The sequence below is a fragment of the Hetaerina americana genome, unplaced genomic scaffold (genome assembly GCF_022747635.1).
Source record: "Hetaerina americana unplaced genomic scaffold, ioHetAmer1.1.p SCAF_12, whole genome shotgun sequence".
In the NCBI taxonomy this organism is placed as follows: domain Eukaryota; kingdom Metazoa; phylum Arthropoda; class Insecta; order Odonata; family Calopterygidae; genus Hetaerina; species Hetaerina americana.
In genome coordinates, this window is record NW_027286292.1 from 12,180,976 (window position 1) to 12,253,064 (window position 72,089).

General features: G+C 37.8%; 1 protein-coding gene across 4 annotated transcripts; it reads right to left on the reverse strand.

Annotated features, from left to right (window-relative positions):
- Nucleotides 1–6,552: 6,552 nt before the first annotated feature.
- On the reverse strand, nt 6,553–42,675 carry LOC139685867 (guanine nucleotide exchange factor C9orf72-like). 4 transcript variants are annotated; one of them, XM_071582987.1, is made up of 7 exons: nt 42,507–42,675; nt 41,717–42,304; nt 38,923–39,147; nt 38,641–38,745; nt 15,866–16,083; nt 15,624–15,785; nt 6,553–7,037 (listed from the first exon to the last, which is right to left on the reverse strand). In XM_071582987.1, the coding sequence occupies exons 2-7, from the start codon at nt 42,275–42,277 to the stop codon at nt 6,854–6,856; spliced, it is 1,455 nt and encodes a 484-aa protein (XP_071439088.1). In that variant the 5' UTR covers nt 42,278–42,304; nt 42,507–42,675; the 3' UTR covers nt 6,553–6,853. The 4 variants fall into 4 exon arrangements, with proteins under 4 accessions (XP_071439088.1, XP_071439087.1, XP_071439089.1 ...); XM_071582986.1 differs by having other exon boundaries at nt 41,717–42,675; XM_071582988.1 differs by having other exon boundaries at nt 6,877–7,037; nt 15,638–15,785; nt 41,717–42,675.
- Nucleotides 42,676–72,089: the final 29,414 nt, after the last annotated feature.

Here is a 72,089-nt window from a genome sequence, read left to right on the forward strand (position 1 = left end):
AACGCTTTTTCGAAATCTACGAAACAGGCAAATACCTCCTGGTTGTGTTCTATATTCCTCTCGATTAATAATCTCATTACTGGAATGGCATCATGCGTACCTCTCCCCTTCCTAAACCCAAACTGATCATCCCCTAAGTAATCATTTGCCCTACTCTCTATTCTTCTGTTTATGATCCTGAGAAAAACTTTAGCTGCGTGGGATATCAAACTAATTGTCCTTTAGTCCTCACATGACGTGGCCTTTACCTTTTTCGGAATAGGAACTAAAACTGATCTCACAAATTCTTCCGGCCGGATTCCCTCCTCATAAATACTACGGATCAGCCCATATAGTCTCTTCCTCTCACATTTTCCTAAGCATTTTAAAAGTTCCACGGGAATGTTATCCACCCCCACGGCCTTATTTAGTTTCATCTCCCTTAAGGCCCTTTCTATCTCATTGTCTAGTATGCCTGGACCTAAGCTATCTTCCTCTACGTCATTTTCTTTTTCAATGTCTAACTTTGTTGGTCTGAGTTCTTTACTATACAGTTCTTCTATATACTCCTTCCATCTCTCTTGGATCTTTCCTGCGTCAACTATTACCTTACCCGCCTTATCTCTAACTGTTAGCATAGCTATTCCTTTCTTACTTCCCGATAACGATTTAACTTTGCTGTACAGCGCACCGATTTCACCCTTCCTCTGCAGACTTTCCATATCCTCACACTGCGTCTTCCACCATGCTTCTTTTGCTTTATTTGCTGCCCGCCTCAATTTATTATTCCATTCTTTGTACTTCATTTTGCCTAATTCTGTATTTATATTCTTCCATTTTCGCCGCTCATCCATCTTTGTAATCATCTCATCCGTGATCCATGGTTTCCTAGTCCTTTTATCGTTAACGGTACCAATAGTGTCTTTTGCGGTTTTAGACAACCCTTTCTTCAAACTTTCCCATTTTGCTTCGATAGTACTAAGCCCTTTACCATCCTCCATGATTTTCTCTACCGCCTGTTTGTATTCCTTCCTTTTCAACCCATTTAATGCTTCTACATTCCATTTTCTAACTCGCCGCCCCTGTCTTATCTTTTTGAAACGTACGCTTCATTTCATAACAACTAAATTGTGGTCTGAGTCCGCATCCGCTCCCGGGAAGCTGTGGGAATTTATCACACTGTTCCTAAACCTGTGTCTAACAAGAATATAATCTAGCTAATGCCTTTCTTAGTCAGCTGACATTTTCCATGTATACCTGCGTCTTTTGTGGTGTCTAAACCAAGTGTTGGTGATGACTAACCCCTGTCTCCTGCAGAGCTCAACTGCTTTCGCCCCGCGGTCATTCCTCGTGCCTAAACCGCAGCTCTCGACCTCATCACCATCTCTTTCTTCTCTTGCCTACCGTCGCATTCCAATACCGCATCACTATCAAATGTTTCCCTGCAGGAAAACACGCGATTATGTCCTCTAACTCATCGTATATCCTATCGACCTCTTCTTCCTTATGGTTGCTCGGTGGCAAGTATACCTGAATAATAACTAAGTTCGTCGGTTCTGCTTTTATCTCTACTAGTAATAATCTATCCGTTACCTGATCTATGTTGACTATGCTTCTTCCTACCTCTTCATTTAATACTATAGCGACCCCTCGTTGGCTCTCGTCCCCGCCGCTGTATATTATTCTATAATTATCACTCCAGTAATCCCCGCTATCCTTTCATCTCACCTCGCATAGACTTAAAATATTTCCCCTTTCCATCTCTCCCTTAACATTCTCCAATTTCCCTGTCCTCATCATTGTCATAACATTCCACGTTCCTATTCTAACTAATTTGGTCTTCTTCTCCTGCGTCTTCTGTCCTGTTGCTGCTGGTTTTCCCTTGCAAGGGTTTCGTGGGATGACGACCGCAGAAGCCTTGCCTCCCCCGCTGCCGGGCACGACACACAGCCGATTGGGCCGAGCCCTGTAGTTGCCAGGACCAAAAATCTCTGTTGTGTCCATCATTTAAATCTTGGGAATGATAATTGAGGTGGTTTCCCGTTACCTTCCTCAAAAGTGTTTTTAATGTGACGCCATCGCTTACTGGCCGCCCCACTGGGGTCGGACGCCATTGCAGCCGCCTCACTCAGGAACAGACGCTGCGTGGACTATCTTTCGTCTGGCTCCTAACCTTCGACCATCTGGCATGAGTGACCCTACCAGGAGCAATTATTATTATTCCCGCCAGCACAGCTCTAGGGGTCATCGGAACGCACAAGCCCTTCCACCACGTCAAGGTTGTAGTCCGGGGAGGGATATATATATATATATATATACATATATATATACATACATATATATATATATATATATATATACATATATATATACATACATATATATATATATATATACATATATATATACATACATATATATATATATATATATATATATATATATATATATATATATATATGTGTGTGTGTGTGTATATATCCCCTACCCGGACTAAAACATTGACACAGTGGAAGGGCTTGTGCGTTCCGATGACCCCTACAGCTGTGCTGGCGGGAATAATAATAATTGCATGGTGGAAGGGTAAAGAAGCATGGTGGAAGACGCAGTGCGAGGATATGGAAAATCTGCAGAGGAAGGGTGAAATCAGGGCACTGTACAGCAAAGTTAAATCTTTATCGGGTAGTAGGAAAGGAAGGTCTATGCTAACATTTAGAGATAAGGCGGGTAGGGTAATAGGTTACACAGGAAAGATCCAAGAGAGATGGAAGGAATACATAGAAGAACTGTATAGTAAAGAACTTAGACCAACAAAGTTAGACATTGAAAAAGAATATGACGTAGAGGAAGATAGCTTAGGTCCAGGCATACTCGACGATGAGATAGAAAGGGTATTAAAGGAGTTGAAACTAAATAAGGCCGTGGGGGTGTATAACATTCCCGCGGAACTATTGAAATGTTTAGGAAAATGTGGGAGGAAGAGACTATATGGGCTGATTCGTAGTATTTATGAGGAAGGAATTTGGCCGGAAGACTGTGTGAGATCAGTTTTAGTTCCTATTCCGAAAAAGGTAAAGACTACATCATGTGAGGACTACAGGACGATAAGTTTGATATCCCACGCAGCTAATGTTGTTCTCAGGATCATAAACAAAAGGATAGAGAGTAGGGCAAATGATTACTTAGGGGATGATCAGTTTGGGATTAGGAAGGGGAGAGGTGCGCGTGATGCCATTGCAGTAATGAGATTTTTAATCGAGAGGAATATAGAATACAACCAGGAGGTATTTGCCTGTTTTGTAGATTTCGAAAAAGCGTTTGATAGAGTGAATTGGGAAAAACTAATGAGTATATTGAAGAAAATAGGAATAGATTGGAGGGAAAGGAGGCTTATCCGCAGCGTGTACATGTCTCAGACTGCTCAAGTGCGGGTGGGGAACGGGGAGTCCGGATGGGCAGTGTTAGGAAGAGGTGTAAGGCAGGGTGGCCCATTATCACCGTTGCTGTTCAACCTGTATGTAGAGGAAATGATGGAAGAGGCATGGGAGGAACTGGAGGGAGGAATGAAAGTGGGCGGGGAATTCGTAAAATCAGTTAGGTTTGCTGATGACCAAGCTTTAGTTTGTCAGTCAGCCAAGGGGCTGCAAGCATTGCTGAGTGAATTGGAAATTCAGTGCGACAGGTATGGGATGAGAATCAATATTAATAAAACAAAGGTAATGCGATTTTCTAGAAAGAAAAAGGCTAAGCTTAACATTAAAATAGGAGGGCAAAAACTAGAGCAGGTAGAACAGTTTACGTATCTCGGTAGTGTTTTGGACCAACATGGTCAAAGTAGTAAGGACGTAAGGAGAAGAATTGCGCTAGGCAAAGAGGCTTTCACAAGGAGGAGGGAGTTGATGACAGGGACTTTGAGTAAGGATGTTAAGAAAAGACTCGTAAAAACTTTGATATGGGGCATAGCTATGTACGGCGCAGAAACAATTATCTCACATGATGAAGATTACAGCAAGAGGAAATGTCAAAAGAGGATATGATATTGTTGGAATATAGGTTAGGTCCAGTCATCCTTGATAGCGAGTGTGAAATGGCATTAAGGGAAATGAACTCTAATAACGCTGTGGGGATAGATAACATCCCCATGTAACTGTATAAATGTTTAAAAAGTGAGGATAGAAGAAATTTTATGAGCTGACTCGTAGAATTTATGACAAAGGAACTGGACCAGAAAATTTTGTCTGACCAGTGTTACTATCATCCCAGAAAGGTAAAGGTGACCATATGTGAGGAATATGTACTAATATAATAATATATGAGAGGAATATGTAGTAATATAATATAAAAAAGAAAAAAGTCTCATAAAATCGAACCTGAAAATCCCCAAGATGTTGGTTACCCAATGATCCTGACCACTCAATATAGCCAGTGCTGTCTGATGTGGCAGCACCTATTCACTTGTTAACCAAAAAAAATGAATTCCTTGTTTCTCTCACAAAATTTCTAGTTCCATTGCAAAATAAAGGGTGAAAAAGTGAAGGCCAGGAAGCAATACTCTTAAACAAAGCCAACCTGACAAATAAGAAGTCCCTGCATTAGTAATTTCAGAAATAAACCAAATCATAGATAAGAGAGGAGAGCAAAATTATTCCCTTTTTTAACTGCCAATAGTAAAAGGAACAAAGGAATTCCTACAAGTTCCCACTGTCAACCGAGATTTTTATGGAAAATTTTGAAAGTGAACTTTTCTCAGGAAATTTTCCCATTTCGAAAAAGTATTTAGATGATTATGTAATGTAAACGATGTATTTTGTGTATAGGAGTGTGAGACTTAACTTCAGATTTAAAAATAATCCTTATTATAACTAATCCTTTAAAACAACATCAGCAATACAATTCTTTTGGACATAATGAAAGAAATGCGGCAGCGCATTAACTTTTAAAATCTAAAATAACACATGGCTGGCAAAGATTAGAACTAGGAATTTATGGGAAAGTAACTACCATAGACCAAGTAATACACTCTCCTCTAGATATTACCTTTTACAGAAACTCGCATCAATACACTTGATACTGTGCATGCCTCTATTCCCCTGTCAAAAGCAAACCAACAAAAAAAGCTAAGTAATATTTAACTCACAGCAGTAAGCAATGGCTGCACTGAATATTTGATAGTAAAATACATATACCAGAAGATAATAGTGAAACTAGCCACACCGGAAAAACAACACAAAGGAACGGAGTACCCTTGGTGTGTGACAAAAGAAGCAGCATAGATAAACATAATTGAGAGACATCCCTTAACTTTAAAAACATCTGCCAAAATTTAATATACAAGCTCGTAACTTTTTACAAAAAGACTAATCTAAAGAATATGCTTTGCCATGCAAATGACCAGTTGACATGATGCATAAATGGTAGGTGTCAATGACAGTACATGGACTGTCCGGCAGAGTACATTGAGTGGACAAGCTAGAAATTTGAGAAAAGGATTCATGAGCAATCAAGCTCTTTCAGTGAAAAAAACTACGAATCTCCCTTCGTAAAACATGTCATCAAAGTGAAACAAGAGTGATTTTTTCCATTAATCCTCAAAGTGGCTACCAAGGGACCCAAGTTAGAGCTTAAAATTTCCTGCAGACCATCTAGCTTTCATTTAGCCCAACTGTCCCTCCTTCCCCAACTATGCAAGGTTTGTAAAAATTATTCTGTGCACCAGATACTGCAAAGTGATGAACCCCATGTCTTATCAGATACATCCTACCTGGATAACAAAGTGAATTATTTTACTATCGAACACAGACATAAGAACCAATGAAATAAAAATGCATGTAATCAGTTTCTCAAGAAGTACGAACATTAAAATAAGAGAAAATTTCGGGAGCATAAACTATAATACAGTTCACCTATTCAGAAAGCAAGTTATTTGAACATAATCAAGGTAAGAGGTGATAAAAAAGTGGTACAAGCCTGGTAGTGAGGTCAGAGCAAAGTAAGAAGGTGTAAGTATATTTAATGAAGAGGGGGAATTTATGATGGAGCCTTTGATTTAAGATTTACAAGTAAGACTTGTGTAAACTAATATATATAAAGAAAGTACTATAGAACTGGTCACAAACAAGGTTGATGAAATGGATAGATAAGTGTGGCTCTTATGCCTTGAGCCCTGGAGGAAGATGGAAAAAGGAAATAGATTGACAGAAAATTAGTAACTTTCTATGCCTGTTTAAGGTGGAGAGGTTCTTGGAAAAGATCAATGACAAAATGAAACATGGACTCGGGACCAATTGAGGGGAAATGGGATTTTGAAAACAGTGATGAGGAGAAGAATGTTGGGTGAATGAGGCAGGAAGTATGTGATATCATGTAAGGCATTAGGGTATTTATTTGGCCCCATATTAGGCATGACTAGGATGTGCAGTTATACTTAATACCTGGATCTATCTAAACTTACCTTCACTAGCAGACCATTGACAGTGTTGGTACCACGAACTTGTTGGTACTCCTGCTATACAACTTCACACGATTCAGCTTGGAAATATGGCAGTTCTGAGTGACATCTCTAACTGGGTTTATCTTTTATTTATTGGCATAACATATTTCATAAATCATTAAATGGAGTATTTAAAACATTTTTCCATAATAAATATTATTTGATTATTATTGCAGCACAAGATCCACAATAGCACAGGCTTAACAACAACACAAAGGGGAAATCCAGTAAAAAATAAACGCTTTCACATACTTTCAATTGTATCAGAAAAGTTATGAAGACATTAACAGGTAAGTGAGGACACTTTTGGAATTAATCCTTAAAATATATAGAGCAAAGGGAACAGTTGAATCAAACATGTTGCCATCATTTTTAATAGAGTCCTCAAGGGTTGTTTCTTTCCAAAACATAAATATATATTCCTGGTTTCAGTTTTTCTGCAGCAGACAAAACAACCAAAAAGTCGGCATCATCTAGCCTCAATGTATTCTTCAAATATTTTGCCAATGTAATGCCCCCTCTACTTTCCCCCGGAAATTTTATCAGACCACCTTGATTTCCAGTGTTCCTGAAGTTAAAAGAAATAAACAATATATTAACAGAATTTGAACTGTTTACCTCAACATATCTCCTTCAAAACCAAGCGAGCCATACTTATTCTGCAATCATTTGTCACAAATTGCATCCTGAAAGAATGAGGGCACCTTACTTGCCATATGACAACTTAAGATTTTCCTCAAATGATTTTTCAAAACTCACCAGGACAATTGTGCAATACTTTTTTATTTTTGAAATAATTTTCACCTTCGGCTGAAATATAAGTTATGACAAAAGTCATTACTAATTTTTAAAGTAATACAAAGCCTAAAAATGTATTTAATGTGACTGAAATACTCACTGCCCTTGAAAAATCCTATTGCAACAAATATCGTTACTTTTGGAAAGAAACGATATTTAACCCTGGTGATTTCCACTATAATATTTTTATTCAAACAACCCAGTTTTTGACACTGTAAAATATCATTTCTCTCCAATATGTTTAGTTTCCACAAAGTAACTTTGTGGAAACAAATCATATAGGTAAGCCTCTAACTATATGGTTTGTTTGTTAGTTTTCATTATGCTTCTTTGTTGCCATAGTTCAAATGTGGCTTTCAGCTGGGAAACCATTTCCTACACTCATACCATCCCCATTGACACTAATGCAAACTTCTTTTACTTACACCAATATTGACATTTACCAATTATTTACATACTTCTCTCTCTTCCATTGAGTTTTAAAATAATCTATAAGAAATGTGTATGATAGAAGCAGTCACTCAGAATTTGCAATTGAATTTGTAGGAAGGGGGATTATTAAAAAACCATAAACCTAGTAATCAACCCGAAGGTCAGCTTGGTAGGGTTCATATAGTAGAGTTCACCTAATACTGAGCTTGATGACAGGTGAAATTCACACTTCTGGATAGGGGGCCAGTTCATTTCCTTGTGCCCCCGTTGTTTTCCAGGAAGATCTGACAACCAAAAAATCACAAAGCTTCAGCTAGAGCTGAGGGTGCATTAGAGGTGTGATCATGAATCAAACCTGGGTCTTCTGGACATTAGTCCAATGCTGGTAGGCAGCATTGGACTAATGGCCACCGCTGCCATTAGGCAGCACTGCCATTTGGCTGCGCTGATGTGTGAATTTCATGTACCATCAAGCTTAGTATGGGGTATATTCTACCCACCAAACTGACCTTAAGGCTGATGACCCTGTTTATAGATTATTAATATTAGTGCACAAATTGTAAGTTATAAATCAAAACCCTCTCCCTTTAGAATTAGAACTTTAGGCAATTACAAGAGACCTAACATGGACAGTGAATTCTTAATAAATGTCAGAGATGTTTTCTTTGATTCCCACCACCCAGTTTACTACATGATTTTTATTGCTGAAGGGTCAGAATAATATGGGGAAATTTACAGATATGTATTTCCTCCAGGCAGGTTCAGAAAAATAGGCCAATATATGTCCTTAAACTATGCAAAAGGAAACAAGTAACTGTAAACAACAGAACAAATAGCAGTTTGTCAGTCAATGTCTACTTATGCATTCACAATGAAACTCATTTTTGATGCCATATTAATCAGCGAAAGGAACTAAATATTTGATATAATCAATGAAAAAATCATTCATGAAATTTAAATTTAAAAAGCAAATAGATTTGAGTTTTATTTAAGAGAATGCCATTTGAAACATAATGAGTGGAAAACAAGGAAAATTGGCAACCCAAAAACCCAGTTCTCTAACCGAAGTAGTTGAAATACAACCTAAATAGATTTTCCAAAATTTTGTCGCATTATATAAGCCAACTCAATTCACATTTATCCAGATTCTTTCTGTATCGATCAGACCAGCCATTACTTATCGAGTGACTAAAATTGCGCGGGTTATGCCATTTCAATGGTTTTCTTCTTGAGGTGAAAAAAATCTGTTCAAAAATTTCAATTTTGGATAAAAACTTTTTTGGAATCATTTTTAAAGCAGTGGTCTCCCGACTATGGCAGGTTAGGGTAGCCTTTTGATGAACAATGGCACTCCACAATACTGCAATTAGAGGCCCTGACTAACATGATGCAACTTATTCTTAAAACTCATGCTACATAATACCACAACCCATCATTTAACTCTGCATACTTTCTACCTACCTTAATTCCACCAAAGTACCAATTCTTTTCTTCCTCTTACCTCAAATTCCCAACATTTCTCATGCATAACAGTCTTAATCATCCTATTGCCCGTTTATCTCATGCATATTCCGCCTTCATTGAATCTATCCCAACAATCGTCTCTCTTCCAACACCATGCCGAGAACTTCATCAATATTTTTCCTTCCCAAGTATTTTATTACCTTCATTTCTCTCATAGCCAAAACTTAAAATAAAATTCTCCTACTATCCTTACTGCTTCTCACATCTTATTCTAAAACACTTCCAATTTAGGTGAACTGCATTATCTGTTCTAGATACTTTTACACACTTTAACATTATCTACTTCCCCTTCCTCTTACTAATGAATCTCGTTACCTTCACTTTTATGATAACAGCTCATCCCATATCTATGGTACTGATTCTGTGATATGCTAAGCAATGATTGCAACCCTCAATAACCTGCTATTTACCATTTCACCTCCATATCTATCTGATTCATTGAGATCCCCATTGAGATTCCTTTTACTCCTCCCTCCAGCCATCCACACACATTCTAAATGTTACAGGAGTCAATGGACATCCCTATCCTACTCATCTGCCCAGTACTGCCCACCCTGATCCTCCAATTCATACCTGCACTTGTGCATTCTTTGACATATACAGGTTCCAGATAAGTTATCTATCCCCTGGTGTACTCCCTTTTCACAACACATTGAATAATTGTGCCCAATTCACTCTGACTGAACTGAACTGGATTTCAAAATTAACAACAAATATTAATAAAACCTGATTATACTCTAAATTCCTTTCTTCTAGTGACCTCATCACTGCTGGCCTCATGCATACCCATCCCCTTTCAAAATACAAATTGACCTTTTCTTAGGTAATTTTGTTGATGATCCTAAGGACAATTCCTTCTTTTAACTTTTTTTGGATAGTATCAACACTCTCCTAACCAAGTCTCCCAGCAAAACTCCTCCTTGAATGCTGTAATGAGTTCATAAAAACCTTTCCCATTTTCTCAAACACTTTGACTAATTCTGTAGCATTATTATTTATCCCAACAACATTTTCCATTTAATTTCCTTAAATGCCATTCATATAATGCATACATACAGTATTCCTGATCCTAAACCATGTTTATTGCTACCATATTCCCTTTCAATATGCAAAATTACGACTCTATTATCCCTGGAAAATAGTTCCTCCATGAATTCTTTCCATCTGGTCAAAACCTCTCCAGCTTTAATTAATATTATAAACATTGTATCTTTATTGCTGTACATGGGCATTCCTTTTATTATTCATTATAGTTTTTTGCCCTTTCTTTATCATTTGCCCATTTCACCCAGCCTGTCTACTCTCCATATCCTTACACAGCTCTTTCTAAAATACTACTTTTGTCTTATCAATTACTCCCTTCAGATTATTGTTTCACATTTTATTTTCATCTTACGCTAAAATTCTATTCCATCAGCCTTCAAAATCTAAATCTTGTTCAAAATCATCGACTGCATTCCATCATATTGTGTTCACCTATTCACAATAATATACTCTCTCACCTGTGGCCTCCTCATCTTTTTCCTTTTCATAATTTCTCATTTCGTAGACTTTATTTATCCCTTTTTTAACATATTTCTATCCTTCTTCTTGAATACCCATCGTCTTACCCATGCTTAGAATTTTATGAACTACCTCCTGCCTATTTTCTTTGCATAAATTAATTATTTTATAATGCTATTTTCTTCTACTCCTTCCTATTTCTAAAGTCCTTAATTTAACATTATACTTCATTAGAAACAAATTGTGATCCATCACCACATCTGCTCCCAGGGAGCAATGTGTGACTTCATTGCATTATTCCTAAAATATAATATAATTAATTTATATCTCCCAGCATTTTACACGTGTACAATGTCTAATGTGATGATGATGTCAGGTGTTAGTTATATTTGAGTTATCTATCAGTTACAACCCTGAATATGCAAGGATGAACTTGCAAACAACATTTTCTGTCCCACTCCCCCCTCCTAGATCTACCACACTTTCATTTAGTGCGCTCCCCACAGGGGGTATCCTTGTCCCAAACAAACCCTCATCAACAGCCAACAATTGACACAGCAGACTATACTTCCCTTTCCTTTCCCTCCCATCTACATCCAAACCTATAACCTTCTTTTTACCCCTCTACCCTTCCTTACCACTCTGACCAACCCTCCCCTCCTCCCCGCTCTGAAGGTATTTATACAAAGTTGTCTTCTGTAGGAACTACCTGATGATGATGTCCAACATCAAAACCATGGTTGTGTTTTAAATAAAGTGTGTGGAATTATACAGTTGCTTCTTTGATTTCAATATGCGGAGCAAATTCCACAAAATTATGCCTGATACAACAAATTTAAGCAATCTCTCCAGCAAAACTTATGTTTTTTTCCTGTGGTAATTCTATTTTCCTGAACCATACTCTCTTACCTCACTCTTCCTACAACTGCCTCTCACTTCTCCTACAACTAAATGCCAATCTCCCATTACTGTCTAGAGTTTTCTTCCAGATGTCTATGCCATCACTTTAGTCTGGTTGATCACATACAATGCCAACTTCTTTCTCCTTGTAGCTGATTGTTAGCATGTACACCTGGATTACCTCCAGAATGAGCAGGTCCACTCTTAATTCTACTAATAAGATTCTGGTACTTAACCAATCCTTGTTCATCACACTTCTCCCCAGTTTTCATTAAGTACTAAGGCTACACTAAGCTGACTCACTTTACCTCTGCTATGCATTATTCTGAAAATATCACTCCAATAACCCCGCTATTCTCCTAACCCGCCACCCACAGGCTTAACATGTTTTTATTTTCTCTTTCTATTCCTCAATATTTTGCTTACTTGATATTATGCAATTTTACTGTACTCAACTTCATCCGTTAATTCCAAGGCCCTATTCTCTTGGGGTTCCTCTTCTTCATTTTGCCTGCCTCCAATCCTCCCCTGCTGGGCAAGACACTCAGCCCTGTGGGTTGAGTCTCCTAGTTTCCATGACTCATTACTTTCGTTTGGGTCCATCATATGTTCTTAGGAAAAATAATTGAGGTGGGTCCTATTGTTATCCTAAATAGTTTTTAATCTGACAACATCACTGAAATGGCCACGCCATCCGTCAGATGCATTTGTTGCCATCTCATTGAGGAACAGACACTGGGCGGAATTTTATCTAGCTTCCTACCCTTTGACTTATCTAATAAGGGCAACCCTTCAAGGAGCAATTATTAATGCCACCAGCATAGCCCAAAGGGTCATTAGAACATGTAAGCCCTTCCACCGCATTAAGGTTGTAGTATATGGGGAGAGGGTCTTTTGTTGTTTGACATAAAAATTTGAAAGATTGGTAGTGAATATGTTCCTACGATGAAAATGGGTTTCCATACATATTTGCAAACTGCACCAAATACCTCCTCTCAGCCAGCACTGGAGGGTGCCATCAGTGTAAAAAGTCAACCTGTCCCATTTCTTCAAGGCTTCTCCTCCAATGTATATGGGGAAGTAGTGTCACTTCAGATGGAGAAGAGGAGGAGAAGGAAAAATGGAGATAGGAGGATAAACGAAGCACCTTCATATCTGTAGGAAATATAATATTATTACTGAAGGAGAGAAAAGGTTAACCCATTAAACAAAGAAGCTGTACATTTATACTCACTATACAAAAGTCCATGATCAATCTTTTTTGCATGATCTCATGTAAATTATGAGACACTTACTGAGGACAAAATGCATGAAAAATCTCACCCCCTTCAAATATAAGATCAGCATGTGGATTAATTCTTAGCCTGATGATCATTAATTTGGCAATAACTTTAAATACTTTTGATCCTCAGGTTTCTATATCAATGGCTTAATTGTACATTTGATCAATCATGAACCTTCTCCTTGTATGTGCCTTTAGTTACTTTAAATTTCACAATTATATATTGTCTAATATGTGGTCTGTGCAATAAACGCATGAACTGGTGCAATCTGGCAGACATGATGCGGTCTATAGCCCTGTGCTTGCTTGGCAGATTGTTGAGCTGTGCAAATGTAGTCAGTTATGCTAGATTCTGCGGCACATTTTTTACTGTTTGTCGAAAACGGAAATTGATGAAATCACAAATCAACATCAAGTTTTCTGGTGAAATGCGGTAAAAGTCATCACGAAATTACTGAAATGCTGACAGCTTATGGTGAAGACGCTCTGAAGAAATGATCAATTTTCATGAGGATTAAGCCTTTTAAAGGTGGCCGACTGATGGTCAAAAAACTGTCCGAATGATAGCTGATGAACTGAATTAGGAAAATCAACAGTGCACACTATTTTAACCGTACATAATGGATGGATTCTTCACCACAACAATGTATCTGCACATTCAGCAATGATTGTTCGCCAGTTTCTGGTGAAAAATTCAATCACCATCCTTGACCATCCTCTTCATTTGCAAGATCTCGCCCCCTGCAACTTATTCCTATTCCCAAAATGTAAAAATGTGATGAGGAGACATTACTGGGAAGATGTCGACACAATAAAGCAAGAAACGACGAGGAAACAAATAGGTCCAACTGCTGAGGACTTCCAAGGGTGCTATAAAGAGCGGAAAGGAAGATGAAATAAGTGCATAGCAACGAATCAGGAGTACTTTGAAGGGGACAGAATCGATGTAGACTAAATTTTGCAAAATAAAGTTTTTATGGTCTCAGTTTGCATATTTATTGGATCGAGTAGTATATACTGTTATCAATTATAAAAGTAAATTGTAATATATATATATATATATGATAAAAGTACACAATATTCATAATGATGCTCAAAAACATTGTTAGTCTATGACTCAAGTGTAAAGACTTCATGTTCATCCAAAGTTCCTATATTCTAAGTCCATCATGTTCCTTGGGAATTCTTATATTCCTCCAGACGATAAATATTCTTATCTCTTCTTCTACCATGCCTAACATTCAATACTCTCTGCCGATTTTATTATTTCCACTATCATGTCTCAAAAGTCTCCAAAATTATGCTGAACATGTAGCCTAGTCAACCAGGTTTCTGAGTCACGCAAAACTATGTCAGTATTAAATTGTCAACTAATCTTTTCTTTATAACTTTACTTACGTTGTCTGTCACCAACTTCTGTCTATTTACATATGCTTATTTGCCTAATGCTATTCTTTATTTTAATGTCCATACTACTTTGACAAACTCCTTAAGAGGTTAACTGTTTTACCTTCTGTCCCTCAAGTTTAATGTTTATCCTAGCCTTCTTGTTTCTTGATAATCCTATTACCTTCATTTTTTATTATTAATTCTCATCCAAATTCTTATAACATTGATTCTTTTATGTGCTGAATAATGATTGCAATCCTTAGGCTGACTGGCCAACTAAATTTTCATCAACCAAAAATTTACCTGATTTAATGAGTTACCAATCTACTTTCATTCCTGCTTCAAGCCCTTCTCATGCCTCTAAAATATTCACTATAAAAAAACCCCTTAATATTCTCTCCGTAGGAATATGATCAGATCTGAGAATTGAGGTTGGTTCAACTTTCAAAAAAGAGGAAGTAATGAATCCTCTCTGAAGAGGCCTACTGAGAAAAATAAACACCAGGTGTCAGGTTTTTTAGACACTTTCCTTCCTTGGGTGTGTTCATTTGCATTTAGGTACAACACAGGGAATAATCGGAGGGTGACTAGTCCCTGAATATTCTCCTTGTACATTTGGCTCGTTTAAACGTGATTTCTAATGCAAATGTGTGAGAAAATCTATGGGGGTCCTTCGCTTATCTGCTTCATCTTATTAATTTCAGTACAACCAATGGGGCTGCCTCTGGAATAGGAGTTTCTCCTCATAAACCTTACATGTGTGATTTTGACTCACGATGCTCACTGTGCTATACAAACGTGCATGGGAGTGGTTGACTTTTTTATCACTTGTCTCCTTCCTTTTTTGCTTATTTACACACAATTGGCAGGTCACTGACATAGCAGTTCCCAAAAAACTTGGCCCCAGTGTAAGAATGTGACTGACAAAGGCTACTTGCATTCCACAAACCCAAGCGGGAGACTGCGAGCGATTGATGTCTATGATTGTGTATTTCACCCCCTTTCTTTCTCTTTTTTCACTTTCTAATGACCCTACCTCCCTCCAAAGATTACAGATTAGGGCAAACATCTCAATCATTAAACAGAAATTGCATAAAATTTCAAGAAAAAATTTACTTGATCAATCCACTGCAAAGTTTACTCTTCACCACCCATGCATTTGAATGTGCACAATGTGCTGTCACAGTATTTCAACCTAATCACTCACTGCTACTTAAATCATTGTTAACAAATAACTTCAGACTTTCAGACAGGACAAGGACACACTCTTCAGCCACTTCTGCTACCATCTCTAAAGAATAAAAAGTGATAATTGGCTTAACTCACCTCATCCAACTCACCAGACTCAGCAAAGATAGTGCCAGGCAGTTCAATCTCCGTCTAAATGTTTTTATGTAGGTTTCCCAGTAAACTACAGGAAGAAACTCCAAGTCTCGAATAGCATCATTCACGAGTCTTCCTGTCTCACGGACATTTTGCATCACACTCCTGTTTTATAAAAGTCTTTTTACATAGGACATACAGATACAGTCACAAAAGGTAAGTAAAATCATTAATTATGCACATACTCATGATCCAAAGAAGAACCGTTTCCCTGGTTTAGAAATCTGTATTCATTTCTATACATTTCCTGTTGATTCACTAAATATGAATGGAAATTTGATGTTTGCTTCACGGCACCAAAAGAATCTCCAACAGTGAGATCTATTACAGTTACGGGAATGGGATTGGACATAAGCTCCAGAGATGCCAAATCTCGTCCTCCATATTCATCAAGAAGTAATCCCTGCAAACAAAAAGGATTTAAGAAGCGAACAGCCAATAATTAAATGAATTTACTTATATATATTCACCAACACAACACACTAATTAATAGAGAAAACCTGTCATCAGATTGAGCGTCAGTGACACAAATATGCATAACTGATGGACTGGTGAGCAATTGTTGTTCAAGCAAGCAATGCACGCATGCAACACTGGAGTTCCCCTTTATTTGCGTGATAAGTAAGGCATTCTAGTGCCGATAGCTTCAGCAAAAACTTTTGATCATTTGTATCATTCATATATTGCATAATTTAATTCTTTAACAGTTCTTTTTTTCATACTTTTATAACTCTGAGAATGGGTATCATCCATAAACTTGAAAAAAAGTATCTTAGCTTAAAACATGGTGAATCCAAACTGTTTAGGACATTTTTACAATACGATACTTTTACGATATTTCAATGGTTATTCTGCTATTCTTGAATAAGTCGCATCGAAAAAACCGAACATCATGAAAATCGGTTCAGCCGTTCTTGAGTTATAATTGGTATAACTAACATGATTTATGACTTTCTCATGAATATATACTTCTATATCTTCAGATGAAGACGCATTGTTTCCGTCGAAATATGAAGAAAATACGTGTGAGTGTTCTTCTCTTTTCTTTTTGTTTCTATATTGTGTGTTACTGTGTATTGTACTATTCGGCACTTCCGTGTTACATCTACGAAAACATATATACATATATATTTATATGGATATATATATATATATATATATATATATATATATATATATATATATATATATATATATATATATATATATATATATATATATATATGTGTGTGTGTGTATATATATATATATATATATATATATAAGTTTTCGTAGATGTAACACGGAAGTGCCAAATAGTACAATACACAGTAACACCCAATATAGAAATATATATATATTTCTATATTGGGTCAAAGTGGCTGTGGTGTTGCAAATTCGGTGTATATATATATATTTTTTAAGGTAATCTACCGGTTAAGGTAGGTTTTTTTGATGGACACAACTACCAAACAAATATTTTGTGACTACTAACAAAACACAACCCTAAATTCTACTCTACACCAGGTCCCTCTTCATCTCTGAGTACTTTCTTCCTCCCTTCATCCCGTCCAACATCCCTATCCTGTTCCTTCCCTTTCCTCTTTTGCCCAACATTCTACCCTCTATCACAGTCTTCAACATCCCACTGCCGGTCAACACCCCCTTCATCCACTTTTCCTGCCTCCATAGGATTGCTCCCAACAAACCCCTCTCTTCGCCCACCATACCAAGTACTTCCTCATTTGTTTTCTTCTCTGTCCATTTCACCTTTTCCATTCTTCTCCACACCCACATTTCAAAAGCCTCCAGTCTACGTCTATCCTCCTGCTTCAATGACCACGTTTCCGCGCCGTACATAGCTACGCTCCATATCAAAGTTTTTACGAGTCTTTTCTTAACATCCTTACTCAAAGTCCCCGTCATCAACTCCCTCCTCCTCGTGAAAGCCTCTTTGCCTAGCGCAATTCTTCTCCTTACGTCCCTACTACTTTGACCGTGTTGGTCCAAAACATTACCGAGATACGTAAACTGTTCTACCTGCTCTAGTTTTTGCCCTCTTACTTTAATGTTAAGATTAGCCTTTTTCTTTCTAGAAAATCGCATAACCTTTGTTTTATTAATGTTGATTCTCATCCCATACCTGTCGCACTGAATTTCCAATTCACTAAGCAATGCTTGCAGCCCCTTGGCTGACTGACAAACTAAAGCTTGGTCATCAGCAAACCTAACTGATTTTACGAATCCCCCGCCCACTTTCATTCCTACCTCGAGTTCTTCCCATGCCTCTTTGATCATTTCCTCTGCATACAGGTTGAACAGCAACGGTGATAATGGGCAACCCTGCCTTACACCCCTTCCTAACACTGCCCATCCTGACTCCCCGTTTCCCACCCGCACCTGAGCAGTCTGAGACATGTACAGGTTGCGGATTAGCCTCCTTTCCCTCCAATCTATTCCTATTTTCTGCAGAATACTCATTAGTTTTTCCCAATTCACTCTATCAAACGCTTTTTCGAAATCTACGAAACAGGCAAATACCTCCTGGTTGTGTTCTATATTCCTCTCGATTAATAATCTCATTTCTGCAATGGCATCACGCGTACCTCTCCCCTTCCTAAACCCAAACTGATCATCCCCTAAGTAATCATTTGCCCTACTCTCTATCCATTTGTTTATGATCCTGAGAACAACTTTAGCTGCGTGGGATATCAAACTAATTGTCCTATAGTCCTCACATGACGTGGCCTTTACCTTTTTCGGAATCGGAACTAAAACTCCTCTCACAAAGTCTTCCGGCCAGATTCCCTCCTCATAAATGCTACGGATCAGCCCATATAGTCTCTTCCTCCCACATTTTCCTAAGCATTTTAAAAGTTCCACGGGAATGTTATCTACCCGCACGGCCTTATTTAGTTTCATCTCCCTTAATGCCCTTTCTATCTCATTGTCTAGTATGCCTGGACCTAAGCTGTCTTCCTCTACGTCATTTTCTTTTTCAATGTCTAACTGTGTTGGTCTGAGTTCTTTACTATACAGTTCTTCTATATACTCCTTCCATCTCTCTTGGATCTTTCCTGCGTCAACTATTACCTTACTTGCTTTATCTCTAACTATTAGCATAGCTCTTCCTTTCTTACTTCCCGATAACGATTTAACTTTGCTGTACAGCGCACCGATTTCGCCCTTCCTCTGGAGACTTTCCATATCCTCGCACTGCGTCTTCCACCATGCGTCTTTTGCCTTATTTGTTGCCCGCCTCAATTTATTGTTCAATTCTTTGTACTTCATTTTGCCTAATTCTGTATTTATATTCTTCCATTTTCGCCGCTCATCCATCTTTGTAATCATCTCATCCATGATCCATGGTTTCCTAGTCCTTTTAGCGTTAACGGTTCCAATAGTGTCTTTTGCGGCTTTAGACAACCCTTTTTTGATCATTTCCCATTTTTCTTCGATAGTAATAAGCCCTTTACCATCCTCCATTATTTTCTCTACCGCCTGTTTGTATTCCTTCCTTTTCAACCCATTTAATGCTTCTACATTCCATTTTCTAACTCGCCGCCCCTGCCTTATCTTTTTGAAACGTACGCTACATTTCATAACAACTAAATTGTGGTCTGAGTCCGCATCCGCTCCCGGAAAGCTGTGGGAATTTATCACACTATTCCTAAACCTGTGTCTAACCAGGATATAATCTAGCTGATATCTTCCTGAGTCACCTGGCATTTTCCATGTATACCTGCGTCTTTTGTGGTGTCTAAACCAAGTGTTGGTGATGACTAACCCCTGTCTCCTGCAGAACTCAACTGCTTTCTCCCCGCGGTCATTCCTCGTGCCTAAACCGTAGTCGCCCACCTCATTACCATCTCTTCCTTCGCCTACCGTCGCATTCATGTCCCCCATCACTATCAAATGTTTCCCTGCTGGAACACACGCGATCATGTCCTCTAACTGATCGTATATCTTATCGACCTCTTCTTCCTTATGGTTGCTCGGTGGCATGTATACCTGAATAATAACTAAGTTCGTTGGTTCTGCTTTTATCTCCACTAGTAGTATTCTATCCGTTACCTGCTCTATGTTGACTACGCTTCTTCCTACCTCTTCATTTAATACTATGGCAACCCCTCGTTGGCTCTCGTCCCCACCGCTGTATATTATTCTATACTTATCACTCCAGTAATCCCCGCTATCTTTCCATCTCACCTCGCATAGACCTAAAATATCTATATTTCACCTTTCCATCTCTCGCTTAACATTCTCCAATTTCCCTGTCCTCATCATTGTCCTAACATTCCACGTTCCTATTCTAACTAATTTTGTCTTCTTCTCCTGCGTCTTCTGTCCTGCTGCTGCTGGTTTTCCCTTGCAAGGGTTTCGTGGGATGACGACCGCGGAAGCCTTGCCTCCCCCGCTGCCGGGCACGACACACTGCCGATTGGGCCGAGCCCCGTGGTTGCCAGGACTCAAAATATCTCTATTGTCCATCATATTTTTCTAGGGAATGATAATTGAGGTGGTTTCCCGTTGCCTTCCTCAATAGTGTTTTTAACGTGACACCATCACTTACTGGCCGCCCCACTGGGGTCAGACGCCATTGCAGCCGCCTCACTGAGGAACAGACACTGCGTGGACTACCTTTCGTCTGGCTCCTAACCTTCGACCTATCTGGCATGGGTGACCCTACCAGGAGCAATTATTATTACTCCCGCCAGTACAGCTCTAGGGGTCATCGGAACGCACAAGCCCTTCCACCACGTCAAGGTTGTAGTCCGGGGAGGGATATATATATATACATATATATATATGTATATATATATATATATATATATGTGTATATATATATATGTATATACACATATATATATACATATATATACATACATCCATATAAATATATATGGATATATATATTAATACATATAAGTGGGTCGCGGTAGTTCAGGGGGTAGTGTTGGACTGCTGACCAGAGGGGCCCGGGTTCGATTCCAGGCAAGGCACCCTGGGCACCGGCAGCTCCACCCAAGCTATATGCTTTTTCGAGCGTTAATAAATATATATATATATATATATATATATATTTACATATACATAATATATATATAAAAAAATTAATACATACATAATATACATATACATATATACATATACATATATATAACAACAGGACAGAAGACGCAGGAGAAGAAGACCAAATTAGTTAGAATAGGAACGTGGAATGTTATGACAATGATGAGGACAGGGAAATTGGAGAATGTTAAGGGAGAGATGGAAAGGGGAAATATTTTAAGTCTATGCGAGGTGAGATGAAAGGATAGCGGGGATTACTGGAGTGATAATTATAGAATAATATACAGCGGCGGGGACGAGAGCCAACGAGAGGTCGCCATAGTATTAAATGAAGAGGTAGGAAGAAGCATAGTCAACATACTATAGATCAGGTAACGGATAGCTTATTACTAGTAGAGATAAAAGCAGAACCGACGAACGTAGTTATTATTCAGGTATACATGCCACCGAGCAACCATAAGGAAGAAGAGGTTGATAGGATATACGATCAGTTAGAGGACATAATCGCATGTGTTCCTGCAGGGAAACTTTTGATAGCGATGGGGGATTGGAATGCGATGGTAAGCGAAGGAAAAGATGATGATGAGGTCGGGGACTACAGTTTAGGCACGAGGAATGACCGCGGGGATAAAACAGTTGAGTTCTGCGGGAGACAGGGGTTAGTCATCACCAACACTTGGTTTAGACACCACAAAAGAAGCAGGTATACATGGAAAATGCCAGGTGACTCAGAAAGGTATTAGCTAGATTTTATCCTGGTTAGACACATGTTTAGGAACAGTGCGATAAATTCCCACAGCTTCCCGGGAGCGGATGCGGACTCTGACCACAATTTACTTGTTACGAAATGTAGCGTCCGTTTCAAAAAGATAAGGCAGGGGCAGCTGGTTAGAAAATGGAACGTAGAAGCATTAAATGGTTTGAAAATGAGGGAATACAAACAGGCGGTAGAGGAAATCATGGAGCATGGTAAAGAGCTAAGTACTATCGAAGAAAAATGGGAAAGTATCAAGAAAGGGTTGTCTAAAGCCTTGGTATGGTGGGCGACGAGAGCGGTTGTTGGGAGAAATCCCACGGAGGCAGGAAAAGTGGATGAAGGGGGTATTGACCGGCAGTGGGATGTTGAAGACTGTAATAGAGGGGAGAATGTTAGGCAAACGAGGAAAGGGAAGGAATAGGATAGGGATGTTGGACGGGAAGGGAAGAAGAAAGTACTCAGAGATGAAGAGGGGTCTGATATAGAGTAGGATGCTGGATTTTAAGTTTTGTTAGGAGTCACAAAACATTTATTTGGTAGCGGTGTCCATCCAAATACCTACCTTAACCGGTAGATTACTTAATAATAATAATAATATATAAATATATATATATATATATTTATATTTATATATATACTCATTCACATAGAAATAGATACAAGGAAAAGGGATAGGAACACATATAAAGGCCGAACACAATAGAGGTGGGGAAGGCGGAATCAGTCAAATCACGAGTTTAAAAATATTTCCTAGACGGGGACTTTCCACTTGCCGGGCGGATGCTCTCAACCACTTGAGCTATTTAGGTAACGTAATTTACACTGAGATCTGCGATGATTTATGCAACGAAGTGCCCCGATTCTTTGGCCAAGAGATGGCGTTAAGGAGCTGTTTCCGCACCAAAGGAAAAATAGACAACACACAAGAGGAAAGGTGGGTAGTTTAGCAATCATACAACATCATAAAGGATAGGAACAGTGCGTTTTGTGGCACGCATAGCCAGAAGAAGAGGCGAGCCACATTGGCCTAATACACATTCAAACACAAAATCCCGCCAAATGGCAGGGCCCTTGGATGGACAAAGAATCGGGGCACTTTGTTGCATAAAGCATCGCAGATCTATGTATATACTAATACATATATAGGAGGATCTGGTACCCGAAAAAGGACATAGCTTGGATGCCCAGAGTTGTGACGCCCTGAGCTGTGCAGAGCTGTGGGTGCCCAGAGTGCCTTGCCTGGTAATCGAACCCGGACCCCTCTGGTCAGCAGTCCAACACTCTACCCCCTGAACTACCGGGACCCACCTATATATATCCATGTATATACATCCATTTATATATATATATATATATACATATATCTATCTATCTATATATATATCTATATATTTATATATATATATATATATATATACACACACACACATACACATATACATACACATGCACAAACATACATAATTATGCACATATACACCCATACATATACAAATAAAAATTAAGGGTATACCTACACAGACACACATACTCAAAGTAAATGAGAGTGAAGATAGAGAAAACAATAAAATAAGGAAAGTCTAAGCAAAGAATGAGGTTTGTGGAAAAAGCTAGGGAGAGTGTAGCATTGCTCACCTAGTAAAAACCCATGCAGGAAAACACCCACAAAGAGGAGTGGGGTGAGAAAAACATATTAGTCTGAGTTGAAAATAATTTCAATTCTAGTGTTCATTTATTTTATGGAGATACTGGTATAATGGATGAGGTTAGACTTGATGAATCTACTGAAGTAATTGATTTTTGTTCTTCACATTATAAATATTTATTTGATGCATACAATGGAAGAACAAATATCTACCTTTATGCCAGGCAAAGTATTCAGAGGAAACAAAGTGAAAACAGACAACAAAACAAACAGGTGGTCCATCATTATCTAATAATTAGTGCAATGAGTCAGCCTCATCATGCAATTACTGCCCAAGCATCCAAAGCAGAGACAGGGTTTAGCATATTCTGTGACACTTACACTTTGCTGATAAAAACCATTTGAGAAAGAGAACCATGTTTTGATCCTCTCTGCAAAGTCAGACAATTGATTAAGTTACTCCAACAGAAATACAAAACAAAATCTGTGAAAATATTACAATAATAACGCTTAGATGTCCTTGCAGAGTACATGTAAGCTTTTTTGCATACATGCCTTACAAGCCCAAAAAGTATGGGATGAAATTTTTTTACGGTTAGTGAAGCTTGAGTGATGTGATTTGATCGGATTCCTCTGCCAATGAAAACTGTACACTTTTCATGGACTTTTTAAACTTCACCTTATTTTGCACAAAAACTAAAATTTGAATCCAAAGTTGGTTTGTCATAGAAAGATGAAGAGGTATTCTATGAGTTCAGCATGAATCTAAATCACTGAGACTGAATGAGTTGCTTTTCTGATGGAACATGGATTTTCTTTTGACGTGCTGGCAAGTATCCATAAGACACAGTAGAGAATTGCTTACAGTGCTGGATAAATGATGTAGAGCAAAGATCAAACCATTGTGGGTGGAACAGTAAAATAAAAATAAATATGGAGTTGACCTGAGTGACCAGAGGATGTCCTATGCTATTTTGAGCCACTGGCCTTTCAAATCATGGCACAAGTCGACTTTTCATCTAATCATTATGCAGACATGCAATGCTTGCATGCATGCAACACCCTACATAATAAAAGCAGGAGAATTATGCTCATGAAATACTTCATATATCAAGTGTGTAGAGAGTTGGTTGGTATTGATAGAAGACCATTTAATGAAATGAAATACAGCATAACTACCAAGGTTATCTGAGAAAAACTTTTATTAAGAATATTCCTATAATGGAAGGAAAAAACCTATGCAAAGTTCAGCCATTTTCTCCTGAAGAGGTTAACAGCAAGATAAGACAGTCAAAAGGAAAGATACCAGTTGGCATGGCAAGGACTGACACGTAATTGTTCTGGTCAATATTTTGAAGTGTAACACAGCAAGGTGGTATATGATCAAGAGAATTTCATGATTAAAGAACTTGCTCTGTACCACAACTGCATTAATCATTTCCATAATACAGTAATTATTTTGCAACTGAAATGAAAACATGCTGTCTGACAATTTGAAAAAACCTGAATAAATGGTATTTTTTGAGCATAATTAAAATAATATATAAATAAAGCAACATGCAACACAGAAATGCAATATCAAGGAAGGGGTTTCATAATTTCATGTTATGCAAAGAAAAGTAAAATATCTGTACTGTTTTCTAGTAATTTTTGCTAATGGTAGTAAATTCGGGCAAGGAGCCCGAAACAGGACATAACCTAGTCATCACTCAAAAGCAGTGTCAACAACCAAATCCTTCAAAGACAATGGGATGCGATTAGTTATCTATGCTGTTCTTGTGATGAACCAACTATCTCTCTTCCCCTCTAATCTCTCCCCATTCACATCTCTAAGAACCTCCCATCCTTGTAATATATTTTTCTTTTACTCATATGAGGTATCTTTCTAAATAAGGTGAAAACCCTTACCTTTTTTCACAAAAACTTTAACTCAAGAATACCTGAGAGAGTCTAATCACTAGCAATGCCAAGCAGTGATTATATAACTCATTAGTTGCGGCTCTTGCATCAACCCATGACCCAAGGATGAGGGGGCCATTTGCAGAGACAATTGATGCAAGTGCTCTGTTTATCTATATATTCACTCCACCACTCCTCATTATCGATCAAGTCACTGTAACACATCCACATGTCACATGTGAATTTTTGATGCCCTGGATTATTAGATTTATTTTCTGCATTACAATTCTGGAATTCAGAAGGTACTTCCATTTAACCATGAACTGTCCTTCAGGGCAGTCCATTCATAACCTCCAAGTAAATCTTCTCAGGGTCCAAGAAGGCCTTTGCAAATATACCAAGCCACAACAAGGTGAACCTAACTAGTGCATTTTATTAGATCTTAGTAACTGATGGATATATATTGGAATATGTGAAACTAAGGAAAAAATGCACTCACCCTCATCCTTTAGTCTCTCTCTCTCTTTTTTGCAAAGGTACCTCTAAGATGTGACATTCTAGAGTGCCTCCATTTTCATGTATCTATATTGCCTTTTTGGATGATTAGCTACTATAGTCTGGAAGTGCATTTAGTCGGTGATTTAAAAATGGGAGTTCAAATGTAGGAGCTAGTTATCATACTGAATTTTCCAAAATACATCTTGTCTAATGTAACCGAGCTGATTGAGGAGTGATTGTAAAAAAAGTTGACCAACATCACAAATTATCCAATTACTCAGCTCATCTCAACAATTTCCAGACATGGAATCAAGGATCAAGAGAAAAGCCACTAGTTGACCTTCCTGATATCTTGAGTGTTACTGCATAATTAATGAATAAATTTTCTCTAATAACTTGCAAATTTGAATGTTTTTATTTTATATAAGACCATATTCAGAAGGCTTGTAACCTTGGGAAATGGGCTCCAGGAGTTGGTAGCGGCCCCAATAGTAGTACCTAGGTAACAAAAATAATGGATTCTTACCTTAGGTACTAGTATCAATGATTGTAGTATGTGCTCCCATGTAACTGCAATGCAAGTGGGTGATTTGCTGCCATCTACTGAAGAGATGGGACCTCACTTATGCCAATCGCTGATACAACAAAAATGATTTTCATTTTTGGGAGATAGAGTAAATGAGATTTTAATCCATTAATTTCTTTATTTTAACATTTATGCATGTATGTTAAAATGTCATTTTGCAACTAATGATTCTTATCAATACTTTTCTTGCTCAAGTTGGCCAACCAGTGGAATTTTATATTTTTTCAAATCAATATCCATCTAGGAACCAGGATTTGGTTTCTTAATAGAGGTAAATCACCAAGCTGAGAAAACAAATTTGTAATAAATAAATTTTTTTATATAGAGTTTTGCTTGAGCCTAAAAAATGACCTTAGATCTGAATAAATATTAAGTAAAAGTCAGTGAAATTGGGATTCCATTATTCATTTTTCCCCACAGTTGTTATTCATTATGGATTCTTCTTCCAGATTCATAGCCCACCTGTCAAACTAATACTTCTAACACCAATAGAAATCGATTTTGTAGCACCCCAGTGTGACCAACATTGAAGTCAATTTTTCAGAGCCATGGTGTGTCTTTAAGTTCATAAAATGGCTTGAAAGACAGCTTGATCATTTTAAAATTGTACAAGGCCAGTTCAATAAAGAAGGATCATAAATTTTTCATTCACATGATTTTTTCCTGCAAGATTTTAATCTATAAATAAATGCTAACAATGCCCAATGTGGTATGAATTTCATTGATTCTAATCCAAAATTGTATCAATGGAAGCTGCTTAAAGTTGACATGCTCAATTCACTTACACCAATGATGGGGGTAACATGTAGCTAGATATTACATTTTGATTTCCTCTTAATAAATCATGGTCAATGCCTATACAACAAGAGGCTGATGGTGAGTCTGATCTTCCTGATATTACAGCCAGAATATAGTTTATAGGGTTAAAAGAGGTTAGACAATCAATTTCATACAAAGGTGGACCTAGAGTTCCAGGAACTGCTCTTAAGGAAGTAATCATTAACACTGCCACTGCCATTGTGAAAGAAGATAATCTATTAGCACTAGCACTATCAGAATTATTAAAAACTCATTGGATGCCGCTGAAATAGTAGTAAATGGAGTATACTACAGGGATGAACTGAAAATACACCCAAGACCATTTCAATCACAACAGGCTTGATGTTGTATCAGAATAATAGAGTCAAGCATCACAAATTATTACACTGTAAGTCTCATGAAAACAATTTGAAATGTGTTCCTCTCCTCTCTAGTTCATCTAGCTCCATGTGACAATTTCTTGTTCGGCAATGTTAAGGAACACCACATGGAAAGTATTTTTCATCATCAAAAGCAGGTGAAGATGAACTGACCACATTCTAAATTACAACAGCTGCCACTGGTAAAACAATTAAGGTAAAATCAATAAAACTTGTTCCACATATATATCACACATTAAGTTACTAAGATAACAAAAAAGTAATGTTTGCATAGTCAATTATGGGAAAAAAATTTAACCAACACTCTTTATTGAACATCCTTTGTAGATGTAACAGGCTTGAAACTTCCTGTGCCTGAAAATTATGTTTCAATTCATGAAGATTTACATCTATGCCTTCTCTGAATATAGTATATTCCATTACAATCACATAATAATGCCCTATGAGTAAATTTGAGACAAAAATTAAAAGCACCTTATAGAAAGAGAAACAAAAAAATCCAATCTCCAGTGCAAACAATATTATTTCTCACAACGTTACCATGGGTTGACTGGATGCATGAGCTAAGTCCTTAATTGAAAATTATTTGGAGTGAGCAAACAAGTAGACAACTGGATTTTTACGACCATTTTCCAATTATCACCTGCACAAGTTCAATAAAATATAATGATGTGAATTATGCTATAGGGTTTCAAATTTTCTTTTCTAGCCCCAGGCAAGTAGTCTCAGAACTCATAGGATATGACTAATGCATACATCTTGTGGGATATTACGATCAGGAGGTTCAAGTCACTCTGCCAGGTGGAGATCTATACTGCCAAATGGTTAAACTCTGACTTATACAAATATGAGTCAGGGGGCCAGAGTCTCACCACCCGTCCATGTCATAATTTTAAGGGTGGGAATCCTCCTGACACAGATACTGGCTCTTTATGTGGTACCCATTTCTGCCTTCTCCATTAGAAGTAATTTATTTAAATTTTATACTCATGACTTGGGCATCGTTTTCACATTATAGTCAATTTTGTGTGTATGCTATTAACATTTAGGTTTGATGTAAATATTTTATGGTCATTGAACCTTCACTTTTCAGGAGATACTTCTTTTATTTTCTTTTAAATCTAAACATAGGTCTTAAATCATGTAGAAGATTTGGCATGGCATTAAAAATACTTGGGTATCTACATTAATTGCTATCCATCATCATCAAATTTGTTGAAATACTTTGGAATATCACTTTACACCTTTATTGTTTCCATATCACTTTAATCAATCTTCTGTGCTAAAAAACTTGCTTCTATAGTCATTTTCAATTACCAAGACATAAATCCTCCTCAAGGGGTAGTTTTTTTAAACAATATATGTCTTATTAGCATGATTATTTGGGTCTTCAGCTCATCCAACATCTCTGTCATGTTTTGCCTAAATGCACGACTTAATTTATAAGTCTGTTCTCCTAGTAGATTCATAAAACAGTAACACCAAAGGATGACACAAAATAATCTACATAACATTTACACACACCAAATTCTTTATATTACATTTTTGACGGCAAACTTTATGCAAACCTGCAACATAGCTTATCAAAACAATGCTTTCTGTACGTCAATGCTTGGTATTTTATATCAAAAAACCCCTTACTATATTACCGTATTTTCCCATCGATAACACCCACCTTATATATAATGCGTACACAGAACTTTGTAGTTATCATGAATTTGTATAGATACTGTGCGCCCAGGGCTTCATAGTAATCTTGAACGTGTATAGATGCCATGCATCTCTGTGTATATACATATGTATTGTGTGTAAAAATACATTTATATCCATATACTAATAGATGGTAACAACAATGAATACATGAAATCATAATTGCATGTGGCTATATCTACCATAAGTATACAGAATATTAGAGCCAAGTAATTGAAATTGATTACAAACAACAGAAGGATCAAAAAATAAACAATATTTACAAGCCAACACCATATGCTGCCTTATTGCTTTTTCCATATGATTCATATGCTGAAACGAGACATAGGCTCATCTGCCCTTTTATTTGCTATATAAATAACTTTCAGCAAATCAAATATAAAAATATAAGAGAGTGAATGAAATAGAATTTTCTTGTCTTGTTTGCTTTACTTCGCTTTGTAAGCATTGGCACTCAGCTGTTCTATACACCTTCCAAGTTCTATGAAAGTGTCGCCTAAATAGTGATTGTTTCAAACCTGAATTCAGTTAAGCTTTTGTAATTTCAAATTTTCTCAAGAAAATTACTCATGGAGAAGAAAATCATATACGGCAATTTTTAAGCAAGAAGTCTTCAATTTAGCGAAAGAAAAAGGAAATCGTGAGGCTGCCAGGATTTATCTTTTAATAAATCTTTTAAATAAAAGTAACGTTCTAGTTGGGAAAAGTGGATGATGCCAGGTATGAAAGACCACACAGAATCGGGATGCATTAAAAGAGGGTCTTGTGAAGAAATAAGCCAGTGGATCGTGGAAAGTTGGCAGGGTGTCAGAGTGACTTATGCAAAAAAATGGATTTGAAAAAGCTTAAGGAAATATTTCAACGCCATTGCTATGAGGAAGAGTTAACTTCGGAGAGTGAACTGGGTGATGTGCCTGAAGAGATGATAAATGCACTTAATTCATTTAATTGTGATTCAGGTGCCATTTCTAGGATTCGAGTGATCAACCTATCCTATCATATATTTATACATACGTGTATATAATACAACGTGCCCTACCTATACGTGAAGTACTACATATTAGAATAAAGAAGTACTACATATTAGAAATATTGAAGTATAGAAATTATGTTTCTTCTTTTTCTCTTGGACTTATTAGATGAAATAAGTGTAACAGTAGCAGATCATAGAATGCATTTAAAAAGACATGCTTCCAGAATAATTTATTTTTGCAAAACTCTCCTATAAAGTATTGTATACATAGGCCTGTAAATATTTGGATTTTTTCAATTTTCATTACATAACGCGCATTGTCATTTTTTTCGATCATGTGAAATTTTTGTCGAGATAACGGGTGCATTATCGATGGGAAAATATGGTATTTGAAAAATTCATTTCCGAGTGTTGTCCTTGGTTTTATATTACATAAGGTAGTTATCTACATAAATCTATGTTATAAATATAAACGTTTACATATAAATGTTAATAAATCAGAGATCACAAAAGTTCTGTTAGTTACCTACTGCAATAGCTCTCACGAGATGACAATAAACAAGTAACCTCTTTTTCATTTTCAACGAGATTCCATTTCACTTCTTTCTTGAATGCCTTTGCTAATGAGTATTTGATGATTACAAGGAAATGTTAAAAGAATATTTGGCACCACACAATGGACTATAGAATTTATACCCAACAAATCACATATTGGAATACATAAGTAATTCACAAATTCTTCAATACCTCATATAATATGGGATAAGTGATCATATCTAGTTATCATAGCATAAGCATGAAAAGATAATAATTCGAGTAGCTCTGGATATTGAATACCATTATTACAAAGAATGCAAAGCCAATAGATTAATAAATTACGCACCTCACGAAGGTGAACACAATAAATACCCAAAATATCAAGGTACAGAACCATGTTTCACAAATTTTTCATTACTGATATTAAAGTGGTTCCTTTCATCCCTCATACATTTTCTTTCATGAATATATTTATAATATCAACTTTTTATTTTGCATGCCACTTCTCTGATTTTGCTCTAAGGACAAATTCAATTGAAAGTTAAGCATTTATGATAAAAAGTAAGAGTTACTGTTGAAATTTAATAAATATATGATGCAAAAAATAATAGGTATTGCAATGTAACATTATAGTGATACAATAGAGAAGTTCATCTCTGTTCTTCTGAAATTTTTTGAAGATGCAATATTTCTACTTTCACTTCACCTGTCTTTATTCAACAGTGCTGGTCACCTTTCATGCAAAATTATCAAGTTTAACACCCTTCTAAACTCAAATTTAATGCTTCTAAAACACCAGATAAGGACCACTGATGAAAACAAACTGCCACCATATCAATATATAGCAAAGTGGAGTTGCAAAGGCAGGGTAGCTGGCCATGGTATAACTCTGACCCCTTAGTGTGGTATAACTCCATCCAAAACTTGCTCATAATCACTCTGGGTGGTAAGTCTTATTTCCGACAGTATGATACCACCTGGTGGGGTCTCTCTGTCAGAGGTGAGCAGTATGTAATGACTCTGGGTGATGCGACTCATATCCAATGGGACCATATTGCCGACAGAGAAACTTTGCAGATGATAAGTGGTTCATAACAGCCCCCCTCATATCTGCAGCTAACAGAGGAAATCAAACTATATTTTACTTTTGCATATCATTTTTAAGCAGCTGCTATCTCGACTAAAAAATGCTACACACCACCAGCAACAGAAATTCATATGAGAAACTAAGTTTCACACATAATGTGTACTGAGGTAATCATACACAGAGAATAGAAAAAGCTATCAGGAACTGATTAGCTTCTTAATGGACATTTTTCCACATTTTGTGCAGCAGCAGTTTTAAAAAATAGATGAAATCCTATTGAAAAAGAAATATACGTGGGTCCTTCGATAAGTCCTTTGAAAATCCAAGTGATGGCACTCGTAGTATCAGATAAGTTTTTCTTTTAATAAGCCTCATCTCTCACTAGACCAGTTCACTAGACATGTCCAGTGGAAGTGATTTCCTCCTAAATGATTGGCAAATCAAAGTTGGCAAAATAGTAGTAGCTACAGGCATATGACAAGGTACAGTGTTTTTAAGTTTGCATGAAAAACTGGGTGTAAAAAAATCTGGCAAGATGGGAGGGGCATTTGCTCTCAGTGAGTAATAAAAATAATTGTACGGTCGATTCGTAGGCTGGTTTGGAGCTTTTCCAATGCAATCTTCACATGCTTTGGCATCAATAATAACTGTGGACAAAACACGGATACACTGCTACACTCCTGAGACAAAGGAACAGTCAAAACAGTAGGTTTCTAGGCATTTTCAGTGACAACCTTTCTCTTCCTCAGAAACAAGTTTTTAGACGGTGAACCCATTACCAAAAAAGTTCTTCTGAACAATACCCACTTAAAACTGTGTTCATTCCAGACCAAAATCAAAATACTTTCCTAAAATTCAATTTATAGCTAACTTCGTCACCTCAGATTACTACAAACACAGTCTGTGTAACATATTTGTAATAATCTAAACTGACACTGTGCTAGAAAGCAATGCTTATTGAGATGTTAAGAAATACAATTAAATTGTTATAAATAGGGTCAATTTCCCTTCCATGGACAATTATCTTAGTGCAAGAGCATGCTTATTTATTCCTATTACAACTACAGCCCAATAGGTAAGCATCTAAACAAGCTGGCAGCAAGAGAAAATAAGACTAAGAAGAGGACCATAACTGTTAGGATAGGGACATTAGTATTAGTGGTAGTTTTTATGGGAGGCAACCAACAGCTCAGGTCATTTGCGCCATAGGGTTGGACTGGAAATGATAAAGGGTGGAGAGAAACCCGGAGTCAGCATTAGCTAACTCTTAACAAAAGGCTCCAAGGGGTCCGCAGCTTAACATCCCATCCGACAGACGGCATACTCACTCAAAGTGCCTTCCATAAATCACCTCAAGTAGGGATCGGGACAACGCTGAAAAATATCTGTCATCCCCGGGATTCAAACCCGGGCCCTTAGGGCGGGAAGCCAGTACATTAGCCACCGCACCATTGTGATTCCCATAGGGACATGACATGAGCATGATAATATGGACAGGGTAGTTAATATAAATAGAGAAAGAAATACATAGACAAAGGAAGTACAACTATTTAGGATATCTTTCTGACTCAAATAAAGTACACCCCCATGTGAGGTGAAACAGAGAGATAGGATGGAGCAATTTATAGAAGAGGAGAGTCAACATGGAATAGCTGCAGTACTGAATTAGGGTGTCTTGAAAGGAGAGTTAATAATAGCAGGTTAGCGATACAGCTATTTGAAGAGAAGAGGGCACAACGAATCAATCTATTAATAACCCAAGCTAATACTGTTTAAAAAGTAGTCATGGGGAGGAAGAAACATGTAATTTTTACCATCAATTAGAAGAAATACGTGGGAACAGGTCAGAAAGGAAGCAATAGTAATAGGACATGGCAACAATGGCAGGAATAGGGTGAGATGGTAAATTGGTGGACAGGTATGACTTTGGAATATAGAAAAAAACCAAGTTTTTCAGATGAGAGAGTTTAAGAAGCAATAAAATCTGACTCAAACACCATTATGGACACCAATACACATGGAAAATGCAAAGACAAACAAGTAGGTATCTGCTAGAATTAATAATGGATGGACATTGTTGCCCAGTATTTAGAGTCTTCGACTAGTGACTGAAGGACCTCCCAGGCATACCTCTCTGGGCACCCTCAGCTTTACCTAAGCTGTGGGATTTTTTGGGTACCAGAAATTTCCTGAAAACCAGAGATGGCATCGGGAAAGGAACTGCCCCCCTTACCATGATGTGTGAATTTCACATCCCATTCGGGTTAACACTAGATGAGCTCCACCCTTATTTATCAAACCAGCCTTTGGGTTGATAATGGTGGTTTATGATTTCTTAGACATGGTTTAAATAATAGATGAGCTTTAGATGATCAGAGATAGAGAGATGATAGGTGCACTTGGTATAGGAGTACAGAAAAGATTGGTAGTCTAAAATGAAGAGTAGCACTTAACAGATTAAAAAACCTGGTCACTGAACGTAGAATAAGGCTTTTAAAATATGGTTAAGAAGAAAAATGAAGCAAACAATTGAAGACAGAGCCAGGCTAATGATGAAGTTGTAATTATGGTGGAGAAGAGAAGTAGATAGGTGAAATCTGAAGGAGGCAGAAAAAGTAGATCAAAGAAATATTGAGAGGTAGTGGGATGTTGATGGTAGTGATAGAAGGAAAATGCAAGGCATATTGGGATAAGAATGAAATAAAATAAGCTTTTCAGATGCTATTAAGGCAGGCTGAAGGTATGAGGGCCATTCGAAAAGTAAGGTCTCCTATTTTTTTCACGAAAAATCAGATTTGTCAACTTTACGTGCATCGTTGGAAAGGTTGAGCATTTAGCTATTTTTCTACATAGGTGCCTTGACAATCAATCACTTTTTGCATCCTTTCAACCAGCTTTTTAATACTGGCGTCGTACCTTTCTCCCACCGCGTCACGAAGCCAACTGACAACTGCTTCTCCGATATAAATTCATCGAGATTTAGTGGAAGTGTATGGTGAGAAGTGTAAGGACAAAAAAAAACGTGCGGAAGTGGTGCAGGGAGTTTTTTGATGGCCGGGAAAACGCCCATGATGAGCAGCGGTCGGGGCGGCCGAGTTTTCCAGAATCGAAGGTGGCTCCAATTGATGAGATGGTGCGTAATAACCGGAGAATTACCCTTCATGAGATAAAGGAAGGCCTTAATGGTCGGAGGTCCTTGGTTACAACTAGGAGTCTCACCAAAGGAGTATGTTTGCATCATGACAATGCACGTCCACATGTGTCACATCAAACGAACACCCTAATCGATGAATTCGGCTGGGATATCATCGACCACCCTCCTTACAGCCCGGACGTTGCCCCCAGTGACTACCACTTGTTTCCTGCTCTCAAAAAACACCTTGGAGGACAGAAATTCAAGTCAGACGAGGAACTGCAAGAAGCAGTCATCTTCGCTTCGTGACGCGGTGGGAGAAAGGTACAATGCTGGTTACAAGGATAAAAAAATTGATTGATCATCAAGCCGACTATGCAGAAAAATAGCTAAATGCTCAGCCTTTCTTACAATGTTTAAATAGTTGCGAATAAATCAAATTTTTCATGAAAAAAATAGAAGACCTTACTTTTTGAATCGCCCTCAAAAAAAAAGTAATTTAGGGCAGAGAAGAGGAAGTTCATATAAAATACAGCATAAAACAGTAATTCAAGTCCAACTGGAACCTACCTTTAATAGGTAGATTACCACTCATTGGTTGCTGTGCTGAATTATCTGTTATTTTCAGGTATTCACTAACTTTATATCCCATTATAATGGGATGTTTGTTTTTAATTGGATATTTAACTTGAAATTTATATCCATAAGCAATAATTCACTTATGCTGGTGATTTCCACATACTTTTTTGGATTCTTATCATTTGACTTGGACTACGATTACATTTTCCAATCAGCAACATGTGCCTTCTCATAAAAATCAGCATCTTTTCCAGAAAAAAAGGCTGGTTATTCCAGTGTCTGAAAATTTGGAAGCACTTACATCAACATATCAAAACACCATTCCAATTTAAATTACCTAACAAAACAAAAAACTATCATTCATGATTGAGGACAAAGTATTATCAAAACTAAACATAATTGCAAAGTAACTGCCACCATTTGTTGAAAATGTGAATCAGAAATATGAGCTAGAAAAATCCTCAAATATATGAATGCAAAAATGTAGAAGGAAGGGGACTCATCTTTTAAATGATAGATTACAGTCTTCAATTCAGAGATTTGACTGTAGTCTCTTGTAAAATTTCTGAAGGGGATTATGATAAATATAAAGGCATAAAACACTTAAATCCTCGACACTCTGTTCTTCATCATCCTAAGTATCTATGTTGGATATCTTAAGACTACATGAATCTTCAGATAAAGTAAGTTTCATAAAGAACAATGTCACGTCACATAAGAAATTTAGTAGCCAGTCTCAAAATGATTGAAACAGTTCAATGACTATTAACTTCTTTAAATTCCAAGGAAATGTTTTTGATTCAAACCTAAGAAATCCATTTCTACCCAAGGTTTTGCCCTGTCACCATAGTAACCTAGCTTTAACCACAAGTGATTGTGCTGCTAATGGGTTTTCTCAAAATGAGATGCACATCTGTGGATATAAAATAACTTTCCTCAAAATTCAAGCAATACAGGCTAAGATGCAAAACAACATTAACTTTGAAAAAGTCATTAAAAAAATTACTGGAAAAATGTTCCAGGCCACAGAACACAATTTCACAGCAGAAGATGACATATAAACCATGTTCTTCAGTAATTACACACTTTCACAATGGAAAGACTAATGCAATCATTGCACTCTTTGCATGAGCCCTGAATGGTATTTTATTTCTCCTCACGAAGTGAGATAAGCAAAAGGATATCTAGAATTTTGAAGCAGTTCGAAATCTCAAATTCATTGATCTACTTATACCTGACTCAACTCATTTCCTGCAAGACATGGCTTCAGACTTTGGACTCAAATGTGAAAGTATTATACATGATTACATATCACCCATACATTTAGACCTATCCCACAAGGAAAAGGCTTTCAATTATATCCAAAGATATACCTGATTGAGTAGAGGCAAAAATGTAGCCAAAAAATTACATTTATCGGAATTTTGCTTAACAAGTGGATAGAATATCTTCAAATTCCTTCAAAATAAAGATAATTTATTTTGATTGTTTAGTACCAATGCTCACAACACATTTGAGGGCAACATTCCTCTAACAAAGATGGAAAATCGGCTGCTTCACATGGACAACAACAGTTCTTTCTAGTCATCAGTACACAGGGTAATTTGTATTGTTGGTAATAGTGCTTCCACCTTCCCACTCAGGGTAATTTAATTTTTAGCTGCCTGGACAAGTAAGGTCATTTTCAACACCTTCCCCGCAAGCATTAAAGACCTACATGAAGATTCAAGAAAATTTTGGTGATCAAAGAGAAATACTGCAGTTTATTCTGGCCTTGTTCTGTTTTAATATTCAAGTAGTAGTAGTAGTTTTGAGGGGAGGCGACCGACAGCTGAGGTCATTTGCACCATAGGGGATGGATAGGAAAGGATGAAGGGTGGAGAGAAACCCGGCATCGGCATTAGCCTACTCTTTACGAAAGGCACCAAGGGGTCTGCAGTTTAACGTCCCATCCGACGGACGGCATACTCACTCAAAGTGCCCTCCACAAAGCACCTCAAGTAGGGATTGAGATACCTCTGAAAAATATTCAACACCGCCAGGATTTGAACCCTGGCCCTCTGGGTGGGAAGCCAGTGCGCTAGCCCCCGCACCATCTCAATCCCCAAAGGAAAATCAAATTAATGATATTTGTAAACCTTGTACTTCAATCAAAAGAATCTCACCTTTATTCCATAATCTGTAAACTAGAATATTCTCAGACCTACTTTTTGAGTAGATAAGCTCAAATGAGTGTGAAATTCACACATCAGGGTAGGCCAGTACCTTATCCTGTGCCAGCTATGGTTTCCCAGAAGATCCGGTACCCATAAACTCACACAGCTTAGATGAAGCTGATCGTGCCCATAGGCATGCCCAGGAATCAAACGCGGGCTCTCTGGTTAGTAGTTTAACATACTACCCACAGGACCACCACGTCCCATCCCAGACATATTTTTGATTTTAGTGTTTTAAATTAAAAAATAGCTATAGATATAACATTTCTCCTATGCAGGGTGTTTCAAGAGATAATTTAAATATTTGGGAAGGTGGAAGGATAGGTCATGTCAAGAGAGATAGTTCCTATAAATAGGCCCACTAAACTGAATAGTTTCAATTTAAAGCTATTTTATATATCACTGCTACGAGATTGATTCAAAATAATATTTCCCATCACACCATCTCACTATGCCACATGACTGTTTATTTAATTGTTATAAGATAGTAAGCAGACTCTTGTTACTGTGGAAGAAGCATTTGACCTTTGAAAAATCTAAGCCTAAAGCATGTTCTTTATGAAAGCTTCTTGTGTAATTTAGGAGGGATACTTGCTCATGACATGAAACACAATGACAAGAGAGCTGACATGTTCAGAAATCATAAAATACGCCCTTATGAAAAGAAAAAAAAACCAAGAAATAAAAAAATGCTCCCTGGTAATTAGTTTCATGTGAGAAACCTCACCATAGAAAAATCATTTAATCTAGATCAGGATTCAAACCAATTCCCCCAACTTCCAGCTAAGTGATTTAGGGAATAAAAGTTTCAGGTATCTGAAGAAAAATTCAGGGATTTGGCTTTAAATCCTAGCCTACAAGAATGATATTTCCACGGTGGAATTTCCCACATCAGTGCATACATCAGCAGATGACTACATTTCCGTCATGACCTTCCCTTCCGTGTCTTGGAATGGATTTTGTAGTCTTAAAACCCCATCAGATTGAGTATATAAGATTAAAATTGAATACATATATATAACCACCAATAGCACAGCCTTAATTTGACAGATAATCTAATTAAAATTAAATTAAAAATCAAATAAATACCTGCAATTTCAAGCCCATATGATAGGAATACTTTCTCAGAGGATCTATGAGGCAAGAGGAATGTTTATCAGTGTCATCAAGGAAAAGACCAAGGAAGGCTATCATCTGTAAAACAAGTAAATAAAACTTTAAAATAACAAGGAGCAGAAAACAGATGCCACTCCTATGTATCAGAATTTCGGAGTGAATAGATATCAGAACTTCAGAATGTTCACATACTGACATAACAATAAAGACCATTGGAGCCATGACCATTGTAGAAAAAATATATGTATCACTTACATTATTTATACTATCAGCAGTTTCACCAATTACTACAGAGCTTCCAAAGGTTTGCAGATGGGAGGTTAAAGCTCGTTTTATTATCTTTGACTTCACCACATTGCCAGAAATCTGAAATGACATGGTGTCCAAACTAGATTGTTTTACTTCCACCAGCATTTTGCAAAAATCCATAATCCATTCATTTAAATTTTTCCATAAGCTTGTATCAAAGGTGCAAGAATTCTGAAAAGAAAAATGATTAAAAAATTATATATGATAATAAAGATCTGAAGTAAAAGTATACAGCAATAATTATCAGCATCAAATTGAAAGAATGAGGAATTTTGTTGCATAATAATCAACATCAACCTGAAGGTCAGTATGGTAGACGAGTGCAGAGCTCACCCAATACTAAGCCCTATGGCAAGTGAAATTCACTCATTGGGGTAGGGTGGTCAGATCCTACCCCTCTACTGGTTATGGCTTCCCAGGAAGTTTTGATACCCATAAAATTGCAGAGCTCGGTTGAAGCTGAGGGTACCCTGGGGTATAGGTCCAGGTCTGGAGTGCAGGTCCAGGAATAAAACCTGGGACCTCCACTGCCCAAGGACTACAGAGTCCATAGGTATTCCAAAATTCCCCAAAAAGCCATTACATATCATTGTGAGAATTCAAGCAAATACACCTTCAATGACTAACCCAAAATATCTAAGAAAAACATGAGATAAATGGGTTTGAGGCTGATTGAGTAATTCTAAGTGTTATAGTGTGTGAGCAACATTCATAATGTCTTTCTACAACAATTTTTATTTGGCAATAATTTCTAGACAATGGCCTGGTAAAAGTATTAATAGATAATTTCAAAGTTGTTGACAATTTTTAAACTTAATAACAGTGCCAATCAAACTGCAAGAAGTTAACGCAGGCTTGCCTACTGATTAATAGGTCATACAATTTGATAGGTCATACAATGAAGCAACCAGTCAGTAGCTTATTACTCTATGGTTATCCTCAAAACGTTAAAATTGACAATAATAGAAGGAATGCTTCCATGACATCATTCAGCTTGAGACATTACACTGAAAGTGTTATCTTTAGGCAAGACAGTGTATATAATACTGTATATTTCATAGTGAATCTTCCACACTGATGTATTCATACAAGACCCAAGTCAACAAAGAAATATACTCTCATTCCTCCTTGTGGTTGCCACTATGAAAAACACACTGCATGATACAAAAATACAATTTAATGTACACTACAAGGTACTACTATTGCTGTGAATTTTGCACTTACTTCAGATTCAGTGTCTTTCTACACACATTTATTTCATGAGATCACACTACTATGTAAAAGTTGATCCACTTGATCCAACATATCCATCTTACAAACTGAGGGTTAGGGTTAATTTATGTCACTTCAACCAAGCTATGAAACCACCCGACTGGGAATACTATGAAATTCGCTGTGGAGATACCCATTGATCAGGAAAGAAACCCTGTAAACTTTTAGCCCCTGAAAGGAATGGTTTCTGAAGTGCATGCGTTTTCATTTTGGGTAAGACCCTGTTACCATTACAAAACGCAGCTGCAGAATATTTTGTATGACATTCATAACTAATCTTTAATTTAATGAAAAATTGTGAAACTTTTTCCAATTATAAGGTATTGTGAGTGCAGGTCTCAGAACTGTATTTCCTATTAATTCATCCAGAATTATTATCACAACAATAAAATCATTTTTCCAAACATTCAGAATTGCATGCTTTAGTGGACATAATTAATGTAAAATACACTGTGGCCTACTCTTACAATTATTATTGTAATGATCCTTCCTTCTGGACAAGAATTCCAGAAAAAAACGTTCGTCCTGTTGTACTCAGTGGAGATAAACTAAATTGTAAAAACAGGCGAGTTTGTCAGGGGCAATTTCATGAAATACAAATTCGAAATATCAGCTGAGTAAGGTTAAAAAATGAAAGAGTAATATGAAAAACCTATTTTTCACCAGCCACGTTGGAGCATAGAAGTTAATGTCTTTCATTTTTTGCAATAAATGATTTTTCCAGATGACCTGTAATTTTAAAATAAAATTATAAAATCCACTGACAAACTCCTTTGTTTTTATTGGATATTTAAATATTGTTCCAGAGAGTATAGCAGGAGCCATATGCTGTTTTCCTGGAGAGTTCGTCTATGTATTCAGGATCATGAAAAACAATATTTTAAGTTTCGACCAAGATTGCCTTTCTCATCCCGCGCTGTCAACTGAAACTGATATTTTTCCCTGAATTTTTCGCTCAAATGTGTTGCTGTGGTAATAATTCTTTATGAAGTTTAATACAGTTAAGAGGTCTGCACTGATTACCTTTCCAGGACAAGTTTCAGAATCGTTCATTATACAAAGTTGAATAAGATGACATCCAACAAGTGCTGCAGTTGCACTTCGAGATGGTTACAAGGTTTCAACCAAAATTCAAACACCCCTATTTCAAAAAACATTCCATGTACAAGGCTAATATGTAATGGAGTTTCTGTACTCAATATGGGGTACGCCCACAGCGAATTTCATGGAATTTCGAGGCAATGGTTTCACTTTGAAAAATATTAGTCAATTTGGCATGGGTTTACCACTATTTGGAAAAATACTCTCCATTACTTCTCAAATCTGAAATAATGCACTTAAGTGCATTATGAATAATTTCACATATCCATTAAATTCATTGCTCGGCACAATCACTGAAAAATCGGTATCCACTTCAAACCATGCTTTGCAATCCACAATGTAATTAGAAAAAATGTATTGAACTAACCTTAACCAGCAGCGTGTGAAATCGAAAAGCAATTCTTCGCAACCACTGTAAACACAGACTTCTCAGTTGAAGAAAGTATTCATAATTTTCATAGCTAGTTATTAAAGCGAATGAATAAGGCACGTGAGTATTCCCCTCTTTCACTAAAAACATTAGAGAAAGGAACACCAAGTTTACATCAGGTACGGCAAAAAAACTCGTTCCTTTCTCCTGCAGACAACTACTGCTAGCAGCATCAGACTCTCTAGCCACAGCCAAGCAGTTTACCGTATGATTGGTCACATACTTGATGGCAGAAAACAAGTTTGAATCAACAAGTTCACTCTGACTGGCAATATTTCCGGATTCCCCCGGGTGATATTCCTGCTTGTTGGAATACACGATTTCTGTATTGCATGCTTCGCTACTTAAAGGCACTTTTGATTTTACACCCATATCGTTGGACTCTTTATCACTTCCATCTCTTGAGAATACAATAGGCAAGCCCATGTCCTCGTGAGACTGCTCCTGGAACCATACACGAACAGTCTTCGGGCCCACAATGTCATCCCACCTCGACATAACCACAGCCAATACCCCACAATCAGTCTTGGGTAAACAAAAGGAATAAATGTAAGGTAACATAGTGCAATATTTACCTTTGAGGAATAGTTATTAACTACTTTGAGTCTTCATTATATAATTCTATCCCATATCAATATTTATGAAACAGTTTTAACACACAGCGATTAAGTTAACTTCAAAATGATGGGTGGAAACAATGTAGAACATTATTACTAAAACTGCGCACCAGTCAAGCTAGTAACATCTTCGGCGCCCTACAGTAAACACACCACATTCACCAAAAAAAGCACTAAATCTTTTAGAAGGACTTTGGTTTGCACTAAAATCTCATACAATCACAGATTACAACTCGCCGCTTAACACCAAATCAAAACACGGCTCTCGGATATGGCGAAGGAATTCATACATTTCGCTCTTGTAGGTAGTGACCTCTATATTAGTTAGTAAAAGGGTTAGCCCACTCTTATCTTTGAACCGTTAACCTTGTTTTACTTTTAATACTCGCTCAAAGATGGAGTTGTTTTGCAATGAAACTACGACGTGGTTACTTTCTAGGTTGATAGATGTCACATTATTGCGCCGTGGCCCAAATACCGCCTTAAATATATTCCATGGTTTTTGTCTTCCATAAAGTATTCAGTTTTTCAAATATTTATTAAATTTTCTTACCCAAATGAAGCCCCGACATCCGTAAAATATTTCGTGATGTTCGCAGGAAAGAAAAACACATGCATTGGCCATTATTTAGTTATCGAACGGAGAAACTCATACAAGCAAAATTCAAAAACCACAAATTATGAATTAAGAAATTGAACTCATATGCAAATGCCTTCATTAATAACATATATTTACAAAAGGAATGCCAATTTTTTATAGGCAGCCCTAAAATCTTTCAAAGATGCTTCCTTATTTTCTAATAACTGGCTCTAAAATAAGGAAAAAGAATTATATTAGAATTGTGGCATTTTGCCAGCAATTGTGCAGTTAAGAGAAATGTATGTGAAATCTGATCAGTTATTCTGATCTGTCAACAGTCGAAGTATAAACTTTATTTTCAAATATTTATTAGACGAATGACTAAGACTGCTAGAAAAAAATCACCACACAAGTAATTTATGATGACAGCATCAAAAAAGTTGTAAAAAACAAATATTATGATAGAATATTCCACTGCCACACAAAAGGTAATAAGATTGACAGCATTTCCCTTATTTCATAGGAAAAATCCACGTGGAAAAGGAATCCCCAGGCAGCATATTAAAACACCATCTAGTAGTGCCAGTATATTGTGCACTACCTAAATCATGAGAAAGACAGCACTAGATAAGAAATATATGCCAGTTTTATTTATGATATTTCAGTGAAAAGTGAAAGTAATAAATTCTCAAAATCAAGTCTAGGAGTGAAACCTGAAAAAAAGAAAATCAACTGTTTCAGATAGTATTGGGGTTATTACATTGGACAAATTTTTCCTGTGACCTAATTGTTTGAATGCATATCTAGCTGCAGTGATGTTTTGGCTAATAGCAGAAAGAAGTTCTTCAAAGGGACAGGTCGTTTTGTTGGTCACCATCAACAGAAAATATTAAATGGTATCATGCAATAAATTAGGATCTGCTAATATTTCTCTATATTGCCACATCGATGAACCTTGAGAATGGTCTACACCACATGAACACCCACATATGCAAGTGAACATATTCTTTTTTCACTTAACCTCAACTTTTCTTTGTCGCCAGCTGGTTCTCATGTGCTGTAATAAATATGTTCTTGAAAAAGAGAGGATAAGTCAGTAAAAAAATCACAGCCAAGTATTTCATTGAGTCTGGTTGGAAAGAAAATCATTAACTAATAGAATTTTCCAGCATTGTAGTTTTGATTATCCCCAGTTTTACCAAATAATATTGCAAACATTTTCTATTGGATCTTGGTTAAGATTTCTTGTTTTTAGGTGCCAGAACTACTTGGTTTTCAGTTCAACCCAAAACAGAATTACCGCTCTCATGGTTGTTAACCACCCATCCTGTAAAGGAGGGTGGATTACCTTTCTCTTCCCAGGAGCTCGGATGACTTGATTTTTGCAAGGGCTCATTGCAAGTAACCCATATGAGGACTCACATTCCTGATAGCCAACTCAAAGGTTTCTTGTATTGGTTATCCATTGTCCAATTTCAGCTGTCAAAAGTACGATGCGCTTACTTCAGGAATTGTTTTGTAGCCAGCTCATCCATGCCCAAAACACTTACAAGAACAAAAGAAAGATGTGAATGATGCAAGCAAACAATTAAGTCCATTCACAAAAGGAAAAAATATCTCATATTTCACCTCTACCATTCAGCACATGCACTCCTGCAGCAACATGATCAGCAAAAACATGAGCCACTAATTTTACATGCAGTTTCTAGAATTAAGTGGAGGACAATTGAGCCTCTGTTAGGTTAAAGAGCCTATATAAATGAAACGTGGTAAAGGTAATAAATAAATCAATTGCAAAATTCTTATTACCAATCAGGTTATAAGAACAACAGTAAATGGCATCTAATAAATCAATTTTAAACCATTATATTGTAAAAAAGGTTGCAGTATGAAGTGGTTAACTTTTAAAAGTTTCTTTAAATTACATGGTTACCTCATCAAAAACAAGCAAAACTCCAAAATTGCTATTATTTGTTGGCAGCCAATGAAAATTATCAATCATGCCCGCAACAAACCATTATTCCCTATTAAGCACACTCTATATTTTGGTGATAATATGTCAATTTATCTACTCAGAAATTGACAGTGTTCACTTGAAAGCACTGGATTGAAAAACGGACAACACACGAGAATGAATTCATCAAAGTCATTATGAGTAAGGCTAAGTTATAAATATTACAATTTATTTTTAAATAATGCTGAATTCTAATTGTAAATGTCAGGTTTACATTCCGAGACATCAACGCTGTAATGGCAATTGGCTTTCTGAGTCATCTTCATGTAAAACGACTTAACTTTAGAGAAATATAGACCTTTCCAACAACATATCAATCAATATCACCAACTGAGCCAACACGTAGCATAAAATACATACATTGCTATGGGATAGAATAGGATTGGTTACAATTTCCGAACATAATGCAGGTAGATCTGATATGTTACTACCCGAGGCAAATAGTACCAATTCTCCATTAATAGTCTTTTGCAAGAAAATGATATAGTTACTCTACCAATGAAATAAATTTTGATGATTATTAAAGCTTAAAGTGATTCCATTATTGACTAGTAACAGGTGCGCGTGAATTTCTTTGGTATGAATCTTATTACGCAACTTACTTACCTCTCAATTACCTTCGGAAATTCTAATTCTAATTTTTTTCCTCCTCTTGAGTCAAAACCGAGCACGCAACATCTCCCACGTACCATTGCTGATTTATGAAGATTTCATAGGGGAAAGATCGCAGAACACTCCACTTCAGCTAGCAAGAATCTGTTTGAAATGAAATTGTATCTTTTCCCGGGAAGACACTACCCTCCCCCACCTCCTCATTTAGGAGTGGGGAGGTCCATCGGCATCTCTTAGTTCTAACCCTCCGCTCGTAGATGGCTTGATGTACGGCCAAGAAATGGGCCGACCACTGGCATCGGCCTTGTTAGTAATAGGCGACTAGCGTGATCTGACGGCGAATATGATATTACTTGCAACGGTAATGTATTTACATTCGTGCCCGGTAAAATTCGAATTGTGGATACAAAGACGTTCATGCAGTTTGGAACGAAGTAAATGAATTTCAGTTAATTTCGGCCATTTGGTATCCATTTAAGCTTGTAAAAAAGTGATAATTAAAGCACCAGGGCTAAAGAGGCCTGGCCACTAGGCAAGCTACCAAACGGTACAGCGATACTGTGATTCCCTCGTCTCTATTAAAAAAACGTAACCTGAAATCCAACATTACAATCAGACCCTCTTCAATCCCGAATGCTTCCTTGCTCTCTTCATCCCATCCAACATGCAAAACCCTTACTCGTTTGATCAACATTTTCCCAAAATCACAATCTTCAACACCCCAATGTCAATCAGAATGCACTTAATCTATCTTTCCTGCCCCTTTTTGATTTTTCCCAACAATCCTCTCTCCTCCCCCACCATGTATAGCACATATATATCATATAGCCTTCCTCATTTGTTTCCCTTTCAATCCACTTCACCTTTTCCATTCTTCTACACGCCCAAAACTTTCAAAAATTTAAAAAACCTCCAAATTGACGCCTATAATCATGCCTCAACGGCCATGTTTTCGCGTCGTATATAACTATGGTACATATCAAAGTTTTAGCGAGTCTTTTACCATAAACTTTTTCAACGTCCCTGTCATCAATTCTCAACTTCTTGTGAAAGGATTTTTGTCTAATGCAATACTTCACTTTGTGCCCCTGCTGCATTGACCATTTTGGTCCAGAATACTTTTAAGATAATGTTCCACATGCTGAAGTTTTTGAAATCCTATTTTGATATTTAACTTAACCTTTCCCTTTATGGAAAACAACACAACCTTCATGTCTTTCATTTATTCTCATTCCATACCAATCGCACTTTTTTTTCAACAAACACTGCAGAGTTTGTCATTCCATAGCTGACTAGCAAACTAAAGAATGATCCTCCGCAGTCCTTACTAATTTTAAGGATTTGCCAACCTATTTTCATTCCTAAATCCAGTTATTCCCATGCCTCTTTCCCTTTCTCCTCCACATACACGTTGAACAGCACAGGTGATATTGTAAATACCTCCCTTACTCCCTTCTTCGTAACACTGCTCGCCGACTCTCTGTCCTTCGTGACTCGTGACACTCCATCCTCTACTCGCACCTGGCCAGCCTGAGGCATGTAAATCTTGTGGATAATTTTCCTATCCATCCAATGTACTCCTTATTCCTGCAATATATTAGTTTAGTTTTTCCCAATTCACTCTATCTAACACTTTTTCGAAATATACTAAACAGGAAATAACATCTTGATAGTATTCTATGTTCTTCTCTATTAGTGATCTCATTACTGCCATGGCTTCACGCCTACCTCTTCCCTTCATGAACCCAAAAGGACCTCCTAAATATTAATTGGCCTCTCTGTCCATCCCATAATTGATGATCTTGAGAACCACTTTAGCTGCGTGCAAAATCAAACTTATTTTTCTGTAGTCATCGCATTGCTGTATTTCCTTTTTATGGAATAAGAACTAACACTTATCTGACGAAGTCTTCCGGCCGAATCCCTCCCTCGTTAATAACATGAAAACTCTCCGTCCCACATTTTCCTAAACCTTCAAGTAGTACCACGGGAATGTTGTCTAACCGCATTACCATGTTTGATTTCAACTCCCTTAATGCCCTTTCAATCCTGCTATCAAGAGGGCCTTGGCCAAAGCTATCCCCATATGTTATTCTCTCAATTTCTAAGGAAATTGGCCGAACATATTTACCTTACAAATGCACGGTACATAATATAATACTATGTATATGTATGCATATGTCTTTATATATCACAGTAATCAAACTGAAGGTCGGTTTGATAGGTGATGGTAGAGTTGGCCCAGCACTAAGCCCGACGGCGTGTGAAATTCACGCATCACACAAATGGTAGGGGGGCCAGTTCCTTCCCCTGTGCCGGTTATGGTTTCCCAGGAAGATCTAGCACCTGAAAAATCACATATCTTGGGTGGAGCTCCAGATGCCCCGGGAATCGATCCCAGGCCCTACGGTCAGTAGTCCAACACTCTACCCCTGAACTACCACGAATCATTTATATAGTATGTACAGATGTATGTGTGCATATATATATACACATATACATATAGAAATATATATATATATATATATATATATATATTATATTATATATAATATATAAATATATATATATTTATAATATATATAATAAATAAATAAATATATATATATATATTTATTTATTTGGATAATATATATTATATATACACCAACACTACTCTACCATACACACACGCGCACGCGCACACACACACGCACACTTATACCCATACATTTATACATAAACCATAAACACAGTAATCAACCCGAGGGTCGGTTTAGGAGGTGATGGTAGAGATCACCCAGTAATAAGCCCTATACGGCGTGTGAAAGTTCACACATTAGGGTAGGGGGGGCAGTTCCTTTCCCTGTGCCGGTTATGGTTTCCCAGGAAGATCTGGTACCCGAAAAATCACTTTAGCTTGGGTGGAGCTGCAGGTGCCCAGAGTGCCTTGCCTGGGAATCGAACCCAGGACCCTCCGATCAGCAGTCCAACGCTCTACCCACTGGACTACCGCGACCCTATGTATATATATATATATATATATATATATATATATATATATATATATATATATATATATATATATATATATATATATATATATATAATTAGGTAATCTACCGGTTAAGGTAGGTTTTTGGATGGACATAATTACCAATTAAATAATTTGTGACCCCTAGCAAAACACAACATCCTACTTTACATCAGGTCCCTCTTCAGCTCTGAGTACTTTCTTCCTCCCTTCATCCCGTCCAACATCCCTATCCTGTTCCTTCCCTTTCCTCTTTTGCCCAACATTCTCCCCTCTATTACAGTCTTCAACATCCCACTACCGATCAATACGCCCTACATCCACTTTTACTGCCTCCATAGGATTTCTCCCAACAAACCCCTCTATTCGCCTACCATACCAAGTACTTCCTCATTTGTTTTCTTCTCTGTCCATTTCACCTTCTCCGTTCTTCTCCACACCCACATTTCAAAAGCCTCCAATCTACGTCTATCCTCCTGCTTCAATGACCACGTTTCCGCACCGTACATAGCTACGCTCCATATCAAAGTTTTTACGAGTCTTTTCTTAATATCCATACTCAACGTCCCTGTCGTCAACTCCCTCCTGCTTGCGGAAGCCTCTTTGCCTAGCGCAATTCTTCTCCTTACGTCCCTACTACTTTGACCGTGTTGGTCCAAAACACTTCCGAGATACGTAAACTGTTCTACCTGCTCTAGTTTTTGCCCTCCTATTTTAATGTTTAGCTTAGCATTTTTCTTTCTAGAAAATAGCATAACCTTTGTTTTATTAATATTGATTTTCATCCCATACCTGTCGCACTGAATTTCCAATTCACTAAGCAAGGCTTGCAGCCCCTTGGCTGACTGACAAACTAAAGCTTGGTTATCAGCAAACCTAACTGATTTTACGAATTCCCCGCCCACTTTCATTCCTACCTCCAGTTCTTCCCATGCCTCTTCAATCATTTCCTCTACATACAGGCTGAACAGCAACGGTGATAATGGGCAACCCTGCCTTACACCCCTTCCTAACACTGCCCATCCGGACTCCCCGTTCCCCACTCGCACCTGAGTAGTCTGAGACATGTAAAGGTTGCGCATTATCCTCCTGTCCCTCCAATCTATTCCTATTTTCTGCAATGTACTCATTAGTTTTTCCCAATTCACTCTATCAAAGGCCTTTTCGAAATCTATAAAACAGGCAAATACTTTCTGATTCTATTTTATATTCCTCTCGATTAATAATCTCGTTACTGCAATGGCATCTCGCGTATCTTCCCCTTCCAAAACCCAAACTGATCATCCCCTAAGTACTCATTTGCCCTACTCTCTATCCTTTTGTTTATGATCCTGAGAACAACTTTAGCTGCGTTGGATATCAAACTTATCGTCCTGTAGTCCTCACATGATGTAGCCTTTACCTTTTCCGGAATAGGAACTAAAACTGATCTCACACAGTCTTCCGGCCAAATTCCTTCCTCATAAATACTACGAATCAGCCCATATAGCCTATTCCTCCCACATTTTCCTAAACATTTCAATAGTTCCGCCGGGATGTTATCCACCCCCACAGCCTTATTTAGTTTCATCTACTTAATGCCCTTTGTATCTCATTGTCTAGTATGCCTGGACCTAAGCTGTCTTCCTCTACGTCATTTTCTTTTTCAATGTCTAACTTTGTTGGTCCAAGTTCTTTACTATACAGTTCTTCTATATACCCTTCCTCTGCAGACTTTCCATATCCTCGCACTGCGTTTTCCACCATGCTTCTTTTGCTTTATTCGTTGCCCGCCTCAATTTATTGTTCAATTCTTTGTACTTCATTTTGCCTAACTCTGTATTTACATTCTTCCATTTTCGCCGCTCATACATCTTTGTAATCATCTCATCCGTGATCCATGGTATCCTAGTCCTTTTAGCGTTAACGGTTCCAATAGTGTCTTTTGCGGCTTTAGACAACCCTTTCTTCATACTTTCCCATTTTTCTTCGATAATACTCAGCTCTTTACCATCCTCCATGATTTTATATACCGCCTGTTTGTATGCCTTCCTTTTCAACCCATTTAATGCTTCTACATTCCATTTTCTAACTCGCCGCCCCTGCCTTATCTTTTTGAAACGTACGCTCCATTTCATAACAACTAAATTGTGGTCTGAGTCCGCATCCGCTCCCGGGAAGCTGTGGGAATTTATCACACTGTTCCTAAACCTGTGTCTAACCAGGATATAATCTAGCTGGTATCTTCCTGAGTCACCTGGCATTTTCCATGTATACCTGCGTCTTTTGTGGTGTCTAAACCAAGTGTTGGTGATGACTAACCCCTGTCTCCTGCAGAACTCAACTGCTTTCTCCCCGCGGTCATTCCTCGTGCCTAAACCGTAGTCGCCCACCTCATCACCATCTCTCCCTTCACCTACCGTCGCATTCCAATCCCCCATCACTATCAAATGTTTCCCTTTAGTAACACTCTCGATTAGGTCCTATAACTCATCGTATATTCTATCGACCTCTTCTTCCTTATGGTTGCTCGGTGGTATGTATACCTGAGTATTAACCAAGTTCGTCGGTTCTGCTTTTATCTCTACTAGTAATAATCTATGCGTTACCTGCTCTATGTTGAATACGCTTCTTCCTACCTCTTCATTTAATACTTTGGCAACCCCTCGTTGGCTCTCGTCCCCGCCGCTCTATGTTATTCTATAATTATCACTCCAGCAATCCCCGCTATCCTTCCATCTCACCTGTCATAGACCTAAAATATCTATTTTTCTCCTTTCTATCTCTCGCTTAACATTCTCCAATTTCCCTGTCCTCATAATTGTTCTAACAGTCCACGTTCCTATTCTAACTAACTTGGTATTCTACCCCTGCGTCTTCTGTCCTGCTGCAGCTGGTTTCCCCTTGGAAGGGTTTCGTGGGATGACAACCGCGGAAGCTTTGCCTCCCCCGCTGCCGGGCACGACACACGGCCGATTGGGCCGAGCCTCGTAGTTGCCAGGACTCAAAATCTCTGTATATTCTACATGATAATCTTGGGAATGATAATTGAGGTGGTTTCCCGTTGCCTTCCTCAATAGTGTTTTTAATGTGACACCATCACTTACTGGCCGCCCCACTGGGGTCAGACGCCATCGCAGCCGCCTCACTGAAGAACAGACGCTGCGTGGACTACCTTTCGTCTGGCTCCTAACCTTCGACCTATCTGGCATGGGTGACCCTACCAGGAGCAATTATTATTACTCCCGCCAGCACAGCTGTAGGGGTCATCGGAACGCACAAGCCCTTCCACCACGTCAAGGTTGTAGTCCGGGGAGGGATATATATATATATATATATATATATATATAAATGTGTGTGTGTGTGTATACATATATATACACAATATAAACTGTTTAGCAGTAGTTATAGTATTACGATACTACTCGTAGTTCGGTCTTTTCTCGGATGCGTACATTCTTGTGACCGAGGTTGAGATGTCTAGCTTCTGCCAAATATCTTTTTGTTTTCCTGTCAAGCTAAGGCCCCATCGTACCCTTCCTCCCCCTGCAATAATATTTTTTATAGTAGTAGTAAGTATTTCATATTTATCTCAAATGTAGTCAAACTTTCGGACACAGAAGCCTCCCAGTTATATCACAAGCGGGGATGAATTCTCGAAATTTTTGTTTTGTAAAAGATTTTGCGTATACATGTCAACATAAAGAGCACAAAGAGAAACCTGGCATCAGTAGAATCTTCGAGCAAAACAAAAAAACTCTTTGATTTGTTCAATTTTGCAAGGAGTCTCTCAATAACTATTTAATGACATGACTCAATGATTTCATTCTGTATAATAGGAGTTTTGCACCCATTACTTTTCCAGAAAATTTTCAAATATTAACTCAATGTCCACGTTAGCACTATACCTAAGTATAACACGAAAGCTCCTTTCATTACGATTATATTGTGTCGCACAGTTTCTCTCGCCAAAATCTCAACTTACTCCAGAAGAATGAGTAATTATTGTACCCAATTGTTTCGATTGCAAGTAGCAATTTTGTCTTGCCTCAACTTCGTTTTAGTTTTTCCCAATTCAAACAAATTTCAACAAGAATTGATTTTTACTTTTTTACAGACAAAAATCTGTATCATGAGCACAATTCGTTGTTATTCAACGGGCTTGGCGTTCATCAAATTATTCTGCTGTTTCTTCCAGTTGTCTTATTTTAGCTCAAAGAAACAATTGGATGACAGCTCCAGTTTCTGACTATGAAAAGGCTTCACAATGTTTAAAGAAGGCGACATATTCAACTGCAGAATAATTTAGCCCTATGCATCAGAAATGACGCATGCTGAAATCTGAGGTTTTGTCTCTCTTCTAGACATGGTTTTGTGACTAGAAATGATTATGCCTCATCTGATAACGCTGACTATTTACTATGACCAGCCTATCAAGGTCAATGATGTTTCTTTTGAAATAAAATCATGTCGTTTTTCACTGGCGGATGAGTATCAGAAGATAATTTTGAGTCAATATTTTATTTTGAATTAACTAAATCAGACTCATGGAAGGGACCAGAACTGCAACTGGTTTTGGGTACATTTTAGAACTTCATCTCTTTCTTCGACTTCTTCATCACGTGATTCCTGTCCTGATACGCCGAGTTTCAAAAATGATACAATTGATGGGATAGTGTGTTGGCTAATGAACTAGCTTCCCACCCCTAGGGTTCGGGTTTGAATCCTGAACACGTTAGATTTTATTTTCAATGGCATCCCGATCCCTTATTGTGGAGAGAGCACTTTAAGGGAGGACGCCGTCCGTCGCAAGGGACGTTAAACTGTAGACCCTCCTAGGCGTCTATGGATAAGAGTGGGCTAATGCCGACGCTGAGGTTTTCTCCACCTTTCCTCCATTACCATCCATCCCTAATCGCGCAAAAAAATCTCAGATATCGGTCGCCTCCCCTACAAACTACTACTTGAATTAGGCATGAATTGGGGATATGCAATAGGTTGGATGGAACGGAGGCGGGAAGTATATATGTGGAATTGTAGAGTGGCATCAACCTAATGCTCAATTAAGCTTGGAGAGGAAAGAAAGGTATTACTGTACATTTTTTTATGCAGTGTTCATCCAAAACCTAACTTAACTAGTAGAATACATAATATAATAGTATGAATTGACGAATGTGAAAAATGAGACTTGACGGCATGTCCAGGTTTAAATCAACTCCCCGGTTGATTAATGCAGTTTTTTTTGCCTTTGCATATTGCGTTTATTTCAGCAGTATTAAGGTTTTGGAGACATTTTTAAATAGCCAAAAACGTCAGAATGGAATCTTCAACTATCTTAATTACAGGTTGCCTATATTTTATGGAGGAATTTGAAATTAGTAAAAAGCTCACCAACTAAAACTTTAATGGCTGGGCAGAACCCTGGGGTAATGAGGTCAGAGGTGAAGTACATTGGTACTCTATTAAGTGTATTTTGATTATTGCTACATTCACATGATAGATGGCACTTTTCCAATCATTTGAAGGCAAAAAAAAAAGAATTGAAATATATTTTCGAACCTTCCGATTCAGGTCGCGTAACAATTTTTTCGAAGTCTACCATAGGGGTGAAGGGCTTCATGGATTAATTGAAAGGTGTTCACAAAAATTATCGTCCAAGAGATTTCATTTTAGTAGAGTATGAGAAACGGTTTGCTCTATTTTAATCCACAAAATCATCTTCAATAGTGCAAAACTTACTCGTCCGATTTTATCCTCCTGTAACTCCCCAACGGACAACCCCTGAACGTCTATTGTGCCTCAGATATTTCGATGATATTTCCTTCTCTGGCCACGTGGTACTGATTCCCTGAAAAATTTCATTTCCCACCTCAATGCTTCATCTTCTGTCTCCTTCAATTCTATCGATTCACCCTAAAAAAATCACCTTCCTAGATGCAAAGGTATCACTAATAGATAAAAAATTCCACATTTCCATACATATAAAACCGACCAACAAACAACAATACTTACATTATAACAGCTGCCACCCATCTCGCACAAACGCTCCATTCCTTATTCCCTCTACATAAACGGAGACAGATTCTGAAATTATCCCGATTCCCGTGATATATTCCTCTCAAATATACACCATTCCCTCCTCGAACAAGGTTATCCTGAATCTTTCCTAAACAAAAGAATCCGTTGACATGCCTACATCCCGAAACCTTTCTCCATCACAAAAACCCACCCACTTTTAAACAAAACATTTTCAGGTTTAACTTTGTGGAATTCCTTCATGATAAGGGTAAAAGAGAACCTTTACCATTCCACAATAAAGATTTAATATTTCATGACCATGGTTTCTATGCTGCGCATCATCGAAACCATGGTCGTGAAATATTAAATCTTTATTGTGGAAGCGTAAAGTTTCTTTTTTTACCACCATCACCCTCTTTTAATTTGTACCGCATACTTCCCTGGCAATCCTCACAATAGTGTATCCATCATAGCATCCCTCCTACCCTCTGATCCTCCACTGAAACTGAAAACATTAGAGCAATCCTTCATCTGGCTCTTGGAGTCCTGGAATTGGCCAGGAATCAATATTAGGCATTAATAACCCTGCTCCGAATATATTTTCATCCCCCTTCCACCCCCATCACCTTCTACATTTTCCCCACCCTTCTAACGCTGCCCCTCCAAACCAGTCCTTTCGGAATTCTCTCCCCACCTTCCCCTTCCATCCATCGCTCCAGCCCTCGTATTCCCTTCAGTTCTGTCCCTCTCTTCCTTGATAAAGGTGGTCACGACCACCGAAAATTCGAAAAATAGTGAGTCTCTTTTTTGTGTGTTTCTGTGTGTTTTTGTCTGTGTCCACTAGTGCTAAGTGTTATACATTATTATTCACGCCCGTGAGACTTTCAAAAAGTGTTACATATATATATATATATATATATATATAATATATATATATATAATATATATATATATATATATATATATATATATATATATATATATATATATATATATATAATATATATATACACATACACACACACACACACACATATGTATATATATATGTGTGTGTGTGTGTATATATACATATACATCTGTATATGTATATATTTACGTGGGTCGTGGAAGTCCAGGGGGTAGAGCGTTGGACTACTGATCGGAGGGTCCCAAGTTCGGCAAAGGAACTGGCCCCCTACCCTGATTTGTGAATTTCACACGCCGTTAGGCTTAGTATTGGGTGAACTCTACCATCACCTACCAAACCGACCTTCGGATTGATTACTGTGTTTTATATACATGTATATGTATATGGGTCGTGGTCGTCCAGGGGTAGATCGTTGGGCTAATGCCCGGAAGGCCCTGGTTTGATTCCCGTGCCAGCCTTTCTGGGCTTCTGCTGCTCCACTCAAGCTATGTGATTTTTCGGGTACCACATCTTCCTGAGAAACAATAACCTCCCATGGCCGGTCTTGATATCAGATAATCTTACAAATATCAGATTTTAAGAAAGCTGCTCAAGTTCACCCAGAGACATGCTTTCAATCACTTTCTTCTCCACAGTACTTGGTTATCATTTTGTACGATCCATGCTTCGTTGCAACACAGCATCATCATATGGTAGGTTGCGTAGCAATGAAACCTAGCATTAATTTTATTATGGCATATTTTCCACTGGAAAGTTATTGTTTTACAGAGTAACGTTGTCCAACAAGAGAAAACAGTGGATAAGTATGAAAAACTATGAAACATAAACCCAACGACACATGTATCAATAGCATTTACAAGAATCAATCAAAGAAGGGTGGAGTTTAAACAGAAGAGCTACTCGACAAATAAGATTACAGGATATGGAAAATTACGTGCACAGGAAGAATAATGTAGGACTTGAGGACTTAGCGAAAATGGGGAACAGAGTGAGCAGGTACCAACGTGCCTTATGTGAATATTTGGGTATGAGTAATGCAGTCGGTATTGCTGACTAAAATAACGGTATTCCTACATTAAAGGACATACGAACGTCTAGCAATGAAATACTAGGCATATCCATTAAATACGCGAATTGGTACAATCTGGCGGCCGTGACGCGGACTATAGCCCCGCTCACTAGCGGCACGAGTTCCCTGAGACACAATGAGCCGTCTGTGCTTGGCGGATCGTCGAGCTGTGCGTATGGTGCCAGTTATGTTGGTTTCTGTTGTCCTTTTTTTTAATGTTTGTCTAAAATAAAAATTGACGTAATCGCGGAGTAACGAACCTACTTTTAACCCATATATTATTTTAAAAAGTTTTATCAAGTTTAAAAAAATAGAAATTTGAAATTTTATCATTTTTATTTTTCCTTTGAATAATCCGAAGGAAAAACGATGGTTAGTGATATCATTTCGTGTTCTTATTTCTCATGCTTTAATTTACTGATATTGTATACCTCAATCCAATGATTAAATTTAAAAATAATAGTAACTATTTCACAATCGTAATGAGGACTTAAAGTATAAAAAATGATATACCGAACAGTGGTAAATTAATTAATGCTGATAGTACTGAAATAAAAACAAACTACGAAAATAGATTAAATTGTAAGAGAGAGTTAAAAGAATTAGTAAAAACATTAAATAATACCTGACCAAAACGACTAATCGTAATCTCTAAACTCCCGAGATGATCACTGCTGAATTCATTTCTGAGATTGTGATTCCTTTGTAATTGCCGTCTCGTACGTTGCTTCAGGTGACAACAGTTTCGCTCCTTCAGCCGAACGTGTCTTTCGGTCGAAATGACTTGCAGTACTTCAGATATCAGCTTTGAGAGGTTTTTATTTTTTTTTCTTTTTCATATTTTGCAGCGCTCGAATTTATCAAAAAAGAACAAGAATGGGATTCAGTTTAATTTTAGAGATTTTTTTGCTTGTTAAACGCTCTCTATTTCGCGTGCTTGCAAAAATTTAACTTAAAGTCAATGGGATATAGGGACCAACTATTGCATGAATGATCATATCTACCCTTGTCACCATCTGGAATACAATACCGTCTGGCGTACGCCCGAGAATTAAAGAAAACTCACTCAAGCCCTCGTAGCTGACTCCATGAGGTCAGATTGGCTGTTCCATCACTCTTTTCCAAGCCCAGGCTAGTGTTGGTTTTCCGACATCGCAGTTGAAGTTTTGCCTTTTTTTTGCCTATCTCCACCGCTTGCCTGATATTTCTGTTTCTGGATCTTTCCTTATGCCAATAAGTTGGTGTCTATAATGTAAATTTGGTGGCCAGTCTCTGAATATGCTTTTTTGGCGACGGCTGACAGACGAAATTATTTCTTTTCGTGACATTTCGAGATTTTTTTCAATCTGCATGTTATGGCTCAAACTTTATTGTTCGTTGTATCATATTCTAATTTGTGCACGTTACCTATACACTCCTTCGTGAACACTTCATTTTACACACTTCATCGTGCACTTATTATCTCAAACACTCATGCACTTCGTGCACACGTTATCTCATACGCTTCAATTCTCCGGATTGAGTAACATGCCACCTACTTCTGTTAGTTTTGAGAACTTAATAGTAACGCTATACTTCCGTCTGGGTTTGCCTATCCTTTCCGATAACCCGGTCATATAGAGGGGATCCTTCAAAGGATGCTCGTCTCTTTCCCCTCCTCTCTCTTCGCCAGTTGTACCAGAGCCTTTTTTATGGGTATCCTTCAACTTTCCTTTATATGTGGCCTTTTTTAGGAAGAAGATGTTGGGTATAAGTTTTGCAGGTTGAATTCCAGTGTTGTTCCACCGAATGAATGTAATTCATCGACAATAACTGTAGGGTCGATGAAATTATGTGTAATTAGGTCTTCTGGGTCTGGTGTTGCGATCGTGTCTTCATATATCTGTCCATGTCCGCATCCATGTGGAGGGTATCCTGACCAAGACTCCCATTTTTTCTCCTTATCATATGTAAATATACATATATACTTGTATATGGTTTATATCTAGAGATATGTAAATATTAATTCTTTCATTTATACGTATTTACTTGCTGCATTGTTTACTTTGTCGGATAATCTGTAACCAAATAAGGTAATTATTGAAAAAATGCCATAGTATCAGGTTTGGTCCCTTCCCATGGACTACAACCTTGAAATGGTGGAAGGGCTTGTACGTTCCGATGACCCCTACAGCTGTGGCGGCGGAAGGAATAATAATTGCTCCTGGTAGGGTCACCCATGCCCTATATATATATATATATATATATATGTATGTATATATATATATATATGTATGTATATATATATATATATATATATATATATATATATATATATATATATATCCCTCCCCGGACTACAACCTTGACGTGGTGGAAGGGCTTGTGCGTTCCGATGACCCCTACAGCTGTGCTGGCGGGAGTAATAATAATTGCTCCTGGTAGGGTCACCCATGCCAGATAGGTCAAAGGTTAGGAGCCAAACGAAAGGTAGTCCACGCAGCGTCTGTTCCTCAGTCAGGCGGCTGCAATGGCGTCTGACCCCATTGGAGCGGCCAGTAACTGATGGTGTCACGTTAAAACACTATTGAGGAAGGCAACGGGACACCACCTCAATTGTTATTCCCAAAATTAAAGTGATGGACAATATATAGAATATGAGTCCTGGCAACCACAGAACTTGGCCTAATCGGCCCTGTGTCGTACCCGGCAGCGGGAGAGGCAAGGCTTCCACGGTCGTCATCTCACGAAACCCTTGCAAAAGAAAACTGACGGCGGAAGGACTGAAAACATAGACGAAGCTGACCAATTTAGTTAGAATAGGAGCATGGAATGAAGGACAATGTTGAGGACAGGAAAATTGGAGAATATTAAGTGAGAGGTTGAAAGGAGAAATATAGATATTCAAGGTCTATGTGAGGTGAGATGGAAGGATATCTGGGATTACTGGAGTGATAGAATAATATACAGCGGCGGGGACGAGTGCCAACAAGGGGTTACCATAATATTTCATAAAGCGCTAGAAAGAAGCGTAGTCAACATAGAACAGGTAACGGATAGAATATTACATGAAGAGATAAAAGCAGAACCGACGAACTTGGTGATTATTCAGGTATACATGCCACAGAGCAACCATTGGGAGGAAGAGGTCGATAGGATATACGATCAGTTAGAGAACATAATCGCGCGTGTTCCTGCAGGGAAACATTTGATAAAGATGGGGGATTGGAATGCGATGGTAAATGACGGAAGAGATGGTGATGAGATGGTGTACTATGGTTTAAGAACGAAGAATGAACGCGGGGAAAAAGCAATTGAGTTCTGCAGGAGACAGGGATTAATCATCTCCGACAATTGGTTTCGACACCACAAAAGGCGCGGATATAAATGGAAAATGCCAGGTGACACAGAAAGGTATCTGCTACATTATATCCTGGTTAGACACAGGTTTAGGAACAGTGTGATAAATTCGCACAACTTCCCGGTAGTGGATGCGGACTCTGAACACAATTTAGTTGTTATGAAATGTTGCCTCCGTTTCAAAAAGATAAGGCAGGGGCGGCGGGTTATAAAATGAAATGTAGAAGCAGTAAAGGATCGAATAGGAAGGAGTAGAAGACTGGTGGTAGAAAAAATCATGGAGGATGATATAGAGCTGAGTACTATCGAAGAAAAATGAGAATGTATCAAGAAAGGGTTATCGAAAGACACACAATAAACTATTGGAACCGTTAACGCGAAAATGACTAGGAAAACATGGATCACGGATGAAATGATTACAAAGATGGATGAGAGGAGAAAATGGAGGAATTTAAATACCAAGTTACGCAAAACGAAGTACAAATCATTAAATAATAAATTGAGACGGGTAACAAATAAAGCAAAAGAAGCATGGTGGAAGACGCAGTGTGAGGATATGGAAAGTTTGCAGAGGAAGGGTGAAATTGGTGCGCTGTACAGCAAAGTTAAATCTTTATCGGGAAGTAAGAAAGGAAGATCTATGCAAACAGTTAGAGATAAGGCGGGTAAGGTAATAGTTGATACAGGAAAGATCCAAAAGAGATGGAAGGTAGATATAGAAAACTGTATAGTAAAGAACTTGGGCCAACCAGGTTGGACATAGAAAAGGAACATGACGTAGAGGAAGATAGTTTAGGCCCAGGCATACTAGACGATGAGATAGAAAGGGCATTATTGGAGATGGAACTAAATAAGGCCGTGGGGGTGGATAACATTCCGGCGGAACTACTGAAATATTTAGGAAAATGGGGGAGGAAGAGGCTATATGGGCTGATTCGTAGTATCTATGAGGAAGGAATCTGGCCGAAAGACTTTGTGAGATCAGTTTTAGTTCCTATTCCGGAAAAGCTAAAGGCTGCATCATGTGAGGACTACAGGACGATAAGTTTGATATCACACGCAGCTAAAGTTGTTCTCAGGATCATAAACAAAAGGATAAAGAGCAGGGCAAATGATTACTTAGGGGATGACGAGTTTGGGATTAGGAAGGGGAGAGGTACGCGAGATGCCATTGCAGTAATGAGATTATTAATCGAGAGGAATATAGAACACAACCAGGAGGTATTTGCCTGCTTTGTAGATTTCGAAAAGGCGTTTGATAGAGTGAATTGGGAAAAACTAATGAGTATATTGCAGAAAATAGGAATAGATTGGAGGGACAGGAGGCTAATGCGTAACCTTTACATGTCTCAGACTACTCAGGTGCGAGTGGGGAACGGGGAGTCCGGATGGGCAGTGTTAGGAAGAGGTTTAAGGCAGGGTTGCCCATTATCACCGTTGCTGTTCAGCCTGTATGCAGAGGAAATGATTGAAGAGGCATGGGAAGAACTGGAGGTAGGAATGAAAGTGGGCGGGGAATTCGTAAAATCAGTTAGGTTTGCTTATGACCAAGCTTTAGTTTGCCATTCAGCCAAGGGGCTGCAAGCATTGCTTAGTGAATTGGAAATTCAGTGCGACGGGTATGGGATGAGAATCAATATTAATAAAATAATGATTATGCGATTTTCTAGAAAAAAAAAGACTAGGCTAAACATTAAAATAGGAGGGCAAAAACTAGAGCAGGTAGAACAGTTTACGTATATCGGTAGTGTTTTAGACCAACACGGTCAAAGTAGTTGGGACGTAAGGAGAAGAATTGCTCTAGGCAAAGGGGCTTTCACAAGGAGGAGGGAGTTGATGACAGTGACGTTGAGTAAGGATATTAAGAAAAGACTCGCAAAAACCTTGATATGGAGCATAGCTATGTACGGCTTGGAAACGTGATCATTGAAGCAGGAGGATAGACGAAGATTGGAGTCTTTTGAAATGTGGGTGTGGAGGAGAATGGAGAAGGTGGTATGGACAGAGAAGAAAACAAATGAGGAAGTACTTGTTATGGTGGGCGAAGAGAGGGGTTTGTTGGGAGAAATCCTATGGAGGCAGGAAAAATGGATGAAGGGCGTATTTACTGGCATTGGGATGCTGAAAACTGTAATAGAGGGGAGATTGTTAGATAAACGAGGAAAGGGCAGGAATAGGATAGGGATGTTGGACGGTATGAAGCAAGGAAGGAGGTACTCAGAGATGAAGAGGGAGCTGATGTAGAGTAGAATGCTGGATTTTATGTTTTGTTAGGAATCACAAAAAATTTATTTGGCAGTTTTGGGTCGAGGTAGTCTAGGGGTAGAGCGTTGACCGGAAGGTCCCGGGTTCGATTCCCGGACAAGTGTCTGGGCATAGTATGCAGTTCCACCAAAGACATCTGATTTCTTGGGTACCGGAACGTCCTGGGAAAGCATGAGAAGATTATGTTGACCAATATATGTATTTTTTTCAAAATGTTTGTTTTCTTTATTGGGGGTGGTGCTTCTGGGATTACCCTCGTATATAAAAATTATTCAGGATGGGATAGGTCTCTCTGCACAATAATCAGAACAAATAATAAGATATTAATGTCACAGTTACGTTTTAATGCAAATTAAATCTAAAAGTACTCCTTAAGATTACCTTGACTTCTTAGATTTGGTTGGTGTCGTATTATCTCCCGAAGCGAGCAGTAAAGATGAAACCAAGCGATCGAAAAAGAAAAACCCTAACATTAATAAAGATTTCAGTATAGGTTACGCTTAAAACATAAAATACCTCTCTAAGGATAAATAAGCGCTGCATACTTCACGTAGTGAAGAGGCTCTACCATTAATATCTACCGGCCTCCGAACACAATAAGGGACAAAGTGAGAATGTCATGATAGCTAAAATATGCATTTTTGGAAACAGATACTTTAACAAAAAATTTATAAAAATAGATAATAAAAATTTATCGATTTATTTGCTACTTTCAATATTTTTTGCACATTATTCCCTCCAATGCAACGCATGTACCTGTATTCCAGCATTATCGATAGTTTGCAAGAAGTAAATGAACTGTAAAATATAATAATACCTACCTCTGATTATTAACCTAAATGACTATAATTTGCGTGCGAAGAAAATATTTGGATTATTTAATATTAATATCATTACTATTTAAAGACATCATTCACCTTTAAATTACAAAGGAATATACTCTGAGCATTCTTCTCAGGCCGCCATCCTCTACTGTCGTAATTAACTCGCCTATTTATCGCATAGCCATGTTCACAACAAATGTTTTAATTTCTATTTATTGTTTTTCAATATAATTTTTCCATATCCTAGTGCATCTACCAACTCAAATAGATATACATAATTGCGAGTCCTGAATGAGCTTCCCTCTCAATCTGACATCATTTTTTTCTTACAGATCCATTTTATTTTAGAAAACTAGCTGATAGACAAACTAATTTAGCAGAATATATTTCATAGACAAAAAATCATAAGATTGATTTGAATTGTCACTTTATTGTGCGTAAAATAAGTAATTTACTTTTATCCAAAGCCAATTAGTTTACAATTCCTTAAACTTATGTCTAAATGATTGAAGATTTGCATTATATTTTTCAACCAACCACAAAAATTGCTCTGGATTCTCAAAGAATTATTTTAAACCCATAGGCCGGTGCTTTGCAGCCTGAAAATGAATGCTAACACTATGGACGCTAGCAGACTGTAACTGGATACTCTCCACAATGTAAAACGAATAATTAGTGCCTCTATCAGCATAGTCTCTCAATTACTTATGAGATATCAATCTTATATTATACAAGGCTTGTATAAGAAGTATTGGAAAAAGTTTCAGAAAAGCAGATTTATTTCAGATATTGCTGCATCGCCTCAAAATTATTCAATGCACATCCTTTGAGCACTGGGGGAGTCTTGCCCAATGTCTCCGCACCCGATTTCCTCACAAAATTTGATGGAGTGCCTCTGTTCAATCGTTCGCTGCATTTTGCACTTGCCCCAAGTCACTTGACAGGGGTCCACTAAAAGCACGATATAGCCTTAACGAACGCTCGCAGGCAATGGCACTTGGCGTGTGTTGAAGGGCAGACCCCCCACCAACGAGCCTGCCTGGTGTGAGCGCGCTGCGACGCACAGTCACGCCAGGAAAAAATCGTTCCCGATACTTTTTATACAAAATTTGTATTATCTACGTGCATGCGCATTAATATATGCATCTCATGAGCATTAAGGCATTTCATATATTATGCACGTGAGATTATATATTTTATTGCCGATAGCTTTTCAATGTAGTTTTTCAACAAATTTCTCCAGCTGCGCCAAAAACCAAAATTAATTGATATCAATTTTTGATTTGTTAGGTTAATTAACTGCACGTTACCAAATATGTTCACGCAATTTCAGTTCTTTCGGTTTTCTCAAAATACTGTTTTTTAATACAAAATTGTTTTCGAACATAATCAGAGTATTAAATAAACCTACTGCTTGACGGAATACCGGGACTTCTTCTCTACCAGCGATTCTAACTATCAATCCACCAAGTGGGCAACTAATAAATAAAATAAACAATCTAATTTGCTTCAAAATGATTCAATTCCAAGGATTATATATGGATTCCTATGGGCTAAAATATTTAGCATTGATTACTACCAAATTAAAATTTACATTGATTTACAATGCTTTGTTACAGAGTTTTTGGCCAAAAACCATGAGTTGTAGGGTCGTAGGATGATCCGCCAGCCGCCCTGCTCTCCGAATGTTGCTCCAGCGGACTTTCTCCTCTTTCCTAAGTTAAATCCACCTTGAAAGGACGCTGATTTGAAACTAATGAAGATATCCAACAAAATTGTACTGCAGACTTGAATGCTTTCCTTCAAGAAGCGTTGCAGGTGGCTTTTAAAATCTGGAAAAAAACGTTGGGAGCGTTGTATTGGCAGCCAAAGCCAGCTGTATTTGAAAGGTGATAAAAATGACTAAAGGGCAACTAATAAAATCACGTATTTATTTTAAAAAATCTCATTTTTTTAACAAACCTTATATCAGCAAGCTGAGGCATGAGTAATAAAAACACGAAATGATATCATTAACTAGTTCTTTCTTTCGGATTATTCATATGCAAAATAAAAAGTAATAAAATTTTCAAATTATTATTTTTTTAACTTGGTATAATTACTGACGTAAAATATAAAAATATTGTTTTCTGGTTTATATGTTTTACAAACACTTTACTTTAAGTAATCTCTACCACTACACAATAACGTAGAGACTGTAATTGATGATTAAAATTTTAAATATTCTAGGCTAATGACATGTGTGCCAAACACCATATATCACTCCTGGCAATCTTGAGGGTATAATATCGATTTAGATGACGAATGAATGCTTGATCACCAGCTGAATACATTGCCATTACTTCCTTGGAATCAGTGAACTTGTGATTCTACAATGTTTTCTTTGGTTTCACTCCCAGGTGGAATTTAATTTATTCTATTTTGGTTTCCGTCGAATTTCGCACGCACGCACGCAGCTTTGCAAATCAATTATTGCACAACGGTTTCAACCAAAATAAATCAATAATAACGAATTTTCCACTTACCTCTTGGCATTTTCTGTCATTATCTCATTCTTTGGTTATTTTCTAAACACGGCATGATACCACTTAGCCCACGCGGGATACTATCATTCTCAATTACCCGTCAGTTTGAATTTTGCTTTTAATTTTCTGGTTCCTTTATTATTTTGTTTCATGGATTGATTGGCACTTCATTTTTCAAAGCAAATATTGGTGGGCTTGATGCTTCCGAGGAATTCCTCATCAGCCCCACCCAAATATTCACTTCCTACACAAGGAAAAGGGGGCGGAATGGAAGTGTGCGGACGGGAAGGGACCGCAGAGATTTTTGGCGAGGTGAGGCCCTCGGGAGAGCGGGCACGTCGCGCCTCGGAAGAATCATATTGCACGTGCTCACGATTTGGTGGCCCTAGCCTCGGGAAGCTGGCCCTCAACCTTTTGATCTCACTCGTCGCGCCCCTCACGACTGGAGGGGTTTGAACGGCACAGCCCATCCTGTTGAAAGTGAATTAATTTTTGGACATAAATTATGTGAAAGGAAATTATAATATGTTTTATGCATCCAGTTGCGATGCTGTTGAACTTTCTCGTAATTTGAAGAAAAAAATATTCCAGTTTCCAAATAATAATGCTTTATCACGAGTAGTGTTGTCTCTTTAACGTTGTTTTCAAGAAAATTCATTTCTTACTGGAAGTCGACGAGAAAGCGTTTAGAGTATTCCTAATAAAACAGTATTTAGAGCAAACCTTAAAACTTTTTCATTATCATTTCAAACTCATTATAGAATAAAAACATTCGTAAAATTTTGTAATAGCAAGCTGTTTTTATACTGTCCATCCTGCAGGTATTTTACAGCGCTGATTATTGCGTCAATTATGGCCAAATTGGCGACCATTGCCTTTAACTTCCTCCCTTTGCGGTTGTACTCGATTACATCCGCATCTCTGAGTGTGCCATAACATCCGTGCTTGTGGACATCATAAAATGTATCTGGCTCATTATTTTTTACCGTTATAAACACCATAAAATAATTTATTACTGAAAAATTGACAAAATTAATTGACTAGTCGAGCATTCCCTGCATTCACAAGAGGAGTTTTGGCCTGAATCTAGTTTTGGACTTTCGTAATTCTAAACATTTCGAAAGCAGAATGATGATTTTTTTCGCAAGAATATGGTCACTAAATAGATAAACCACACGGGGGATGAAGATTTCTAAAACAATAATCCGTTTTGTGCCTCTTTAAAAGCAATCATTTAGAAGACTTCTTCCTTGGTTGCGCACTCATTTTAATCCGCAATCGTCTCTTGAATGGGATACCTATCGGCCAATTCATTGTAAAAATCTGCGGATAGGCATCATCCGCGCAGGCCTATAGCGGGGTTGGCTACCCGCTTCGGTCGCCGTCCGCTTGGCACATTGTTCCTTGCGTAGGGAAGGAGGGACGGGGACTCTAAATCATTGGCACGAGGAGTGGGATGGGGGATCCGTGTCATGATGCCGTGGGTAGTCGGAAGGAACGATAGGGGAGGGGGAAGCGGGAGAATGAAGTTCCTTGGGGAGGGGGCGCCGTTGGCTGGGAAATATGAGACGGACAAGTATTTCATTTTCGGGTGGTGCCTCTGGGAAGGGGGAGAGAGATGATGGGCGAGGAGAGGGGAGGATGATGATATTGAAAAGGGTAAACAAGATTAAGGGGGCGCGGTTGCCGTCGAACGGGATTATGCGCCGGCGGTGTGGAGGAGGGGGAACGGCCCAGGAAGGGGAGGAGAGGGGTTGGCGGTTGATGATGCTAACCCATTCGAACGTAAAATGATGTCCATTACCGTCGGAACACACTTCATCAGCGGACGTTGCTTATTTGTCTCCCCGGGAGACGCTTTCTCATTTATATCGAGTGATGTTGATGGCCAACGCCGTCCTTGGCATTTTTATCGATTCCGTCGGGCGGGTGTGATTAGCGAGGTGGGCAGTCGTCGCGGGGAGGATATATCCTTCTTCCCCGTGGTGTGCATGCATGCGTTTTTAGAGGAGAGGGAATGATCGAGTGCTCCTTCCCTCTTACTCCCAGCTTTGCACGTGGCTCGAAGAAAAAAGTTATGTACCTATAAATGCACTCAATTTGTTCTTGCCAGGCCGAGCTCTAAGTTACCATTATATCCACATTTAAGTCCTTCCAAGCCATAAAAAGACTTCATTAGGGGGGCAGCTATAGTGAACCATTCATTCAATTAGTTATGATTGCAACGGAGAGCGGCAATCCCTTCACTAACCGTTTGTCTCCAACCTTTATCTGAATGAATTCTTTTGTACGAACAACCTAGGAACCACGAGTAATGTTCGCTCTGGATGTGAAAATCATTACAATCTAAAATATAATCTGATATAAAACTATTTTTAAACATATGGCCAATTACTTTTAGTGGAGAACTTTTTCAAAATGGATGCATGCATTTAATATCGTGTGTGCATGTTAAAAATTGAGATAAATTTTCATCAAATTCTTAATTTGAAATTGAAGTGAACCGTAAAAACTATATAAAATGAAAATTTGATTACATAAGTTACTAACATGAGATAATTTCTGCCTCTAAAATATTTACCAATCTCAAAATAAGTTTTAAACTCAGAGGTTTTACATACATGAATGCAAATTTCACGTAAACTTACGTTGGAATAAGCCATAAGGAATATAAAGAGATCTTCAATTACTCCTTTATTTAATGCAATTATATCTATTATTTAATGTTCCATTTTTTTTCTCTGATACGTATTGCTCACTCGAACTTTTCGTAACCAGCCAAAATGGAGGACTATTTAACTCCCGCATCCCGCATAAAATTGGTAATTCGAAGGAAATTCGTCTCAAATGTAATTCTGAGCAGCAGATAACAAATACTCCGGGCTCTGAATATGGATTGGTAGTTATTTCATACTTATAGTAACACTTAATAAAGTCAGTGGCATTTGGAACCAGTAGGTATCTAAAGACGCTTTTGATTCAGTAAATCAGACCAGGACAGCATCAAAACATCATCAATCATCAGGGCAGCATCAATAGAGTTCTCTATCAATTTTTCAATAATATTCTACAGAAAATTTTCCCAAAACAAATCTCTAAGTTTGAAAAAATACTAAACAAATTATTTTAGACACATTTCTGACTACTACGCTGAAATCAGACTCAAAAAGTGTGAAACCAAAGTGAAATTTCCGGGATCACTTCTCAAATCTACAAAGTGCATCCATCCGGTTGCAACTCATTTCTTGCAGCTCGGTAGATTTAGAGGTTATCTGCGAAATGATTGAGAGTGCTCGACTAATAAGCGGCCGTGAACAATTAAAGGTAGTGCGGGTGCATAGGTCTATTTGTTTTGTCGGATAATTTTCTATTATATACTGATTGCTCAGATCAGATGAGATGGTCTACCAGAACTCTGCAAAAGTATCATAGTAGTAATGAAATTTGCTAGAGAGGAAGAAAATATATAATTCTGAGAAATTTTCTTTAGAGAAAGTCAAAGTGGAAAACTATCGGAAAACATGGATTGCGGAAACAAAAGAAAGAAGGAAAAGGCGAATAGAATTTTGAGACACACCGAAAATTGGTATGCACACATGGATGTTGAAAACTATCCTTAAAGAAGATATGCATGGGACAATATAAAACCGAAGGCAATAACTTCAATTCGGTTAGATTTTTGTAAATAGAGATCCAGAAATCAGGTTGAAAGCCTCAAATGTAACGCATGTGTAAATATCAATAGTGATCACAACATAGTGATGATGTGATTACTTCAACCATCTTCATCTCAGGGAACCGTAAACAACAATAGATGGTAGGCTGCAAAATTAGATCATTTATTGAAGCTAGACTTAAATTGGGGCTTAAGTAGATATGTAGACAAGGGAGATGTGCAACTAAGATGGCTGCATGCAAAAACGGATGAAGGAATTGCGTCGAAAGGAAGAAATGGGCATGGAGTAGGTAATGCAAGTAATTGGAGAGCGAAGGGAGTAGAATGTGAGTACTGAACATGTTTAATAATGGTATAAAATGATGAGAAATGAAATTTACTTGAAGGCAAGGCAAACCATTGAAGTGGATTAAAAATTAATGCGAAGAAAATGACAAATGGTATGATTGCTTACACTGAAAAGTTGAAGATTCTTACGGGGTTGCTAAAGAATCAACTCTAGGAACACAGCTTACATAAAATACCCATACAAATTGAGGGGAGAATAAGGAAATTTGAATGAAAATCAAAATGTCAACAACTCTAAAGCACATTTGGAATAAATCGTAAGTGTAGGAGATTTCGTAGAAAAATAATTGAAGAGGAGAAATATGCTGACAAAGACAAAAAAGGAGATATTATAATAAGGCTGTAATAAAAAGCAGCAGTGAAGGACCAGCGCACAAAGACCCTCGAATTGATGGTTTTGTTTACATGCTAGTAAAAATTATGGAGATAAGATTTTAAGAAAGCTGCATAAGTTCACTCAGATTCATTTTTTCAATCACTTGCTTTTCCACAATATTTAGTTTTCATAGTGTACGACCCATGCTTCTTTGAGACGCAGCACCATCACAATCGTAACTGCCTCACAAAAGAAAACAGCAGATAAGTATGAAAAACTTTGAAAAATTAACCTGATGACACTTGTTTCGATAACATTTACAAGAATCAATCAAAGAAAGATGGAGTTTAAACAGAAGAGCTACTCGATAAATACGATAATAGGATATGGAAAATAATATGCACAAGAAGAATAATTTTGGGCTTGGGGACTTGGCGAAAATGGGGAACCAAGTGGGCAGGTGCCAGCATGCCTTATTTGAATATTTGGATATGAGTAATGCAGTCGTTAATGCTGAATAAAATGAAGGTATTCCTACATTGAAGGACATACGAACGTCTTACACTGAAATAAGAGTGAGCTACTCCTTGAATAAATATCAGATGGTCGTTAACAAATCAGGGTTTGATTGGAAAACATACATCAGTAAAACAAGGACTTGCATAATAAAATATAATCTCCAATATTTTCGTCGATAGCGCCATAAAAGTACCCAAAGGATATGCTTCAATGGCTCATATTCGCTATGAAGAAACATTTTTTTATGTTTTAATGATGATACAGTTGTCTTGACGGTTGGGGATCCGCAGAGGACCAAAGTTAACTTAGAGAGGATGATGCCAGCAATAACACCAGCAAATAAACAAAGAAAGATTATGGCCAGTGTGAGAATTGCTTGAATTAATACAGAGAAAACATAACCAGTAACGACAGCAGAATCCACGAAGACGTAACTTGAAAAATAATCTGGGTAAAGAAGGCATTCATTGCAGGGGAAAAGTTATTAGCAGCCAAAATCAGCGCAAGCCTTGAAATATAGAATCGTTTTATTGAAAGAAATACCTGCAAGTAGTTAATATGGAACATGTTTTACACTGTTTTAGTCGTTATCCGGTTGAATTTCCCCATTGTAGAGATAAGAGAGACAGAGATATTCTATGATTAATATGCATTAACAACGATGGTTTCAACACTGTGTGGCAACTTAGGTGATGATTCATCGTCAAAGCAGGTCACTTTTCGGAAGAAGGTGGGTTGGCGGTAACTTCTTCACCAGATCGTGTAGGATTTCTTCTACCTTATCGCGGTTTTTCCTACCGAAATATTCCGGATTAGAATTAATCGTATTGCACTAGCTTTAAACTTTTTCGATTAGTAATTATGAATCAATCTTAAGTTCTGGGTGGCATCTTCGTGCATGCAGTGACTCTCAATCAAGGCTATCCAATGTGACGCTATCCGTTCTTTCACGGCGAAGTGAGTTTTCTCTTCCCATCAATCTGAAACCTACGCCCTTATGAACATGGTCTCGTATTTTCTAAGCTCATTCCATATGAGGTCTAACCGAGGATATTACTTTTTCACAAATCATTTTCTTGATGTCGACCGAGTCGACATCAAGAAAAAGAAGACGCAGAGGAATGCTACTGTTGGATTAGGGACTGGGAATGTAAAGACGATTTTAAGAGTAGGAAAATTAGAATGCACATGGTCGTAGCACATGCAAGTGGAATAAATATGGGAAAACATTAATTGCGGATCAAAGAACAAATTACTAAAATTCTTCAAAATAATAGCTTTGTGCATCGACACATTAAAGCCAGCGCCTCTGCCAGCCAGTCACAAACTAAAGCTTGGTCATCAGCATACTTAACTGATTTTACGAATTCCCAGCCCACTTTCATTCCTACCTCCAGTTCTTCCCATGCCTCTTCAATCATTTCCTCTGCATACAGGCTGAACAGCAACGGTGATAATGGGCAACCCTGCCTTAAACCTCTTCCTAACACTGCCCATCCGGACTCCCCGTTTCCCACTCGCACCTGAGTAGTCTGAGACATGTAAAGGTTGCGCATTATCCTCCTGTCCCTCCAATCTATTCCTATTTTCTGCAATGTACTCATTAGTTTTTCCCAATTCACTCTATCAAACGCCTTTTCAAAATCTACAAAACAGGCAAATACGTCCTGATTGTATTCTATATTC

Bases quoted from the DNA above. Each gene is read 5' to 3' on its own strand.
- LOC139685867 (XM_071582986.1), bottom strand. From the start codon at position 42,340: ATGTTACCTTACATTTATTCCTTTTGTTTACCCAAGACTGATTGTGGG. The intron at 16,084-38,640 runs GTATTTATTTGA...TTTTGTTTGCAG, and splicing joins ATATGGGCTTGAAATTGCAG to GGATTACTTCTTGATGAATA. The intron at 15,786-15,865 runs GTATGTGCATAA...TTTATAAAACAG, and splicing joins GGTTCTTCTTTGGATCATGA to GAGTGTGATGCAAAATGTCC.